Below are 72,089 nucleotides of genomic sequence, written 5' to 3'. Positions count from 1 at the left end.
CGGCAGAGGGACGACCTGGCGGCACAGATGCAGGCTCTTACTCAGGAAAGGGATACCTTAGGCCAGGAAGTCTGCCACTTAAAAAGGAAAATGGAAGAAAATCACCTGGCCCTCCAGGGGCTGCGTGATCTCCAAAAAGAGCATCAGAACTTGTTAGAGCACACCAGGAGGGTGGAAGATGCTCTGGCAAGAAAGGAGCAGGCCAGTCGGGATGGGACTCAGGAGGTAACCCTCCTGCAGCAAAGACTGGCCCAGTACTCCAGGACCAATTAGGAGGTACAGAGAGAGAATGAGGCTCTCTGCCAGCACAATGATAGGCTCCAGCAACAGGTAGCCATGCAGGAGAGACTGATAGAGTCTAGCAAGGCCTTAACTGAGGAACTGAAAGCGCAGGCTCTTGCATTGCAACAGGGAGCAGGGGCTGACAGAGATGAAGTTCGCTGGGAAAGGGAAACACCCGAGCATAACCTCAGGAGCCCTAGTACCAGAGGCCTTCATCTCTCTCAGTCCCTGGACTCTGCCACCCCCATGTCCCCTGGCACACATGAGCACAGGGCCACAGGAATGGCAGATTACTATCCAGCCAAAAGTATGGGGTTTATAGGCCAGTACCTCCCAGGAATGGATGGGCGGGAATCTGGGCATGGGCACCTAAGCACAGTGCAATTTAGTGGGGAACCCCAGGAGAGTAGGCCCACTAAGGGCATCCTGAAAACCTCTGCCCAGTTAGGTCAGGGGGGGGGGAGGGTACCCAGCAAATCCTGGTAGCAAGGAGGGATCTGAAGACTCCTCTGAGCATCACAGGAGACCAGGTCCCCACATTCTGCCAGCCATTCCCAGGCTCGCAGAATCCGGGAGAGCCTGGAAGATCAGACGGGCACCTCTGGGAGCAGTGCTTCTGAGTCAGAGGATGAATGGACCACAGTTACCCGAACCAAAAAGGCCAATAAGGCAAAAAGGGCCTTGCGTAAGGACCCCTTAAAACAGATTAAGGCAATCAGGAGTTTCATCACGCCTTATCACAAGAACTCTCCAAGTATTCTGTGTGGGAACACTTGGAGCTCTTTGAGCAAATGATGGAGACCTTCCATTTGAAGGACAGTAGTAGCTGCATCCAGTACGTCAAATGGACATTCTCCCCAGAATACTCCAGTTTCTTTGCGGGGCTGGAGGACCAAAACCATTCAAGATGGTCCACGTATAGGGCGGCCATCTTGAAACATTTTTCTGTTCACCGTACTCCCCCAGAGGCTCGCAAGGCAGCCTACAATTTGCAATGTGGGGAGGATCAGGCCCCACAAGAATTCGTGCAAGAATTGAAGCGTGCCTTTGCGCAGACCACCAGAAGGGTGCGCACGGACAGCAGAGAATTCATCAACACATTTTTCCATGCTCTCCCCAAATACATGATGACCCAGCTCGTGAGAGATTTTTACGAGAAAAGATTTTTAGACTGGGTCATTGAGCAAGCCACCCGCATCTATGAGGTGCAGAAACCAGTGGAAAACAAGAATCAGCCAAAAAAAAAAAAAACAACAGCACCCCTGCTGTTGCCAAGGTGGCAGAGGTAAAGGTTGCCCCCGTTTTAGATTTGGAGATGGCGGGACCTAAAAACCTGCCTGCACCAAATAATTCACAGCCCAGAAGGCCCTCGGGCCAGTAACAGACAGGGAGTCAAGGAGGTAGTCCCACAAATGGGGTCCCCCGCTCCCCTGACTATGTAAGTCCCCGCAACAAGGGAAACCGACCCATCCTGGGTTATGTGTGGACTCCTCCAGCCCAAGGGGGGGGATCCAGCCAAGCGCCTAACCTGGGGAACTTCCCTCCTAACTTCCCCCAGGAGGGCAGAAATTCACCAAATCCTGGGCAGAACTTTTTCCCCAGGTATCCACCCAATTTCCAACCCCAAAACCATCCATCCTTCTTTCCCCAATTCCCTGAGCCCAGACAACCTAATCCGGGAGAGGGGAGGTCAAGGGTGGAGGGGTACCCAAATCTTCCCAACCCAGGGTATTACAAGAGAAGGGATAGCTACCCTTCCCGGGATCAGCCCAGGGGAGAAAACAGAACCCCGTATCAGCCTGAGCGGGTTTCCCAACTTGAGCGCCAGGTCCAAAACATGGCACGGGATCTGGGTCACATGCTGAGGGCGCAACAGAACCCTCAGATGAGCATGCCAGCGCAGAATGCCCCAAACTCTGGGCCTGGTTCTCCAGAACAAAGACGGGGGCAGCACCCCGATAACCCACTGGTTCCCAGGGAGGAGGCACCCCTGAAAGTCTGCCACTCAAGGAGCAGAGAGGAGGTAGGAGAAACAAAGGACCCAAACAGACCCACTTTGTGGAGGAGGTACAGGTCTTCCAATTTGAGGGAGAGGGATCCTCAGAGGATCCTGGGAAAAAGATCTTCTCCTTCAGCGATGGAGGGAGGGAGGGGGGGAGGAACTCCTCCCAAGGAAAAATGGGTCCCAAGAGATTCCAATCCAGACTGGGTAGATGTGGGGATTGAGCTGTCGCCGCCCATCATCCTATCCCAGAACCAACAAAACCAAACTTCCCTGGTTCAAACCCATCCGTGTGACTGCCTCCAAAGAGCGGGGGGCGGCCCAGAACCGGAACCAGGGGAACCTAAAACCGAATCAATAGACTGGGTAGATGTGGGCATTGAGCTGTCGCCGCCCATCATTCTATCCCAGAACCAACAATACCAAAATCCCATGGGTCAAACCCATCCTGATGACTGCCTCCAAAAAGGGGGGGGGGGGCGGCCCAGAAACCAAAACCATTTCCAGTTGCCAACTTTTTCTTTCAGATTCCACAGGCTCTCCACAGAATTCTGCCCAAATCTCTTCTCTCGCCATGTCCAAAACCAGAAAGTTAGCCCACCAGTTGTCCAAAAATGTGCATTATCTGTGCCCCCTTGAGGAGAAGGCGGGAAGATATTATGCCCCGGTACAAGTACAGGGGCAGGGTACAATTTGGGCACTGGTGGACACTGGATCCCAAGCTACTCTTCTGTCCAAAAGGGCCTTTGATGAACTAAATGCAGGAAGGGGGAGAATTACCGTATTCCTCTCACCTATCTTCCTGCACAACTGCAGAACTTTGACGGGAAGGAAATTCCTGTCGAGGGGACTGCAGATTTGGACATCAAAATTGGGCGACACAAGGTGAAACACCCGGTCATAGTAGTGACTCCAGAGGGCACCCCTTGTTTACTAGGGAATGACCTCCTGAGAAGGTTGTCACCCTTAATAGATTGCGTAAACAAGGTCCTCTGGACCCAGACTAGCCGACCAATAAAATTAAAACAGAGTGTCAACCATGTTAGTTTAAATGGCACCTGCCACATGGTTGAACAAAAATCTGACCAAGTAGAATTTCACTTCCAGAACAACCAAATTCCAGATGTGACAGTAATAGCAGTAGGACAACAGACTGGTGATGAGGGGTCCTCTCTATTTCTGAAAATCAACCTTCCTTCCAGTTTAAGGTGGCATTCCACACTAGAGGGAAACACCCTGAAATTCTTTACTAATTCACAATCAGACATTCCCACTCCAATAGTTCAGAAAGATGTGAAATCAGCTCAGAGCCTGGCTGGTATTCAGCAAATTGGAGAGCAGTTGTTCATCCCTGTTCAGTTAAATGATGGGAAGGACTCTGTTCTCGCTCGAGTGTGTGCGAACAACGGTAAGAGCTTCATCAGCGAAGCCATGTTCCGCCAACTCCCAAAAGATCCAGCCATTCCCACATTCAAACTGATAGACAAATGGGAAATGGACCTGGAAGCACCTAATTCCAAACATCTCCTGCCAAGCAGGTCTATGCTCAAAATCTCCATTGGCAACAAGAGCATAGTCCATAATTGTTGGGTCGTGCGAGACGTCACTGCCGCCTTTTACTTAGGCAGTGACATTCTCAATCGCTTTGCCATTAGTTTGGACCTAATAAACTTCAAAGCTTGGTCCCGATTAGTGGATAATCCCATGGGCTTTGATGATCCAGAAAAAGCATTTAGGTCAGCTCAATTGCTACCTTATGCAGTTGAAATTCAGGTTAAAGAGGAAGTCACCATCCCAGAAAGGACCCGACAATTCTCCCTGGAAGTGAAAGTTAAAAGAGGACAAACATTGAAAAACCCTGATGCTTATATTCATCTAAATGCTTTCCTTGAAGAGCAAGGGTTAGGGGTAAACCCAACACCATTAATCAACATAGAACATGACACCATTCCAATAGAGGTGGATAACAGCGACTTAAAGAGTATTACTCTAGCCGCAGGCACCATTATTGGAATGGCGGTTGATGACCGACATTTTTCCATTGATTTAGGAAATGAACTGTTAGGACCAATCCCCAAGGACTGTTTTGACAGTGACAGTGATGACAATACAACACCAGACAGGATCTTTACCCGGCATGGGGGGGGGGGAACTTCCTGGTGTACACTTCTTGCCCTTATGGTAAGGAAGACGTGACTTGTGACTTCAGAAGGGATGAGGTGATTTTCCAGGTCCATGAGGGCTGCCTTTCCCACCTGAAGCCTCCAGTCCAAATCAGCACTCTGACCAGGGACTTCTCCACCCAGTTAGAGGAGGCCGCTGAGATAGCAAAACCAGAAGTCTTTCCAGGATTCAGGCAGATGGTGGAAGAGAGAGTCAACCTGGCTGATGCCTGTGTGACTCTGGAACAGAAGCAAAAGTTGAAACAAGTTTTCTTGGATTTCCAAGATCTCTTTGGGGTAGACTCATATGACTGTGGTCGCACCGACATCCACACAACAACAATTCCCACGGACCCTGGAATGACTCCAGTGTTTGTGAAGCAATATCATTTTCCTCTCGCATCCATGGAGTCCCTTACTGAAATAATTAAGAACCTAGAGTCCCGGGGAATAATCCGTCCAGTACACAGCACCTTCAATAATCCGGTGCTGGGAATATTGAAGCCAAACGGCCAGTGGAGACTCTGTGCCAACCTTAGGGAGCTCAACAAACTGGTCCATACTTCCTGATGGCCTCTGCCCTACATTGACCAAGGGCTGGCCCAGATTCAGGGGTCACAGGTATTCACTGCAATAGACCTAACCAATAGATACTGGACCGTGCCCGTCAGTAGAGAGGACCAATACAAACTGGCTTTTACCTTTGGGGGCCAGCAGTACACATGGACCCAGACTCCCTTCGGAAACCTCAACTCCGGCAATGAATTCAACATTTTCCTGCACAAGGCCATGCCCGACCTGGGTGCGAGGGGTAACCTGGCTTATGTAGATGATGTCCTCATCAAAAGTTCATCTGTGGAGGAACACATAGCGGAGATCCGTTATGTTCTGACACAGTTGAGGGCCGCCGGAGCAAAACTTTCCTTTCAGAAAGCACAGTGGTGTAGAACCTGTGTTAATTTCTTGGGGCATGAGATTACTCCTCAGGGTCTCTGTCCCCAAGAAAAGAAAGTGGAAGCACTTCAGAAACTGAAAGACCCCACAACTCTGCGGGAACTAAGGAGCCTCCTTGGACTGACTAATTACGGCAGAAAGTTCATTGAGAGCTATGCAGAGATCACCAGACCCCTGATTCATCTTTTGAAGGGGGGAGTCAAGTGGGAATGGGGTCCAGAACAATCCGAGGCAATAAGACAACTCAAAAGAAGCCTCTCAAGCACCTTGCCTAGCTTACCCTGTCAGAAACAAGGAGTTCTTCCTGGAGACAGGGTTTTCTAATACGTGCTTGACGGCAGTATTATACCAAAAGTATGACAAGGTCAATAAAGTAATCTCCTATGCGAGCAAAACTTTATCCTCTGTGGAGGAAAAATTCAACAATTGTGAAAAGGCACTCCTGGCAACGGTGTGGGCATTGAAGAATTACCGCCCGTTCATCCAGGGGGAACACATCATAGTGGAGACTCCACACCAGCCTCTGCAATATCTCCAAAGTGACAGAATCCGGGCCGGAAATGTGAGTAATTCCCGAATTACTTCCTGGATTCTGTCAATGCAAGGCTTTACTGTGGAGGTCAGATATGGCCAAAACAAGAAGAGCCCCCTCGCGCAAGGTCTGGCTGACTTGCATGATTGTGCCAGAGAAAACTGTCTCGAGGACGAAAGTCTAAAAATCAAGGACAACATGAAGGCATACGTTAATTCCCCCCACAAAGTCTTTGAAGAAGACAAGTGTGAGGGAATGCCCACTGTCTGTGTGGATGGATGCTATTACCATGTTGACAACAACGGGGAGAAAGAACTGGTGGCCGACGTAGGGAATGCATGGGTGAATGAGTCCCCAGAACCCTCCCCTGGGTACAAAATTGGTCCCCGAAGTAGTCAGGTAGCAGAGTTGATGGCTGTGCATCAAGCCATCCTCACTGCTGTCCAACATCAACTCCACGAACTGGTCATAATCACAGATTCAGATTATGTACGGAACGGGTTCGTGGAGCACCTGGTTAATTGGAAAACCAGAGGCATGCTATGTGCCAACAATAAACCCTTGAAACACGGGAAGTTGATCCAAAATATTGATGATCTGGTCACATCGAATGGGATGCCCATCTACTGGAAAAAGATCAATGGTCATTCCAAAGTAGAGGGACCAGACAAAACTGGAAATGACTTAGCTGATCAGCTGGCCAACACCGGGGCCATCCAAGGGGATCTAATAGAAATAGAGTCCCTGTTGGGGGAAATCCAGGTCACTGCTATCATTAGGTCCCAGACAAATGCTCACAATGATCTTTCAACTGCACAATGGAGTAAGGAGACCCCTGTTGCTGATTTAATTATGGCTCAAAAGGGGGATCCAATAATTGGTAAGTTTTACCAACACATTGGAGGACCCTGAGAACTTTCCCCTGACGGATACCGATTACATTGTGAAGGAGGACCTTAGAGTGTTGATGAAATGTCCAAAGGTGTTCCGAATCCAAGACGGTTTGTTGGTAAGGAAATCCCAAGCTGGCCATGATCAGTGGGAGGTCCCTACCTCATTCCGAAGCCTGATGTTAAGTCACGCCCATGATGCGGCCACAGCTGGTCATAGGGGGTTTCACACAACACTTGAGATCTTAAGAGAGGTTGCATACTGGCCACACATGGGGCAGGACCTCGACCAATACTTGAAGGGGTGTCTGGTGTGTGCACAATTTCAGCCATCATCCCTCACACACCATGCACCTCTCCAAAAGAGGGGGATGACACTGCCATGGTCAGATTTGCAAATAGACTTCGTAGGCCCCTGTAATTCGCTCGTCTAGAGGAAACAAGTACATGTTGACCGTCACATGCTTGTTTACCAAGTGGGTGGAATGTCTCCCGGCCCAAAACTGCAAGGCAGAAACAGCAGCTGCTCTGATGATTAACCACATCTTTTCCCGTTTTGGTCTACCTCAAGGGATTGTGTCAGACAGAGGTAGCCATTTCACCAGCGAGGTAATGACAAAGATGTGGGAGTTACTGGGGGTCAAAAGGAAGTTACATATTGCTTACCGGCCAGCTTCTTCTGGGGCAGTAGAACGCTACAACTGGACCATTGTGAGCGTCTTAAAAAAGTTTGTGGCAGATTCTGGGCCAAGTTGGGATATCCGATTACCTCTGGTCCTAATGGCCATCAGATCTACCCCGTCATCTGCAACTAAAATGTCACCATTTGAGCTGATGACTGGACGCAAGATGGTGCTTCCCCAGCATTTGCTCTACAGGACCCAAGAGCAGACATTGATAAATGCCTCCACAACTCATGAGTATGTGGAGAATTTAAGGAAACACCTTCAACATGCTTTTGCCTATGCTCAGCAGAATCGAGAAAGATCAGCTGATAGCATAAAGACCCATTACGATTTGAAAACTTCCAGGAAAGTATATAATGTGGGAGACCGGGTCTATCTATACATTATAGACAAGATCTCCCCAGTAGCTTATAAGATCCGCATCCCGAAAGGTAGTCTGGTGGAAGGGGAAGACAAGTGGGTCCATATAAATCAGCTAAAGTGTTGCCATCCCAGGCACACTCTGCAACAACTGGAGGAGTCCTCTGCAATACCAGAGGGCAACGCTCCAGATTAATTCAGTTCCACCCTAAAATATTCCACATATAACCTATGAAATTCTATGATTCTTGAATGTGTTCTTGCCTCCCAAGTTAAAAAAATGTATATGTTCATGTTTTTGACTATAAAATGTATATAGCGCCCCACTATATCAATAGGGGGGGGGGGAAATGTCTACGAATAGGTATTGCCGCTTTTGCTTTATCATCCTAGGAGAGATGAAACCCGGAGACTGACCACGGAAGACGACCTGGAGACCGGGAGCAAAGATCCGAGGGGCCTGGGGTACCGCCCAATATTCCCATCAGGACAGGCGAGGAGAACCGATCGATCCAACCGGATGGAGGAAAAGATGCTGAACTATGCCATCTGCGGAATTGGAAGAAGAGGATGCGGACATACCAACGCATGGATCAAAACATCCTTTGCACCCGACTCCCCCTCGACTCGAAATCAAAGCGCAGTCGGGCGGGGGGGCTTGGTGGGTGCCTTGACCCACGTTCAAGTTATTATGCTACAACATTTGTGCTGTGGGCTTAGGCAATCCAAGAGGGTGGAAAAGCCCACATTTGCGCCAGAATCCTGGAGAACCGTGCAGTTTTGCGCACAGCAAAATGGTCCCCTGACCTGCCACCCACCGGTGCGAGCGTGAGGGGCCAGGAGTGCCATGAGTGAAATGTGTGCCAAAGGAAAAACAGCAGTGCCGGTGGCAAAAAAAAAAAAAAAAAACGCTTTGAAATCACCTTTGTTTCTCTGAAATGCAAGCTAAAAATGCCTATTTTAAACATCGCAAGATATTCAAAAATCTCAATGAACACCAGCAGACATTTGGCAGAATGTATTCTTGTGTGCATACTAAATCTGGAAAGAGAAAGAGCCCAAAACAATGTTTATAACAAAACTGGCTGAGCTGTGGATGTCAGCAGCTGAAGTGAAATTGGACCGAAAGACACTAAAATCTAAATGTTTAAAATAAATGAGTGACCTACTGTTGAGTGTCACATAGTTTGCAACTGTTGAAATGTCATAGGTTTGAACTTAGAATCAGCGTTCTAGCTGCATGTGTAAAAATTGTCAGTTTGATTTGAATGTAGAAAACTGGGAACTAAAGTGACATTTAGCTGAAGCCTTGCTTGAAGAGAGTGAATTCTGCCCGGCAACTACCCCCGACAGGAGTGAAACTTGCTCGGCCACTCTTCCCAGGCCTGGCTGCATTCTGCTGCCCCCACCAAAAGGAGATGACACCTCCCTGATTGAATCAGGGGAGGAGCACCTGGGGACTACAGGAAACTAAACAAAGCACTGTCCTTGGCCCAGGCAAATGTTAAATTAAGGGGGTCGTAAATGGCTTCCTCTTGGAATGAAACGGGTAGGGGCACTGCATGTGAGCAAGCTGAGCTTGGGGGAAGTGGCTAAACCAGAAATTCCACCATGTGCTTTGGAAAACCACACCCCTTTTGGGCCAGAGCATAATTTTAAAAAGATGGATAATTCATAGTGCGAACTTGTAAAAATTATATAAATAACATCATCATTCTTGTGATTTTTCTGTGCACATTTTAAGAGGTGTTGGGACCCCGTGGTATGTTCTTGGGGATAGTAGCGGAAAAAAGGTTGCTACTCCAAATGTATGCATGTTAAAAATCTGACACTTTATCATCTGAAACCCATATCCCTGGTGCACATTTGTGTAAAATCTGGAAAGGTTTAGAGGTCGTTATCTGGATGAAAAGGGGAGAATGAATTCTGTCATAAGTGGACACAACATCTTACAAAGACAGGGATCCGATGGTTTGGTGCTACAGAAAATATGTTAACTGGACCTATAATATTAGAGAAATGGTACATAGATAAATATGTATTTGGATCAGAAATAGATTTGTGTGCAATTTGACAAGGGGAGGATCCTCTGACCATAAACCTACCTCATCACCCTGACTCACAACCCAGTTCCCCCAATCAAGGGAGAGGAGGAGGAACTGGCCAATGATGAGTTAAGTTGAGAGGGTTGGGCATAGAAGATGAGCCGACCCTCCCACTTTCTAAACACATAAAAAGGAGACTGTGCAGGACAGGTAGGGACATTCACTTCCCACTTCAAGCTGATTTCTTGCGGAGCGTTTTGCCAGAATACACCAGATCCAGATAATCTTAAAGCTAATATTCTAAGCTTTCCAACGAACCCTGAACCGACGCACTCGGAAAAAGTGCCACGATTTGGCTCAAATTTCTTCACGTGTCAAAATAGCGGCTTCTTGCTTTCCTTTGCTGAAATTCGTTTGCAAACCTGACAATCATTCATAGAGCATTGCCTAAGTGATCTGAACTAATTTAGAGTAGCTATCACTCACCCTGAACCTCTAGAGGGAATTAAAATAACTTTTAGCATATTTTTCCCTTCTTTGCATACCACCTTTAAAGTATTTTGCCTGTGTTTAAAATCATCCCTGTTGCTCTCAGCTTGCTAGGGGGGGAACTGAATTCGTATTGTACTGTGATTATATTCCTGAAGACTGTGTGTGTTACTTCCACATCCTTACATTGCATAGAGGGGGCGTGAATTGCCAAAAGGGGAAAAGTGATTATGTTAGGTTTTGCTGAAATCATATCAAGTTTATTACTGTGTTGCTTCTTTTCCACCTTGCATTTCCTTGTACCATATAAAGCATTCTCAGCTACCTTATCCTCTATACTACTCCTAAGTAATTACCCAGTGTGCTAGTATCACATCATCCATTGTTGATCACTCACTGTCATATGTCTAAGTGTGATATCAATTATTAATTTATTATAAAAGTGCGATATATATATTGTTTAATTCTCAAATAAACCTTTTAAATTTGCAAAACAAACTTACTTCTTGGCTCAGTGGGGTCAGGGGGATTCTAAGAGAAGGGTGTTATATAAGGGGTGTCATCCGGAGTACACAAACTGGACATAAAAATATATAAATAAGGGCTTCCCTTGAGCAATCCCAGACAAGGCACTGACTTAGTGGGACTGCTTGATTGGAGTCATTTAACACCTCAGACCCAGCCATCCCTCAGCCTGAAACATTTCTCCTTCATGGTCATGTCTTCACTGGCTCCCTACGAAACAAGGCTGTATATTTCAATGCTTGTGTCTTGTCTTCAAGAGCATTCATGCTCTGGCTCCTCCCCATCTCTGCTCCTTGATCTTTCTAGATCACCCCTCTCGGGACTTCCACTCTGCCTTTCAAACTCTTCTGTCTGCCCCTCGTCCTCCCTCTCGGTTTTGTTTGTTTAAACACTTCGCTCCCAAACTTTGCAATGCTCTCCCTCTGGACATATGTTCCTCTCCTGCACGCTACCTTTTTGAAAATCGTCTATCTACTACAGTCTTTTTCTTCTTAAAATTCTCCCTTTCTCAGTGCGAGTATACCTCTATGCTTACCTGTCAACCATTCTCATTTTGTTTGTACCATTGCACATTTGTACAGCTCTTTGGGTAAAAGCTCTGTATAGGCTTTTAAAATAAATAAAATAAATTGGCGGAGGACTTGCATGGGTGGCTGAATGAGACATGTATGCACGATAAGGTAACATGGTGGAGATTTACTCATGCACTGTCCCGAGTGGTAGATGAAAAATATTACCACTCAATTTGATGCCACTGAAGTGCAGATTACAAATATGAGCATTTGAATGTAGGAGCTTAAAGCAACATGAACACCGTAGACCGGTAAAAAGTTGTGGAGATTTGTTGAAAACTTCAGAGGATATTTCACATGCGCTACATAGTAGCCACTGATGCTGCAGTTTCATTTATTTTTGATTTATATTGGTACACACCTGCCAAATGGTGCTTGAATATGATGCATTCAATGAATTTGATATATACGTTTATTTGCAATTTAAAGATCACGAAACTCAGACATTTATAATAAAAGACACATCTGTTAAATCCTGATACACATGATTTTACTACAGCAATTACAGATAGGCTGGCTTATTTATAAAAAAATGCAAAAAGCCATTGAGGACGCTTCATGTTTAACAACAGTCATCAATTAGCTTGCAAAGGCATTTAAAATCATCTGTCTTTTGGAGGATTCGTCTTAACACGTCTTCGCCGATACCTAGAAAAAACAGAAAGTGCCATTTAAAGTATGTCATACACCATCAAATAATTACAAGCAACACATCATATTGGCTCAAGAGATTTAGTTCAACACTCCCTTCGTCCAGACTAATTGGACTCCGCACAGCATGTGGAGTGACGTGCACTCTTTATGTGTACAGGACTAAGTAGGAGAAAGTAATTTGCAAGCTTAGGTGCACGGAAAACACCAACCATCCAAGCTGCACCACAATCAAAGGTGCAGCTTCCGCCAGGCTTCATTTTTCCTACTGTCCATAGACTAATCAAAGACGAGGATTGCACTCTACTTGGAGAAAAAGGAATGTGAAGGGGGGTCTTTGAGTAAATTACTCAACATGGTGAGTAACATTTGCTTTCTTGAACATGCACACCAACCCTCTTCAAGACTAAAGGGGAGTTTGGCAAGCAAATTCAAAATCAAAAGATGTGAGGAGGCTGGAAAGCTTTCACAGGCAGCAAAAGCTTCTTTGGAGCATTGCCTGGCCAAAATGGGCATCTGTCTTGAAACCAACACAAGTATTAAGGTTACCCGGAAATGAGTGAAGAAGGCAGTCGGCTAGGCAGAATGGATCTTTGGCGCTCCATAACGATTTAGATGAAGTGGAATGCCTGGATGTTACTAAAACAGTGCATTACTCCAAAGAGCTACAAACAGTTTGTCACAAGACCAGAAGTTAAAAGGTTACAAGAAAATCACTAAAAGGCCATCTTCGGCAGGAGGAACAAGCCGACTCCATGCAGCAGTTAGCACTCAAGACAGTTCTAGCTTCCATTACAGTCTCTTAAAGTTTAATCCAAAAAAACAGACTTAATGGGGGAGAAGTTGAAGCTGGTGCTTATGGGCAGCATGCCTTGATAGTGAAGGTATGGTCTCAGTGGCAGGTAGAAATATTCAGTGGGAAAGTGGTATAAGGAGGAAGCAGTATGGGCACAGCAAGAGAATGGAGACCAGCTTTGTTTTAAAACAATGAATGGCATTAAGCCAGATGGGAAAGCCCTATGAATACATACGCTTAGTAAGGGTTCCGATATTACTGCTTTGAGCTGAAGAGGAACTTTCAGGTAAAAATGCATCTTTTAATACATGAATTACTGGGCAAAAATGGGTATAATTTATTAAAAGGATGTTTTAGGGAAACCACCAGGGGGCGCAGACAGGATGGATCGCTAATCCACCCTCTCCCTCACCCAATCCCCCCTCACCAGACAACTGCTCAACAAATTAAACCACATAAATGGCTCACTAAACTCTACCCAAAGTGGAGGAGGGCTGCTGGATGGTGCAAACAAATTCTGCGCCGAGTCTGAACAGAATCCGACCAGCGCACTTGGTGATATCAACGGCAAAACGCTATGGCTGGTGAAGCTTGCAAGGCCCTGCCGCAGCCGACACAAGACGGGAGGAGCAGCCTCGGGGGAAATCCGCTCACGGCGCTGGCCATGGCCTGCCAATCAGCCACAGCAACCACGCTTCAGGCCAGTGGACGTGTACAGGGGGGATCGCGAAGGCAGCTAGACGGCCTCGAGAGAGCCCGCAGATCACTCAGCAAACCCCGGTGAGTTGAGCGCGCTACACCTTGCCGCCACCCCGGAAGGAAGCCCGGCATAGAGGAAAAGCAGACACCATAACCCACCGTACGCTGGACCCCAGCAAGGCCCCCCTATTGCACAGCTTCCAGAGGACCGCAGCCCTGGCCACTAAGGTCCAAATCCCAGAAGACAAGCCAGTAGTGGGAGACAAAGAAGGTTCCACGAAGAACGACATATGGATGTTCCTGGAGGAGATCCAATCAATAAAAGACAGGCCTAAAGGGGCAAATCAGAACTTTAGGGGTGCGTTGATAAGGTAGAAGAGAAGATCGAAGCCATTGAAAATTATCAGCAATCAGTGGACCTAATCGAAATGAGATCAGAAGGTTGCATGCAGGAACTCTAACAGAAGGAGAGGGACCTGGCGCTTTAGGTCGATGACCTTGAGAATAGAGAGCAGATGTCCACCCTCAGAATTATGGCCATGAAAGAGCCGCAGGCCGAATCCGTAATTGCCCTTGAGTAATGAGTGAAAGCCCTTATAAATGAACTCTTTACCCGGAGACTTCCTTCGACAGGGTCCACAGAGGATGGGGCCCGGCCAGCGGCCCCATATTGGTGCTGGCAAAATGTCATTACTTCAAACAAAAAACAGACATACTCCAGAAAGCCAGGGCCATTACCTTTGAAGGATCCCAAATCCAAATCTTCCAGGATCTTTCCTCATTGACCCTAGCCAAAAGGCAGGAGTGTCGTCCCCTGACCCAGTGGCTCCAAGAGAAGAGCATATGCTACCGCTGGGTGTTCTCATCCACATTAACATTCAAACACTGAGCAGAAGACTGTAGGGACACCATGCAAGAGAAAGTGGGGGGGGGGTCTTGAAACAACTGAGAGCGGAGGACAGCAGTTCGAAAACAAAAGAGACTCCCAGGGAAGCAGGCCCTAATCACGGGACATGAGTCAACCGTCCCAAAAGAGGACGATCGGCGGGCAAGAGGAAATACCGGAGATATAACACCCTCTGACAGCCAGTGTCCGCCACTACTTCCAATACCCGGTTCCGCCCCGATGGCCAGGACCCATGATCCAGCGGCAGTTCAGTTTATTGGATATTATTGCCATTTTTCTTGACTTTCACATAGCTGTTGAGTATGTTGGGGGGCGAGGGGCCCTTCTTGGTTGGCCCTCTTTATCTGGGGGATCTCCACCATCAGAGATTTGTCCTTTTTCTTGGCCGCACGATGGGTCAGAGGGAAGGTTGGGTTTTGGGAGCTAGCAGGAGGCAGCGTTGGGGTGGGGGAAGGGGGAGGTGGCAGAAGGGGTTGAAAACAGGTTGGAGTATCATGGCAGCTGGGGGTGAGGGGCTGGGCTGGAGGTCCGGGCGCCAAGGAGATGGCAGTTGAGAACACAAGGGAAGGGAATGCATGCGAGTAGTAAGCATAATGTCACCTTAAGGGTTGGGTCACTAAATGTAAAAGGGCTGAACTCGCCACAGAAACGCTTCATGGTGCTGCGAGAATTCAAGTCAACGGGAGTAGATATTCTTTTTTTGCAGGACACAAAGTTCAAAGTGGGGGAACAATACACACTGAGAAGCAAGTGGTTAGGCCACGCGATATGGGCATCAGGCCATTCGAAAAAAAGGCGGGGTGGGGATGCCAATTAAAAAAATCTCTTGGCCTCGAGATAATGCAAATTAAGAGGGGAATGAAGAGGAGGATGCTTGGGGTGAATGGGAACATAGGTCGCACGGCAGTGTGCTCCCAACCAACACCAAACCCAGATCTGTGTAGCCGCGCTGGAGGTCCTGGCCTATGGAAGACAGGCCTCCTTATACGTGGAGGTGACCTAAATCAAATCTCTGACCTCACAATAGACTGGCTGTCCCTAAGACCAGCGCTGCCGCCCCCCCCCCCTCCACTTCCCGGAGGGTGACACTGCGGTTGCTGGAGCACTTAATTTCACCTGCACACCTAAGCATTCACCTTTTTCTCCCCGCCCCAAATGACCCGCACGAGGATTGGCTATATCATTTTAGATGCCTCACAGGAACATACCATAAACGATGCAGACATACAAATAGTTGGGTGGTCAGACCATGACATGTGCAGGCTAACCCTGGAGATTGGGCCACGTGCACCGCTTGATTCCCGATGGGTCTGTAACACCCTATACAGGGATCCGGTTTTCAGGGAAACCCTCTGTAAGGGGATAGGGGACATTTTCCAATTTAATGTAGTGGGGGTGGGGGCCACACCGCTCCACACAATTTAGGAGGCAACCAAAGCCACCTTTTGCGGCCTCCTGATCTCAGAGAGAGTGGCAAAAAGAGAAAGGGCACTGCTCGAAACAGGTTTGAAACGGAAAATCGGGGATAAAGAAAGGGTCCTGAGAGACATGAGAGAACAATTAGAAGAGAGCATGGCAGATGTTAGGGACCTCAGTAGGGAACTGGGAGACATCTGGAGTGGGAGGGCCATTGCACAGTTAAGGAACATTAAGCAAAAGTACTACGAGAAGGAGAACAAAGCCCACACTTTACCGACGGCCTGCCTGTGGCACCAGAGGGCACAACACAGTCTATAATCAGAGATGAGAGGGGCGAGACACTCAGAGCCCGAGGTTATAACACAGCATTTTGGCAAATTGTATGTCCATCTATACTCCACGGAATGCAAGGGACAGGAGAGGAGACACGCGGACGTACCTCGACAGGCATACTCCCAGCGCTCAGCATGCAGGACAGGGCAACGCTTGACGCCCCAATAAGAAATGAAGAAGTGCTCACTGCCATTTCTAATCTGAAAGCTGGCTAGGCACCAGGACAAGACGGATACACCCCAGCCTTCTATAAACATAACAGCCCCTTGCTAGCCCCATTCCTGGCACAGCTATTGAACTGTATGATGGACAGAGGGCAGGCCCCAGACTCTCACTTCGGTGTGAATCATAGTTCTCCCAAAGGAGGGCAGAGTCAAGTTGAGCTGTGGGTCTTCTAGGCCCATTTCACTAATAAATGTCAATGCTAAGATCCATGCCAGCGTTCTGGCAGGCAGAATGGCTGTGCAGTCCTCCCGAAACTCATCCATACCGATCAGGATTCATAAAGGGTAGGAAAGGGGCAGACAACATTCGCAAGACCCTAGATATAGCAGGGTGACAGACACCCTAGAGGACTCACTTCTACCATCAGTGGATGCTGAGAAGGCTTTTGACAGGGTCTAGTAGCGATTCATGGAGCAAACCCTCCCAAATCCGGTCTTGGCCCGAGATGGCTCGCAGGGGCAATGTCCCTATACAAAAACGCAAAGGCCAAGGTTGTGCTCAACAGCGTGGCCTCCACCGATTTCTGGCTGACCCGAGCGGCACGACAGGGCTGACCACTGCTCTTCGCGCTGACCCTGGAGCCTCAAGCAGTTGCCATACGTGAGGAGGAATGGGTACAAGGAATCCAATTAGGGATTACAAACTGGCCTTGTATGCAGAGGACATACTTGCATACATCACACTTGCATACATCACGCGCTCAGCCTCCTCCATCCCGCTTTCTTAGCAGCACTTGCCCAATGCGGGTGTCTGTCCGGGTTCAAAATAAACATTGCCAAAATGGTGGCACTCCCATTCATGCCTTCTATCCCTCCAATAGTTGAAGCCTTAACACAACAGGGCATTCAGATCCAGAGTTCCGGTGTGAGATACTTGGGAGTATTCATTACCTCGAACCATGCCGACATGTACAAGGCCAATAACCTGCCTTTGTGGGCCAAAAGTAGGCAGGACCTACAGAAATGGCCAAAGCTGTTGCTGTCATGGGTGAGCCGCCACACGGCAATCATGATGAATGTCTTACCAAGGCTCCTCTTCCTCTTTCAAGCGCTTCTTTATATTGCCTGCCTCCTTTCATGATGAAGTGAAAAGAACAGTACTCACCTTCCTGTGGGCAGGGAAAAGGCCCATGATGGCCTATAACACTCTGGAACTGCCAGAGGGAGGGACTGGGATCCCAGGCTTCTACGAGTATTACAGGGCTGCTCAAATTCGGGTCCTGACTGACCATCTGCGAGACAGCAGAGAAAAACAATGGATCGCGATGGAGAACAGCCCATTTGCAACGGTCACACTGGGGGAGTGGCTTTGGGTCCCATACGGGAGACTACCAATTAAAATCCAATCCAACAAGGTCCTTTCGATCTTGTGGCACTTGCGGAAACCCTCCGGCGGCAGGAAAGGGGTTACTTCCTGGCCCTCCCCTCTAAGCTGTATCTGGGCCACTCCCTTTAGAGACAAGATCGTGGAACCCCTTTGCTTACAATCCTACTACAAGGCAGGCCCAATTAGAGCAGGCCAATTGTGGAACAAGGGCACATTTCTGTTTAAATCCGAACTGGAAACAGCACTAGGGACCACCAACACTCCCCCCCCCCCCCCCCCACGGCATTCCGACATACCAGATCTGGTGGTCCAATTTAAAACGCCCACAGACTCAATTCAAGCAAGTCCTCAACTCGTTCACTGACTCAACGGGCCTCATCTCAGCACTCCATGCCTCCCTTTTAACAAGGGGCCATGTCCCTGTTCCGCACACACATACAAACTGTGGTCTGCAGACCTGCGCCTTCCGGATGACGCAGATCTGTGGCACACCATATATAGAGCGGTGTGGTCACAACAATTTCGACACAATACCAGATGCACAATAGCAGGCTCCTATTCAGGTGTCATTTAACCCCACTTAGGCTCTCCAAAATGTACCCCAATGTTAACCCCCGCTATGCTGGAGATACTGTAGTGAGACCAACACAGACTGGCACATCTGGTGGGACTGCCCATCCGTAGCCCAATACTGGAAAGAATTGAAGGGGTGGATTAATGACGTAGACAGCACCAACAGGGAACTGACCCCTTTGCTAGTTCTTTTGGGGATTGAAGGGAAGGAGGGGGAATATACACTCCTACCGCACTTGCAAAGGAACCTCCTCTTGGCAGCCAGAGTGTGTATCACCCTTTACTCAAAGAGAAACCGCCTGCCGACGCATCAAGAATGTGAGATTTTTCCAGCCAAAATATACCAAATGGGAAATCACACAAAAACATTGACATACATTTGCTCATATTCATGGATCACTACCAAAGACACACAAACCAAGGCAACTCACAAACATGAGGACCCTTTATGCCCACGGCCCCCTTGCTGTTCTGCCCCACTGTCCTTCATTCACCCACAGCTGCCTAGTGATGTGAATAAGCACCCATCATTCCAACCGCGGGGAACGGTTAGGGAGGATGGAGGGGAGGTTAATAAAATGTATGAGTGAATGTTAGTAAAACACTTTAATGGCGGGGCGGTTACGGAATCATTGCTTCGTAGCACGGGGGCATTATTCCCCCGCCTAGAGGAAACTCAGTTGTTTCTTTATGAAAAAATTATGTTCTCGATTCCAGCAACGCATTTGTTATTTTACTGTCTTCTGCTTATGTAAACATCAATAAAAACATTGATGTTTTAGTGTTTAGATATATTTTAAATTGCTGAAAAACACCCTAACTAGCTAAAATAATCGGTGTATTCCCAAATTAAAAAAGCAACCAAAATACTCCTAATTTAGAAATGTATCTGGAGCTCTGGCCATACTTTACCCGGACCAAGAAATGAAGGAAGTTTACAAAGTTGTTTTTCCAGTGTTCAAGACCATGGAAACTGAAGCAGGAAAGATCAAGCACAGCAGAGTAACAGTGGGGTGGAGGAAATAGTGGAAAAGGAAGGTGAGGAATTTTTGGTACTGTTAAATCTAGTAGAAAGAGAAGCAAAGGCATATGCAGTAGCGCTAGTGATGGGAAAGAAGAAGGGCGATCAGAACAGAAAATTGTAAAGGCAATGGAAGTGGAATTAATGAGCATAGATGAGTAAAAAAGGGGTAGAAGGTGGGTGCAAGACAGCAGAAGAGACGGAAAGGATATAGGTGAAGAGATCATGGAAGCAATGAAAGATAACATGGTGGGAAGAGGCCAGCATGGGAAAAAGCTGTAGGGTTCATGAAAGATATACAGCAGTTGAGGGAAGGAGTCAAACGCAACCAAGCATGTGAAATAGACAGGGCTCAAGTCGCCGCAGCTAAAATGAGAAACATGGAATGTCCTCTTTGAATATATGAATTAAAGCCGCCCTCAGCAGTCGGCAGATTTGGACAATTTAACACTACACTACCTGATGAACCCCATTTCGTTACTGCAAGTCCCAGGGTTTGGTTCTTGGAGTTTAAAAAAAAAATGCACACCTTTTAAAGTTTTCAAAAACACTATTAGAAGAAAATATCCTCTCTTGGTTTTGTATGTGTTGATTTTATGAAAGGCAAATGCCACTCGTCCTGTTCAATTTAATGAAATGTGCATATTTCACCATATTCTAATTTCTGGCGATGTCACATCCCATTGCGTTTGTTGAGGAGTCCCCCCCCACTTTAAGTTTTAGGACTTGACCCCTGGAAATAGACAGGTGTTGCACAGTGCAAAGTAACAAGGACTGAAGAGTATATTTAGGATGGTGCAATGAGAGAGGATGTAGCAGCTCCCGCTTCACCCACATCAAAAATGAAAACGCAGAGAATAGTCAGACCAGAAAGAGTTAGGATTCACTAACAATTTCGTTCACCGTGCAAGAATTCAGATAATGCACTTTGCTCCAACCTGCTCTAACAAGGGCAACAAAAGTGTGTGGAATGTGAACAGAGGGATGCAGGAACTTGTTTGGGACCATCTGCCAACTCACTTCTGGTAACGTTCAGTTGGAAGCTAACTAGGGGAGGGTGGGGGGGAGCTGGGGAGTGAAGAGGCATAATCGCGCATCATGGAAAAGAGAAAAAGAATCCGTAACAGACAATTCCGCTGGAGATTAAGAGCGAACCTGCAGAATACCATAATGAGTTTTCACTGCAAAAAAATAAGGCATCCCTAAATCAGATGACAAATTACTAATTCACTTTGGAACAGGGCGTGAAGCAGGTGAATGAAAATGATATTGTAGGAAAGCCTACCAAAGAGCGAGAGACAAATAAGGCACATGTTAAACTCAAAAGTCCAAGATCTTGATAAAAGACATTGCAAACATAACCTTGGAATATTTGTGGTCAAGGTGGGAAAGGAAGGGTAGTACATGTCAAGAAACATAGTTCTACCTCCTTGTGAAGGCCATCCGGATTGGAATTAATGCTCCATTCGGATTGGAATGAATGTTTTTATGATTAAGCATTTAAGACTTGCAGAATCACTTTCAAGAGAATAGAGAAGAGTTAGGCTGAAAGGTGCAGACCTAGGTCAAGGACATTTCGAAGTGGACTAATAAAAGTGATTAACACATTTTGCAATTCTAGATATAAAATATTAATATTCTAGGAAGATTAAAGCAAAAGGAAATTACAAAACCTTTTGAGAGGGTTTGTGATTTAGTAGGTTGCCACTCGTGGTAAACAGTTGGGTTTTAAGGAAGGCAACCAAATTGGTGGGGGGAGTAGGTATGTTGGTATAGGGGAACTGGGGTTGCAATAGGTGAATGGTAAAGTAGGATGACAACGTAGAAGGGCCGTAAAAGATCAAGGTAACAGGATGAGAAACAAGTAAAGCATTTAACATTTGAACCAGCGCGGGGGGGGGGGGACGCGGGCAGATCCGGGCCGACTTCCTATCTTCAGCTGTAAATGGTGACCAACCCTTGAAATTGGATTAATATATCGTAATGCACAAGGAGCTAAAAAGGTGGTAATTAAAAACAAGAAACCAGTTTACTAGAAAAACAAAAAAGGCTGACTATGTGAACAAGTATTAGTAGGCCGTAGCTCCACCATTAAAAAGTAGCCATTTTGGTAGCAAGATGTCGTCCCAGGCATCTAACCACTTAGATGCCTGGGACATGGCCGTACAAATGCTGGTTAAGGCAGTTTTTGTACCACCCTCTGTAGAGTACACTACAAATGCTAGCCTCAGTATGGGAGCTCATACACCAGACAAGACAGGGAAGCCAAACCTCTCGAGGTAAGGGAAACTGATCAGAACAAAAGAGCTCAACTCTCAAGTAGGTTTGTAGGTCAACACAAAGCTACAATTGGTCCACGCACTTCTCTAGAAAATATACACCACACTGATATACTAACATTTACAAACAAATAAACCTATCATTTCAAATAAGTACTCCAGTAATAATACACAGTATTAAAACAATAGCAGGCATATTATAAATGATGTACAAGGATTCTCCTAACCCCAGTGTATAAATCCAAAAGGTAAACACTAAACATAAAATAACAGGGATGGGGAACCGTAAAACCACACAAGCAGATAAGTCCCCTATGGGCCTACACAATAACATACAGTGTTCGAAAGACACAACCAAAACCTAGTATATGGGGAAGGCCCATTACCTAGTGGTCAGCACCCATCACATATAGTACGGTATGGGAGAAATAGCGACACATACAATTCTACCAGCAGGAAACAGAACTGAAAAATCTGTAAGGCTTATAACAGTAATCCACAATCATTTGTATCCTATAGGGCTAACATACTATTAAAACTAATGCGTATGTACACATCAGAATACATCAACACCTTAGAAAGCAGGAAACAACTTTAAGCCAAAGCTAAACGCTTTCAAGAATTATTGCAACACTAGCATAAGTCCCCGGCTTTGCCCGGGATGTCCATTCTCAGATATTCTTTTCATATTCCACCGAAAAAGATGAACAAATGTTTGCCTAAAAGGAAAAACGCGATACATGTTAATTTCACGAACTGAACGCCAAATGTTCATTTATCTCCGATTTAAATTCTCACATGAATATCATATTTGTATGCTTGCTCTGATTATTTGCAGTGTTAGCAGTGGTGGCCATTTTCGCTGCTAAACACATGGAAAATAATCAGAGTAAGCATGCAAATATGATATTCATATGATAATTTAAATCCGAGATAAATGAACATTTGGTGTTCAATTAATTAGTGAAATTACCAAGTATCGAGTTTATTGCAAAACAAAATCAATGAAAAGACACAAACTCTCTTCTAAAGAAAATGTGAAAACAAAAAACAAAACTCAAGACCAGTTTAGCACAGACAGCACAATGAGCAGCATTTTCTACAAATGATCTGTAGATGGCACGCGGACCACCACAAAACGTAATGCTGAAAACACCCAAAAACTTAATTATCTAAGGAACGGGATGACCTATTGAGCTAGAAATAGTTGCATTAATTTGGCAATGAAATAAAGAATATTCCATGCTAACTCCATGACGCTAGACCTCACTGTTCATGAGTTACGTCCCCAGGATCAACGCCATATACAAACCCACAAACAAACACGACTGTTTCCTTTTTCATATAGTTCATGGAAAATTAATATAGTTACCAAGTTTAGTGACAATGTTAAAAATGCACTCCCACTGCAACAATGTGGAAAGAGGACTTTAAAAATCATGAGGAGAGTTCTCTTGACCAGGAGCTTACTTGACCCCTGTGGACCCAGCAAAAAATGTCCAGTGGCCAGGTAAGTACCCAGAGTAAATTCTGCCGAGTTCCAAAGCAGGTTAAATGTTCTACAGGAATGAATGGGAAAAGTTAATGTGCCATCCACTTTAGTGCAGATAAGTCTGTTTACTTGCTAACAGACCTCAAATAAAAAAAAAAATATCACCAGCCACCACTGTCCATTGAGCATCATCAGAGGTGTAGCTTGGTTCTCTGGTTGTAGCAGGCTTGGGACCCACATCAGGGCATCCCATCCCACTAAAGGCGACGTAATAACCATGCATGTGGGCAGCTCTTTTTGTGCCAGTATATTGGCAGCACGAGGGCAGAAAGCCAATCAAAGTGCATCGCAGACTATCAACAGATGGTCTTTACTGCCTGGCATACTCCAGGATGAAGATCGTGCAGTTAGAATGATATGTGTTGTGCTGCTGCTAACTTAAGATGGGTAGGAGTCCTCCAAAGACCCACAAAAAAATAAAATGTGCCAATCTACAGGATTGAATTATGCACAAAATACAATGCTTCTGAATGGTACTGTTGATTAATCATGATTCTGGTTATTGTAGCTTGAGGGTAGGATTGTGGTTTTACAAAATGTGAACAAGATGTACCAGTGCAAAGCTATTCTGGATTATTTGAGGGGCTCACTATGCTATTGCTGTTCCTAGTACTGAGAAATTAATGTCAGCAACGGCTGATTTCCTGGAATACGTCAATTTATTATAAGTGAAAGATGAAGCACCACTCCAGAAAATATAAAGTTACAGATACACGGACCTCTGGTTTACATCCGTTAAATATTCACTCCAATGTGAACATGACATACACGTTCTTAATACATTTAGCATCAACTGTGGAAAAATACCTGAAGTACTGAAGACGTTAAGTCTGTCCAATCAGGTTCTATGCATTTACTTAGAGTAACAGCAGGTTTTATGGTGTTTGCTTTCTTTCCAAAGCAATCGTCAAGAGAAAAACAATTCACTCACATCACACCCTCAGGCAACCAGCACAGAGCCAAAAGACACAATGATACCAATGTTAAGCGCCTCGTGAACGCTAAACACAAAAATAGAATGCCAGAAAAACAAGTAGAAGCAAACATTGAAGAGGCAACTTTGAATATATATTAACCTGAAGCCATCAGCAGAACAGCACAAACCAGATGAGCACTACTTTCACACAACCAACAGTACTGAAGGCCATGCTTTGAAAAAATGTGGTTCTCCAATAACATTACCCCCAAACAGACGCTTAACTTCAAAGCCAGACTGTCATGCATCCATCAAACTGCCTATCGCAAATCCGACAGCATGGTACATCTGAAGCCATACTAAATATAAACCATATTACACTCCATATAACCCTGTACTTTCCACTACGTACTGCCTATACAGATTCAAACTCAAATATACAAGCAATGGACTGTCTTTGAACAACAAGAAACCAAACGGAGAAAACCAACCAGTCGTTTTATTTCACTCAGCCTTGCAGCTAACATAACTGCATCAAGGGTGTATCCATAAACTAGGACCCCAAATGGATTAGTAGCACACCACAGGAGGCATGTTCCCATTAAGTTTCACAGTAGACCAGATTACTATTGAACTATAGTACCCACCCCACTTTTTGTGGCCCTTAATTGGGCCTCATACGCACCCCAAGACATAATACACAGGAGCCAGGGTAATCGATAAGCTTCCCTTTATTCCTCCTTCTAGCAACTGCCTTCCCTCTTCCCTTGCCCCTCCCCTTCCTCACGCTCCCCGCTCCCTCCCATGGTCTCGAGCTCTTTCCCTTAAAGGGGCTCTGTCCTCATTTCCTCACAACACCCCGCCAACTTAACATGAGACTTCCCGGGCTACATTTGCTCAATCAGCAGTTGGGGTCGCCTTATGGTTCGGCGAGCCCTGTTCAGTGGCTCGTGGGTCTCTCCCGCATTTTCTCGATGCAGTGTTTCGCATGTCTTTTCGCTCTCTGTTTTCACCCTCTCGATCGCTGCCTCTTTCTTTGAGTCAGGTTCCTCCAGGTATAATTTGTGGAGGAAGGAGGCTTTTGGCGTCCTCTCGCTGTGTTCTTATTTTTGTTAGCACTTGTTCTTTGTCCCCTGTGGCTAGGAGGGGATCTGCACAGTATGTCCTTTCGTTGGCTTTCCTGGTCTCTCCCACGTCTTGTTCAGGCATGTGGTCCTTCATCTGGGTGACTTCGAATGATCTATAGTGGATGTTGATGAGGGCGCGCTGTTGTGCTGTCCGATGGCTGAGACGGCTGTTCCCTATAACGGGACTTGGTATCATGTGGATGGCGGCGGGTGCCCTGCGGTCTCCCTGTGTTGGGTTGCAGTGCGACTGCCCTTTTGGCTGTATCGGCTGTGCTGTTCACCACTGGGCTACGCAGGCTTGAGATTTGTTCAAGGGGTATGCTTCCTCTCCTGTTTGGTAATGTTGCCTGTTGCTAGCGCTTACTGTGGCCTCCACGTATGACTTGCAGTGTTAGCGTTGCCCCGGTCTGTATTTCGTTGGGTGACTTAATTCTGAGTACAGTGGGTGTTCATGGCCGCGCTGTCCGGGTAGGTAGGTGTCCATGGCCTTGAAGGTCTTCCTGACATTTGGCTGTGTTATCAGTGGTATCGGGTATCTTATTTGGGCAGTGGTGCCTGGGTCCTCCGGTACATTGGCCGCCCGTTGTACTGGGCCCAACTTAATTGTTCAGGTCGTCTGGCCAGGCTTTGTGGTGGTGCGGGTTGGCCTGCAAAGTTTGTGGGCAGTCCCACTCTGCACATCGCCGGCATCTCTGTCCTATGGCCGGGCATGACCGTCTGTGTGTGACCTGAAATCCACATTTGCGGCATTGTGCATTGCTCAGGGTTGGGTGCCGGTGGCGTCTTAGTCTTCCTCCTCCAGGGTCTGGTAGGCCTGGAGTATTACGTCGATCCTATCGTGAGGGCCACAATGGAGTCACCTTTGTTTTTGTTTTCGATGGCGGCTGTCTGTGCTTCTATTTTCTTGTACGTTCTTGCCAGATTGAGTATTTTCAGTAGGGGCGGGGGCTTTTTGAGAAGGTGTTTCCTGAGCGTTGACGAGGTGCACCCTTCTATGATCCTCATCAGTAATGCCTCCTCATCATTGAAGTTAGCGAAGTCGCAACACATCATGTCTTCTGGAGGCGGATGACAAATTCACCAACGGATTCATGTGGAAGCTTCACATGTTGATTGAATGTGTAGTGTTCATAGTCCTTGTTGGGATTTATTTTCAGTTTGTCGTTAAGTGCAGCGAGAAGGCGTTGGTACATGTCTCTTTCCTGCGTGGGGATCGTTTTCATGATCCCTTTGATCTATTTGCCTGCTAGGTGGGTGAATATGGCCATTTTGTTTAGCGGGTCACGGTCTCCTAGTGCCCGTATGAAGTCCTCAAATTCTTCGACCCACTCCTCCCATCTTTGGCCATGGCGTGAGAGCAGGGTAAATGGGTCTGATGGCCGCAGAAACGTGGCACAGGACGCAGTGCTAGGTTTGGGTGGAAACGTGCACTTGCGTCAGCCACCTGTCATGTCTGGTCTACCATTTTGGTGGGGCTTTGTGGGGTTGGCTTCTTATGATGTGCCCCTCAGTAGCGTTACTGGGTGTGACAGTACTACTGGTGTGATAGACCAGCTGCACCACCTATTTGGGTGCTTCTTTACCGGGCGCTCTTTGTTTATATCAGCCATGTGATGCGAAGCTGTTTGCTTCTGTGGTGAGCCTGGCGTAGTGGCAGCGTTGTAGCTGCTTGTAGCGCTACTGGTGCTGTGGGTATCCTCCTGTGGGCTCTTGGCCGTGTGGTGTCCTTATGGTGGGGTCACCCCGATGGCAACTTCATGTGTTCTAGCACGCTGGACTTGGTCTCTGTTGTGGGCAGGCAGTGTCACAGGTGTGTGGGTTTCCTGTTCTCGTGCTGATATGGGACTTGCAGACCTTTGGTAATGTGGTTGTGGCTTGGCTCTATTGCCCCAGTGAGCTGGTCCGGGTGGCACTTGTCCTGGCATGGTGCGTGCATTTGCCGCTTTGTAGCCTTGTGAGGCCCCCTCGTGTGCATGTCTTGCAGCCATGCGAGTGTTTGCAGGGCTACGGCACCCGCTCCGTATGTGGCTGGGCAGCTGGTATTCTAGTCGGGCGCTGTTGGGGCACCACTCGGGTTTGTTCCTCTCTGCCTCATGCGCATTACATTTCTGTGCTTGTGCGGTGAGCCATGGGCTTCCTGCTGTCATTTGTTATTATATACATTTTGTCCATACTCGTCCGTGATGGGCAGGGACCGAAGGACTTTGTGCTGGTGTGCCACGTGTTGTGGCTGCCTTGTGTCTGTTGCTGTCTTCTTGCCCTCCATGCGTAGGTGTGGGCTCTTAACTGCGGCTCTTCACTTCTAGGCGATGGGGGAGGGTCTCCAGTCTCCTCACCCGTGATATCCTTGGCCTCTGTCGTGCTCCTCCTCTGCTGGGCAGCCGCGCACACTGGTAGCATGTGACAGCTTTCCTACTGTATCCGGCGCTTCCATGCTCCATTGATATGCTGCTGGGCTCCTTACTGCTGGACGCGTGTCCCGCCGGGTTCCTTGCTGCTGGGGGGTCACATCTTCCTTTCTTCTTCATGCACAGCGCACCTCCAGCTGGTCTGCTGGTTCTGTGCCCTCCGCCATACTGCCGGGTACTTCCAATCTTGCGGGTGCAACCGTCCCGCCTGGACGCTGCTGGGCTCACCAGTTGCAGGCTTGGCGGCCCATTCGCCTGCGTGCTGCTGGGCTCACCAGTCTCTTCTCTTCCACGCTACTAGGTGCACCGGACCCTTTGTCTCCGCACTGCTGGGCTCATCCGTTGCTCCTCCTCCTCCTCAGCACAGATTCTCAATGCACTACCTACACGGCAGGTCTCCCTGGGCCGGCGTCGCTGTCTTCAGCTGGTCTTCACCTGCTCTCCTGCCGCTCAGCCCTTCTGTGCAGGGCGCTTCTTCGATGACACTGGTGGCACTCGTTTCCCTTCGTCGCCAGTTGTTGTGCCCCTTAATTGGGGCTCATACGCACCCCAAGACATAATACACAGGACCAATGGTCATCGATAACCTTCCCTTTATTCCTCCTTCTAGCAACTGCCTTCCCTCTTCCCTTGCACCACCCCCTTCTCCCGCTCCGTCCCATGGTCTCAAGCTCTTTCCCTTAAAGGGGCTCTTTCCTCATTCCCTCACAACACCATGACCACCAAAAAAGCTGCTCAACACATACACCACGGAAAATCTACAATTCCCAAAAACACTGCCCGTGTGAAAGTACTCGAACCGTAAATATGCTAAATTAGAAAAGGTGTGGGAGCCCCTCTACTGAGAACGAACACAGCCATTAACACATTTAAACTCGCCCCACCTTTTACAGAGGAGAAAATAGTAGATATGGGCTATACTTCCACTCGGAACATATTTAATAAATTTTCATGAGCTGCACTTCAGAACTGTACATTTTAAGCCAAAATATTAGAAAAAAATTGGCTCTGAAAGCTGCCGTTTCGACCATTTGTTCTCCCAAAAAACTCTGAAGGGGCACTTTTCTTGTTTTTTGTCTCATCTGCCACCTCACTTTCCCACTTCCATTCCTCAGTAAAAAGCATTCAGCTTGAGATTTTGGTGATCTAGCAGTTGTTTGAAACATCTATGAATTGTGTGGAATGACGTTGGTGAATTACAACTACCTAATACGGAAGCTGCAGTTTAAAGGCATATCTGCTAAGAAGAGCAACAGGCTCAGTGCACAAGGAATGCGAGTCAACGTCATTAAAATGCCGATTTGAATTGTATCCACTTTTCTAATTGAACAGAGCTAGGTGATGCACTTCATACTTTTTCAGCATCACTGCGCCCCTTCCATATTTCTCTTCAGTTGTGTATGATTACTTCAGCAAGGGAGGTCTAAAGTGAAACCATTCAATGTATGGTAATACAGTAGCCAAGTTAAATGATTGCACATAATGCTGCAGTGTTCAGGGCGCAGGCCTAGGGGTCTGTTTAGAGCATAATTCTAGAGAAAGAACTTACTGCCCCACAGGGTACCAGCGATGCTTTGTGGTGTAGAACATTTTGGTGAGCTGTTCCATGGTAGGGCCATGCTTGTCCTCGGCTAACCCTTGGTGAAGTCTGGTCTTCAGCACTTGCTCGTGTGTTTCCGCTAGGTTGTGCACTGGATCTAGTCGTGGTACAGGCTGAAAAATACAAAAACGCAAAATAATGAATTGCATCCAATTTGATAATTGGTCCTTTTGCGTCACCTACGTGTGTGGGTTTTCAGTTATAGTAGCTTCCAGTGCCATTAGAACGCATGTGTTTTTTTGAGAGTCAATAAGCCAGTTTAGTAGACACAGTTTAGTTTAAAATAGTGAGAGAACAGTTTTGTGGCAGCTCTAGGCATCTTCGGTAGTCTTCTTTCCATTATTGTTACAGAGCCAATGGATGGAGAGATGCCAACTTTGGCACCTTCTATAGTATGGAATACAGATTGTGTAGGCTTTGCTCATGCGCATCAGTGAATAACGATTCAGTTTAGCCTTCCGTCTTTACATTTATTGGTCCTGGGAAATTCTCCCCGTTCCCTATTGGAGCTTAACATAACAGAAAGAACTTCACAGAATATGGCAGGAATCTTAGGTTGCAGAATTTTACCGTTCCACACAGCATGTTCAAACCCAAGGTTTCATAAAAGAAATAAGTGGCAAATCTGCCATTTATTCCCATTCACTGACATATAGGAAGCATGCATTTCCCTCTGGCCCATCTCATGATTAATGTAGTGAGTGGCGAGTTGCGCGCTGCCTGAAGATTGGATGCACTCTTCATAAAGCAAACTCAATGCCAAAAGTCAAATGTGCATCAGTAATATGATTTAATTTCCAAGGAAGTCAGCCGACACATGTCGACCTGGGTCGTTTTTAAGGCAAGCAGTCCAATCTAAGCGGTCCTAGCCCGATTCGGTATTGTAAAGTATTATGGATATAATCCATGCATCAAATCTTTTGTCAATTAAACAAATTAGGTGTTCACCTGAATCAATATCTAGTTTGTGCCCTGTGGTAAATTATCACACCATTTGTTGTGTTGCGCCATCAATAATCACTGTTCAAGTTATTGGATCAATCCAAAAGGTAACATCGTAGTCATGGTTATCGAATTGCACATGGTGACGGGATGAATCCCAGTTCTGGCGTCCGTTTAATACACAACTCGTGTTAGGACCGCTTAGATTGGACTGCTCGCTTTGAAAACGACCCAGGTCGAAACACGTGTCAGCTGACTTCCTTGGAAATTAAATATTACCGATGTAAATTTGCCTTTATCATCGAGTTTGCTGTATAACGAGTGCATCCAATCTTCAGGCAGCACGCGATTCACCAATTTCAATAAGCCACATTACACATTTATTATTTCGGGTCTCTTATGGGTAGACCCTTGTGAATTGGTGACGCAGCCAGCCACATTTGTATTGAATAGTGGTCATAGCGTGCTCTATAAGGTTTGTACCCATTCATATTATCAGGTCATCTCATGATTAGTCATAGTGTCCATAGAATATACTCAAAAAGACACAAGAGGCTTGAAAGGATTTATGCCACTCTTTAAACAAATAGCAGACCTCACAAGCCGTGCTTTGAAGGCAAAATAATGGCGAAAGTGTGAGTAATTTAGTTGTGTCTTAATAAAATTTCAGATATAGCAAAGTAGTGCTCAACCTTGTCTGGGTAGTAATAATTAAAATCTTAAGAGCCTTAGCTATTTGTAGTCATCAGAAATCTAAGACACCTTACTGGCTAGGCTGATTAAAGCCAAATCCTCCAAGGCGCATATAGCTGTAGTTGCGAACCGGGAGGGTGTGCTCCAACAGATGGACAAAGGTATGATGGGGGCTTTTGTTGACTACTATAGATCCCTTTATCCCTCGAGATGTACAGCAAACCGGGATGAGATTGAGGAATACTTGGAACATGCAAGTCTATATTGGGTGGCACAAGAAGAAAGGGAGTGGCTGGGTAGGCAGTTAACAGAGCAAGAAATACTGGCGGCTATTAAAGCTGGGAAGGCAGCAGGCCCGGATGGGCTCTCGGACGCTTTTTATAAAGCATATGCAGAACTATTGGTTCCCCAACTGCTACAAATGTATCAGCAGACTGTACACCACGGGGTGCTGCCTGAGTCATAGAGGGAGGCAGTGGTCACCTTACTCCCAATACAGATAATTGCTCCCCTAACGGCCGAAATCCTTAATAAACTTGGATAAAATTCTGGCCAGGGCATTGGCTAATAGGCTCTCTCCGATTATGCCAAAATGTGTCTTGCCTGATCAAGCTCGATTCATTTCAGGGATATCACGGCTTACGGGATTCGCAGAATTTTCCGTCTCACGTCAGTCCTCAACTAGCATACATCGATGGTCGCGACCCTACTTGATGCAGAAAAGGCATTCAACGCCATTGAGTGGTCATTTCTTTTTGCTGTTTTAAGGCATATGGGGATGGGAGATGATTTTGTTAGAATGGTCGCATTGTTGTACGAGCGTCCTGTGGCATGCCTATGGGTCAATGGAAGGCTTTATGAGCTCATATAGCAATGGAGAGGGCAACGCGGCAGGGATGCCGGTTGTCCCCGCTGTTATTCGCAATTGAAGTCGAGCCCCTGGCCGAGCTGGTCCGCTCTAAACATATAGACAGGGGGGTGCGCTTATTCACACACAAATTGGTCATCTCCTTATATGCTGATGATTGGATTCTTTTTATTGCGGACCATGAAGAGAATCTGGCATCGGTCATGATGGATGTCATGGTCTTGGGCTGTTTTTCTGGGCTCCAAGTTAACCCATTGAAATCAGTACCGTTTCCTATGACAAGTGGGACAGTAAGATACAGGGACGGTTCCAAGAAGAATTCGACTTCCAATGGCATGAGGAGACCACCCGATACCTGGGGGCAGTGCTCCAGATAAGAATTTGAGGTGGGAGTATTTTACTTCCTATTTTTAAACTTTGAGAGTAAATGTGATTTCAGAGTAAAAATTACTTTTCTCCTTTGCAAGAGAGTAAAATGTATGTGCCATCCAGCCAACATGTGTGCAAAACCTGTATGGAAAGAATTACCATGCGGCAGCTTTCTGCATTGTGACAGAATACACCTTTCATTATTTTTAAATGTTGACAACACAAAAACCTAGCCAATTACATAGTAAAGCAAACATTACTTTGACAGTTTCTCACGCTGGAGAACTTCATGGCCAAGAGGGAGATGTCAGCATTGGATGTGTTCATGTATTTTAGACTGCCGGTTCTACTAAAGGACAGGTTTGTAGACTTCCCCCGGGAACCAACAGTGGTACCAATCTTGCATGAGTTAATTGGCTCAGGCTCTGGGTCCAGGACTGTTTCTAGGCTTTATGTTGCTATAATTGATGGGTAGTCTGGATGGGCAGGGGATTCGCAGGATAAATGGGAAGCTGCTTTGGAAACCAACCTGTCCGACGACACTTGGAAGTACTTCTGCCAGCAAATCCATAAGGTAGCCATCAATAGTAATTTTAAATTAATCCAGTTTAAGTGTCTGCACCAATTTTACTTAACCCCGAAAGATATTCACAGATTTATCCCTTGAGGTCTCGAGTCTTGCCGAAGGTGCAGTGTGTCTCCGGCGGCCTTCCTACACCTGGCTTGGAACAGCCCACGAATGCAGGCTTTCTGGGAGCAGGTGTTCGATCGGCTCTAGGGTATTGCTGGGGGAACGGGTGGAGCAAACTCTGATGGTGGCGCTGTTGGGGTTTACACTTAATATGCCTAAACAGGTCAGGAAATTAATGGGGCTCTTACTGTTGCTAGCTAAAAGGAGGGTAGTCCTGGTGTGGGACGGGTGCCGCTCTCCCTCATTTGAACAGTGGAAATTGGACATATAATATTGTTCTAAAACTGAAAAGTACTATTGATCCCACGCACATCAGGAGGATATTTGGGGGCCAAACGTGGCCTACCTGCTGTCGCTCAGCACAGGGGCCAGTGAATCAGTGAATAGTCATTCCTCCCATTAAGTCCAAATATGTAAACCTAATCTATTTTAGTTCATAATCCTTTTTTTCCCTTTCTGTAGCTTTTTCTGCTAGGCTGTAACAATCATGGTATGTGGGATGTGGTTTGGGGTGGTGATGCCGTCTGGGTTGGAAATTGTATTGATAGTTTATTTCTACCTTAGAATTCAATAAAAAAACAGCAAAAAAATAAATAAATAAATAATGAAGTCATTTACTTAATCCAAACACTGCTTCGGCTGGAAGTGCTGTTCAAAATATGGCCTTGCAAACTATCACAAATATAATACCGGGAACTGCATTACATAGCAAACCGTACATCATCGCAATTATGTACTGTATTTTTTATAATATACATATAGGAATTAATAATTTGCAACAGCAAGAAAAGAGGAGTTGCAATGGCAGACGTGATATCTTAAGGTAGATCAGCAGAGGTTGGGATGACAACCTATATGATAAGGAACTGAAGTACTCTGGGATTTGTGTCACAATTATGTACTGTATGATATGTTTTATCAATAGCACCAATTCCAACTATTGGATGCAACTTTTATTGTTTGTACACTGTAAGCTCTTATACCACGTAAAAGTTTAACTGACAAAGGTCATGTATTTGTTACTTTTCAGGTGATCTATTGGGCAATGCACATCACTGAGTAAGAATCAGCTTGCATGCTCAGAGATTCCCCACTTTCCCGATAAATGTCGGATTGAATCTTTAATTTGCTCAAATTAGGCAACACATCCTAGAATGCGTGGAAAACAAGTGAAAATTATAAAATGTAGGTTAGCTTGTACCGAAAACACCATTAATTACAATTGTAAATATGGGTAATAGGTCACATTTTGACAAAAAGTGCACTTTTTCCTCATACTAAATACACATGATTTTCCGTTTTTCATTTAAAATGTACTTCCTTCCTCTCTTAGGCAACACGTTTATTTTGGTAAGAGATTTTCCTGCAAACGATTATATAGCTTATGTCTTGTTGGCTACTACACAGAAGGGAGAATCGCAGCGCTATACATCACTGTTCAGGAGATTTTCCACAGCTCTCTAGCGTGGGGCGTAAAATCCCTTAACCTAAAATTTCAACAAGGTTTACAAAGCAAAAAGAAACTCTCCAATGAGAAGCTATGGCACAGCAGGCAGGCTTAACACAAGGGAGGAAGGCAGGCTGGTAGTGAAGTACAGTTACTCCCCGCAGGTACCCCAAAAGAGCACACCACACAGGTATATTGAAAAGTATGCACTTAATACAATCACATGTAGAATAGATTTAGTTCAAATTATTAGTTAGGTTAAATCTAACATGTAGTATAACACAGTATATGCATAAAAATAGTAATGTTCAGTGAATACCCAATTCTAAACCTGGGGGTAGGCACAATACAAGACTAAGTGGTGGGACGAAGAAGGGAACTCTAGAAAACAAGCAGACCATTATAAAAAGGCATAAACATGCAGCAAAATGCCACACAGGAGCAAGACAGAAATGATACACATGCACACTAGACCATTAAATAAACCACCTACATGGAGAAAAATATGTTGATAATCAACCAAGCAAAGAGGGTCACCAAAGTGTAGTATAAGATTAGCTTTATAGCACCAAAATTATAAAGGGCTCAAACCTTCCTAGAAACACGATACAGACGTAACAAAAGTTAAACATACTAGCAAGATATTTATTATGAAGTGGAGTGTAACGTAGGAGGACATCAGTGATAAATGCTAACATTCCAGTTATTTGGTTTAAAATGTTAAGGACAAACGGTGGACTCTGAAAAATGCCAGGGTACAGTTAAGTTCATTCACTTTTAAAGAGTTTTAGGGTGGATTAGCAACAACTGAGATTATAGGGAAAAGTCAGGTGAGTTCTACCCCATATTGTAAGTAAGGCAGAGACCTACCCCAGAGAACACCAAACGATGGGAACCAATGGGAATCAAAAAAGCAAGAGGATTACCTGTAATTATTCACAAGGTTTACCCCTTGAGTTATTGTTCTTCTTTACTTTATTAGTAAGTAATCTGAACAGGAAAAAAATCCTCATCTCTGAAAAGGAAGGGTGGGGAGGGAGGAAAGGAAACAGTGTATCGAAGCAATTTCAAAATTCAAAAGGAGTTAATATGAGCCTAAAAAACACCTGTGAGGTAAGAACGTGGTGTCAAAGTGGAAACTAATGTCAAAACACAGTTTTAATGTAATATAGATACCTTGTATGCAATGTAGCAAGGCATCCAGAATCGCTGTAAAATGTGTGTGTAATAGCGGACATTATTTCTGTAGGAAGACACTCAGTCTATTGTGATGTACTGAAAGTACATACAGACAAAAAAATAAACAAATAATCAATTATGTAGGGCCCAACTAGGCCAAGCCTCCGTCTAAGGCAAATTCTAAATAGCTCTGAGGATTCTTACCCATTGGAGCCAAGAAAACGAAATCGTTAACTAATGATAAGCAGATGATATGGTGGCTAGCAATCAAATAGTCTAGTTTACAAAGGTTGGGGGGGTGGCTAAAGGATTAAATGACAAGCCATAGTTTCGGACTAAACCAAAATTATATTTTCTAAAAAGATGCAGACATCCCCCTTTTCACTAGACACTGAAACCTGGCTACATTTAAGTCACCAAATCTTTAAAACACTCAGGGGTGTACTTTGATAAATAAAATGAACTGGATGACCCATATCAGAAGAAAGGAAAGATGGTGGTTTCTCAGAATCTGTTTTTATTAGATACTGTCTTCGGAGCAGGCTCCTGGTTACCATTTATCAGTGACAGGGATCGAAAAACTTAAATAAAGGTAGTGGGAAAGGGCAAGGTTATATTTAATTTTGGAAACGCTCAAGGCATAAGGTCCAGGTTATATAGTGAAGTGATAAATAACTGAAAATAGTTTTGAAATTCTAACGAATGGAGGACAGTGAGAGATGAAAGGAAATTGAAGGTGCATGTGATAAGTAAAATTATGTTGTTTAGGACATGTAGTTGACATTGAAGAACATTTCAAAGGAGACCAACTGGAATCAATACCTTAGGAGGCACCAGGTATTCCACAAAATATGTATACTGTATTACAGTACAGATGTAAGCATTTATCATTCCATCTTAATGTTGTGAATTGGGGGTCTTACTCTTATGGATTACTGAAGGGGCACAGATTGAGATAAAGAGGAAGTATTGTAAATGTTGACTGTGTAAAAAAGGAGTTAGAAAACCTATTGAATTTTTAGAAAATTCAAGCGATACTATTTATGGCTTTAATGATGGGTTAGTGAGAAAGAGAAACTGTATTATAGTGTAAATTCGTGTGCATTCTACTGACATTTGTGGAAGAATTAGCATTTTATATGGAATTTGCAAAATTGATCATTGCAATGTGTTAGGGGTTTCAGATGTCACTATGTTTATAAGATGTGATAATCTGGTTTACCGAAAACAAAAACTTATCAATTCAAGATGAAAAAAGGAAGCTAGCTCACAATATTGGTGAAAACAAACTATATGTATGTGTTGCAATTAGAAATGTGCCACTTGCAAACAGATCGCTACAGGGCACTAAAAACCATGCCATTATGCATAAATACATGAGTAAAATGAACATGCAAAATATTATAGAATGTGTAAATTACACCAAATTAGTAATGTGATATATGGCCAGAATGATGGGTTCTTGCCAGTTAACAGTTTTATTTCCCAACATTTTACAACACACCTTGAACATGTTACATCACAAAAACACATGACCTGAAAACCTTTAGATAACGACTCAAATATTAATTACCAAATAAAATTCTTGTAAAGCTATACTTACAAGTGTGTTTTCAAACGGAGTATCTACCGTTGGGTGATAGAAGACAATCGTCCTGCCATCTGATGTCAAGGCAAGTTCCACCTTGCTGAAAAGAGAAATGATATTCCGTTCAAACCGATGATTAATATAAAATGCAATATGATGCTACTTGAAGGAAATGTTACCTACTTGTAATTCTGTTTCTCTATTAAAAAGGTATCCGTATTATAAGAAAGACTCACAGTTTTATGGTATCTATTTTCTAGGCATTTCTGTCTGTTTATACATATTCATTTTTTGGCGATTGTTAAGATGGATTTCTAGAATCTAGCCTGGTCTACAGATTTTAGGGGTCCTCCATATTTATAGTGAGCAGGCCAACTCAGAGTACAGCCAATACTCAATCATGGCAGCAATGGAGCGCAGTCAAAGCTATTCTGAGGAGTATGCAAGCGGGATCAGGGGCCAAACAGTGATGCACACAATAATTCAATTTAGACAGGAATGTATAGAAATCCAGTATTCATTCTAGGCCTCTAACACAAACTAGGGGATACCGCACAACACAAACATAAAACAGTCACTAAAGGTTCTTAAAATGCATTCAATTACTTAAATAAGTAAAAGAGGCAAGTAAACTGATGCAGTTAGATGGAACCAAAGTAATATTCCCCATCTTCAGCAGTCCAATCTCTAAGAAGAGTGGGGCCTTTTTCCCCAAAAGTCACATTCTGGGGAGAAGCTTTTTATCTGATGCAGGCAAGTTATTTGTGTTTGTGAATGTTCAAAAGAAGAGATGCAACAAAGTAACTGGGTAAGTGAAATGTGTTGGTATCTTTCAGGTTTTACTGCTCAGGTGCAACGACCAAAAAGCAGTGGAATGGAACGATACACAGAGGCTTGTTCTCAATGCTAAGACAGGGGGAAACAATGCTTTGCTTTTACTTACCTCCTAGACTCTGATTTTCCCCAGAGCACTGGATGGGTCACTGGGAGGGGGTGGTTGATTTGCCAGCGTTCGTTCCGGTGAGAGGTGCCCAGGGGCTGTGGGTGCAAGGATTCTTACAGTCATGTCCAAAGTGCAAGCCTTGGTGATGAAGAAATGCAGGATGCACCGATGCAGCCTTCGTCAGGACACTTTACAGGATGGGGGGGGGAGAAGAGTTCCAGTGATGACCACCGCACGCAAGAAAGCAGGCCTCCTTCCAATCGCGATTGTAGAAGTCCTTCCAGTGAAGGATCCCTTAAAGCTGGAAGGATGAAATTCGTCGAAGCAGACTTATACCACAAGCTGACGACCATCCAAGTTCTGTCTGCAACTGAGGAACGGTGATGGTTCTACCGAGGTAGCCCACTGAAGAGCAGGTCAGTCGACCAGGTGGTCCAGGGACACTTCCAAAGGCTCAGGATGGCTGGATCTTCAGGAACACATCCATACTGGTTGGTCCCACCAGTCATGGGGTCGAAGTACTGCACAATGCCTTTGCAGATCAGGTAGACCAACAGGGCTTCACTGGGCGAGACTCAGGAAGCAATGCTCGACCTCTTCATGAGTCTTCTTGGGATCTTCAGGTTGGCTGTTCTTCTAAGAGGAATTCTTGGCTCCAACACAGATCTGATGAAATGGCTGCAGGAGGAGTCCTCTTATCCAAAAATTCAGCCTGGAAGCAAGTCCATGCCCACCAATGGTAAGGATCTGCACCATTCAAACAGCCAGTAGTTGTCCAATCGGGGCCGACTATTGGTTTCAGGCCAAACAACAATATGGCCAAAGAACAAGCAAAAATCTCGCGGCATGACCATTTGAGGGCCACGTATAGTAACCAGACGTGGTAAACGTGAATGTGCACACTAGAAAGAACATACATGCTAAACATATATCTGCTGCCACCTGCTTGCCTTTAGGCACATTTAAAAGTAACCAAACATCACATGTGTAAAAAGCTAGGGTGATACAAAAGTATCCCCATTGCACTGCATTGTAAGATGCTGTGTGCAATGTTAAAAAAAGTTACAAAAAGTAAAAGACACAAAGGGAAACTGTTTCTCAATACTGATAGTCTGGAGGACAGATCAGTTTCCCCACAACAAATGACCATGGGAGTGCTGTACTTCCCTGCTAAAAGTCAGGACATGTTCAGAAACCAGGAGCAAAAAGTTTGGTGGGGGTCCATAGAACTATTGAGGGGAACGTTTTCAAAAGAGAAATCTTTCCTAACAGCGATTTGATAAGAGTTTAGGTGGATTTATTGTTTTGCTATAAACAAATTACATGCAACCGTTTTTTCCAAATTTCTTCAAATTATAAAAAAATAATAAAAAAACATTAGCACCTGAAAGCATTTAATGTGACACGCAGGGTGTGGACCTCCTGCAAATGAAAGTGGAGGAAACGTGGTTTACACAACTCATGGGACTGGGCACCAGCAAACTAAATAAAAACCAAGGTAATGATGATATATTTTATTTCTATCGCGCTTATACACAAGTGTTTGAGTGTGACAAGGCAAGGGAAGGTGAACAAGGGAGAACAAAACAATGATCTTACTAGGCCCAGTGACGTTGAGAACGTGCAAGTGCATGGGAGAGGGGGAAGGGGAGAAGTCCATGGAAGGGAGGAGAAAAGAAGAGTGCGGAGCAAGGAGAAAACGAATAATAAATAAATTACTAAATAATAAAGGCAACAAACAGTGGTAGTGCAGCCTGCAAGTGGCAAGTACTGGGTATAAGGCAGCAGAGTGGGTAGGTCTGATAAGTGCAGGAAGAAAGGGGCAGGGGGTGAACTGCATGGGTACAGATACAGATCCCAGTGCAAGGGGTGGCCCGGAGGCATTGCGGTGGGGTGGTAGGGTGAGCACGTACCTGGGCCCGGAGAACAGAGGGTAGCCAGGTGCACAGTGCTGAGGGAGAACCAAATCCGCAGAGGAGAGGGGGGTGGGGGTGAAGCCAGAAGCAAAGAGGAATGTCTTGAGGTGCTTCCAGAACCGGAGATGGTTCTCCACAATTTTTAGAGTGGCAGGGTGGCTGTTCCAGAGAGAGGCTCCAGCCGAAGACAGATCTACCACCAGCTCGTTTCTTTGAAAAACAACTGACTGAGGGAGTAAGAGGAGCGGAGAGCTTGAGAGGGGAGGTATTTGCGGAGGGAAAGCTGAAGGCATGTTGGACCCGGCCCCAGAAAGTCTCGAGGACAATGCAGAGGGTTTTGAATTTAATCCTTGCATCCACTGGGAGCCAATGGAGAGATTTCAGAGCTGGAGAGATACGATCCCAGGGCTTGAGGCCAAGGACAAGTCTTGCAGCCCTGTTCTGGATAAGTTGCAAGGACGGAGTGTAGAGGCAGGTAATGCACTTTTATTACAGCAATATTTTCCACTGCAATCTACTACCCCTGCAACTGCTGCAGACCTCTGAAAATCACCAGCTATTTAAAAATCTTTAAATGGAAATCATGTTTTTTTTTTAAACTTCCATGTCGTCAGCATGCACAAATAGACCGCAAAGCATGACTGACGTCATCAGCGAGTTAAGCAACAAACCAGCTTTACTGCAGTTTCATGGTTTTTTTTTAACAAATAAATACCAACAAGAAACACATTTCACTCAGTATTTATTTATAAAAATGGAAAACCAGGCGGCTTATTTATATCCATACATACCTCAGTCAGCGAGTCTGAAATTCTTTTTCTGAAAGGAAAAATCTATCCAATAAAGAGAATATCAAATATTTTACCTTTTCTTGGTACAATAAGTCCAGAAATAAAAAAAGAAAAGAAAATTCACAGTTTGTGTCAGTTTTAATTTCTGAGTTACAAAAAGAAATGCTCTTTTAGAAAGCCAACACTGGGGAGTTAGCGGGTTTTGGTTAACTATCGATGGATTATGTATGGCCAAGTGCCCAACTCGTGAAGGTAAAACGGTCCTCCAAAATTAAAAAGTTTGTCCAATTTACCATTTCGACTGCAGACTTTGGAGGATCACATCAAGACGAGTGGTAATGTTTAGTCACAAATCAAGGAAAATCAATAGTGCACTTGGCCTTTTTTTTTTTTTTTTTAAAAATGGGAAAATATGATGCATGGCAGTAAAGAGGAAACAGTTGTGGAGGCTGGGGGGCGGTCTGGATTTAGGATGGAATGGTTTCAATCCATCTGGGGTAATGTAAGAGTGCAGATGGTAACTACATGAGGAATCTGACAAAGGTGGGTTGCGAGCAGAGGACGGGGGCTGGAAATCTTGCATCCCAGGGTAATGAAATCGGAACAGGAGTAGTCCTTGATACAAGAATCGAGGAATAATAGCTGAAAAATGGGAAGAAAACTGGACAGCTGAAGTGCAGAGACGGGTGACATGTGTGGTGAGGAATGCTTCAGAGATCATAAAGGTCAGAACCAGGCAAAAAGGTGGCCAGTACTCCAGGGGGAAGGCAGGAATGAGTACTACATTCATCCTTGTAAAATATCTTGTCTACATAAACTGTTTTCATGCTTACGCAACAGTACTAATTCAGGCTACAGCTTTCGATACTCTATGATGACTTGAAGGAAAGACCAAGGCATTCCAAGATGTAACTGCAGGTATTGGAGGATTTGTCAGGCAAAGCACATTGCCGGATTGACAATGGACAATTTGAAACAGAGACCTTTGAACATAAACTTTAGGGATTAGAACTTGAGGAATCCTTGAAAGCAACCTATAAGTACATATTCTCAGGGGAAGTAGAAGGCCAGGATTGGTGGTGAAGGGACAAAATGTGGTGCATGAATATTCAACTATTTAAAAATAAAAGATAAAAAGTATTGAATATTAAATCTTTCTTCCTCCCCCAATCGTCCTGGGTGTCCGAGAATAGGCAGGCTGGGCAGGGGAGATAGGACAATAAGGATGTGGAAGGGTAGGCTATACAGTGAAGGACACGCTTGTTGGTAGAGCAAAGGGGTATATGAGACTGTCCTTTGAAAGGCAGGCAAGGTTGCAGATGTGGAAACCCATGAGTGAGGAAGAGACCCCCAAGATACGGCTGAGTGATAGAGAGACAGTGGAAGTAGAGGATTTGGGCCCAACACTGTATTCTGGGTAAAATAGTCTGCACAGAGAGGAAGGCAATTGGAACCACATTATTTACCCGCCACACCAGTAAACCGATATGTTCCCAAGCGTTCCTTTGAGACGCAAACCCACTCACTGTAAAATCTAGCAGCGGAGCACCGCTGTCCTACAGGGTTGCATCTGTAATCGCAATACGTGGTTCCGAGTGGTGCCAAAGCAACACCCCTCGCAGCAAGTGGTCTCTGATGGTCCAACACACAAGATCAAGACATTGTTCCAGGGCAAAAATGTCAGACCTTTTATATGTCTCGGACAAAGGGCACTGACATCGAAGTAGGCACATGGACTACCTCATGCACAAAAGAACCTCTGGTGCCACCAGGATGGCACCAGCCGCTGGGTATGAACACCTGCACTATTGTAGGATGTTTGTAACTCAATTCTCGTGAGGGAAAGGACTGCCCAGGTGGATGTTCAATGCTGCTCCTATGAACTAGTGATCACAGCCCACAGGGCCACGCTACCAGACGTGTAAACCTAAAGACCTCTGGCATCAGCTTCTTGCCCTCCCTATCGGGGGCAAAGAAGGAGGGGGCATGAATCTCAGGTCCAGAGTGAGTCGCGGCCAGCACCACCAAGCACTCCAGTGACTGATGGGTGGTGAATTAAGGGGACCGGGTGGTGCTTCTTTGCCAGGTAAAAATCCACCATGATGGTGTATGCATTTTCCTTCATGCTGGAAACATGGGGGCAGCAACTGCCGGGTTGAAAGGCAACAAGGTCTCCCTTGGAGGATTGTTAACCAAGAAAACCGTTAGGCCACATTGGACATTAGGCCTAGTGTGGGACTGCAGTTCCAACATCTCCATCGCAGCAGGCAAGAGGCACTTGCCAAAGGGAATACCCATCTAGAGGAGAGTACGACCACAATGCCTCGAATTTGAGGCTTAGGAAGGACATAACAAGAGTAGCAGAGGTGGAAAAATGAATTAGTGCTACTGGTAATCCTAACTCATCTTCAGGGCTCAGTGGCAGACCGTTCTAGAACCCTAAAGCATGCAAAAGCAGAGTGGGAGTACTTTGAATGTTTGTTCAACATAATTACATTCGTAAACCGCATGTGCAAGCAAATGCTGTCAAGAGTAATAATCAAACTTTTGTTGAGGACTTGCTGAAAACCTTAACTTGCCCCACACGTCACGGTTGAGATAGCACACCGTTCTGACACCAAGACTGAAATAAAGGGCAGGCCTGCAATCGATAATCGCCAGAAACTGGATTTTCTCGTGCCTGCAACATGCTAGGGAAAAGGTTGAATTTCACTACAATTTCAGTCTGATCTTTCTATGCCAAGTATTTTCAGCAACTGGGCAGGTGGAGCGCAAGACATTCACAGGAACCAAAATGGACAAATGCCACATACGCTATGCTGTATCTAGCCAAGCTTCGATTTCAACACAATGGCAAGTTCAATTTTTTCCAACACCCCAGAAGAAGAAAAACCCATCATAGATTCCAACTACCCTATACCAATTTAGGCTTGGCAATCACTTAACCAAAGCCCTTCATAGAGCCCCCCGACTTTGTTACTCCTCAGGAGTCAAGTGATCCAATGCTCTAGCTTTTTGATATTACACTCATTTCTGATTTCGTTTGAATAAATGTTTATGCTACACATAGTATCCTTGCACAGTAGCACTCCTATTATATTTCTCAGCTGGCTTTACAGACAGATTACAGTGTACTACTCAAAGAAAACAACCCGATAGAAGAGTTGTTGCAGTTAGTGTTCCTGTAAGAAGAGATAGGGAGGACTGCAAAGTTGGAGATGCAGCAAGGGTGGCAGGGGCTTTAGTTCTGGGAAAACTAAAATGTTCAAATGTACTTGGCATCTTCAATACACAATACAGCTCATGATCCAATAGACCAAAGAATGTGTTTGCAACTGTTTTACTTCTAGAAATCAAAATGATAGGAAGATCTGTGGCTGGAGACCACGTTCGCTGCAATATTGATAAGTTGTAATGTACAGAGATTGGGAAATCCTGTCAAAGCACAAACTGGTTTCATACTTGGAACAACATGGGGCAAACATTTTACTTCAGGAGGCAAAGTGGCCGAGTTTCGCCAGAGAAAGGGGAACTCCGATATTTCCCTTCTTACTCATCAATCCAGTGGAGTGCTCAGCGTGGCTCATCGTTCCGTACATTTCATTACATAAAAGCAGATTTAGATTAGGGAATGCACAGGCAATTGCATGATTGGAAAATACTACTGGTCAATTCGTATGGTGCTAACCTACACAACGTGGAATTTCAAATATCAGTTCTCAATACCATAGCAGCATTACCTGGCATGGTGACATGAATAGGTTATCAGCTGTATTGCTTCATTGTACTAGTCATATCCCCAGATTGTGCTCAGGGCTGCATTGGTTTTGTTTGAGGATACAAATTTGCAAGAGTTAGTTGATGTGTAGAGGAAACTTCATCTGCATTGCCACAATTATACACCGCTTGATCTGCAAACATTTTGTCTTGAATCCCTCAAAAGCAATATATTTTACAGCGTTAAATTTGTTTGTCATAACTCTCAGTGCTCGTACACACTGGCAGCCAATATTGGTTCACCTTTACTTATAAATCTTTGCAATATACCCTCACTGGGGTTTTCCCAAGTCTTAAAAGAGAGGTTTGCACGCTAATGTTCAGAGGAGGGCCCGATCACGTAACTAGTATGCCAAATCCAAGCTTATTACTTTAGGCATAACATCACTGTGGGAGAGACGTGGGTCTCAATCACAAATTGACATTATCGTTCAAGTTCCCAAACCTGTAAACTGCAAACTTACAAGGCTTTCTAAAATTGCCAGATACTGCCAGAAATGGATTATGGGTTACGCCTCAATTGCGAACCCCTACAGGCTTTCACTTTTGATCAAGCTCCCGCTTCCCGCAAGTCTCTTCCACGGTCCACAGAAGTAAGCCATAATTTTACCTAAATCGAAGTGTTAGCCAAAATCTCTGTGTCTGCCAGATTATCCGAAAACATTTACCCTCTACTATGATTATCATGATGGTACTGCTTTTGGAGGTTAGACTCCATTGCATAGTGGCATCACCCAATTGCTTGCTGAAAGTCCTCTTTGGACCCTGTTGCAGCAGGTCTGCAACCTAGTCTTTGATCTGTTGTCGCAACTGCCCTGTAGGTAGAAAATACAGGTATTCTGGTTCGAGGTCACCCAGAGACTGTGGGAATACCTTGTGCTACGACTCCTTTACTCAAAAATTAAGATTATTTTTTATTTATAGCTTGCAACAAAAAATCACATACAAACGTACCAAGCAATAGACAAGTTCAAACAAAAACATGGTTGGAGTCACATGAACTTCCTAGAGAAATACATATACACATATATAATGTATGAATCCTAATGACCAGATAACTCAACAGATTTCGAACTCCTATTTGACTAAATATGAAAAGCTGTCATGCTACTTTCTGCTTCTGTATGAGATATATATTTTCTCTACTCCAGACTCTCTCAGATGGTGAACTGCATCATACTTAGAAACCACTTAACCCTCCCCCCCCTCAGTAGATCTGAAAAAAGTACAACTACAGACCCCACATTGATTCCCCATGTGTTAAGGGATCTCTAGGGTCAACATACAGCCAGGTGACAATTTGTACACAGTATGAAGAGTTTGAAGCTTATCCCTTGCCAATACTTGCTGCCAAACTGACCTCTTAGATGTGGCCATGTTATGGCAAGAGATAAGTCGGCCACCATCTATAGTCTATACCAATTCATTGTATGCCCATGGAGTCACACAACATTTTGGAGCACTTTGGAAACAGAGGTTTCTCAACCTCAGCTAGAACCCCTATATGTACTGGAATTTATGTAGTCGCTTTATTAGATGCCCCGAGCATCCTTGTGCTCTCGCAATAGTTCGATACAGAGAGCATACATTACCTTTATCTGATGTTGCTCAAGGAAAAACCCTACTTGATGTATTAGACAGGACAGTGAGCCTCTGAACTTTGGCTGATAACAATGGCCTATTTGTGATTCAGCAAAGCAGTCCCCGTCAAACTGTCTGCAGTCTGGTGGTGACACAGGGTTTAGCCCCCGCTGCCCCCCCCGCCTCTGGATCCCCCACCAGAAGAAGGTAAACTAGTCTCTCAGAAATTTTAAGTTGGGAAGTGATAACTTTATGGTACAGTCCCGATAGCTGCCCAGTAGGGCCAAGAACGCTCTTACCCTACCTCACCCGACTAAACCACTCCATGGCTCATGTTAGTAAGACAAGCACAATAGTCTGTATTAACCACATCTGGCTTGCTCCTTACTTTCCCGCGTTAGCTCACTATTAATGTACCACCTGTACCATTTGCTAAGTTCATAACAGTGGTCAGGCTGCTGTGGAGAACTCAGGGCAATGGTATACATCACTACTGATTTAGGCTCATCAAACCTTTGTTTCCATAAATAAAATGGTGAGGGCTAGGGTTAGATTAAAGTCTAAGTGGTGCTAGAGGGAGCGATACAACTAAATGACGAACCCAAAGCGGTGTAAGGGGGGGGCGGGGAGTGAGGGGGGATTCCATGGTGATCCCCTAATGTTACCCTCATGATCAGACAGAAGATCCAACACTTACTCTAACAAGCCCTGGCCAGTCCAGGGAGGCCTAATCTACAGACGCTCCAGATGATGGTGGCCAACAGAAAAGTGTTAATCCGAGTCTTTAGCCTTTTGACTACCCTGTGCTAACACACAAGTTTCACATATTTGGCCAAAGGAAAGGTTCCGTAAACCTATGCTTTCAGGTACAGCCCTACCCTAAAACAATAATAAAAACAAACTTGTTCAAGATTTTCAAAAGGCTTCTCCAGGATCTTAGATTGAACAGTTCTCAGCAGGTCCCTCATGGGCCTCGGATTCAGGATTTACTACAGATCTCTCCTGTACCTTCTGCCCTCGTTTGTATCTGGGTTTGGTCTTCCTGTCTTCTTCAAAGGATTTTCTAGGCTATTGGGAACTGGATTTGCAGTAGGACTCTGTCATAGGACTCAGGGTGCACAACATAACTCTCTCCTAAGTCTTGGATTACCGGACTCGCATCTCCCCTTACATCAAGGTCCCTTTGTCCGCCTCCTTCGTCTCAAATATGCAGGATTCACAGTACAGCTCAAGTTCAGCATTCATAACAGGCAGCCTCTCTCCTAGGCCTTGGGTTGCAGACTCCTAGTAGGGCTTTCACATTGGCCCGAGCCCCTCCTGAAGTGCCTCCAACCTCTTCATGTTCCCTGCGGGGGAGGGAGGAGTAAACGTGGAGCCAGTTCAAAGATGTTTGAAATCATGAAGTGCCAAAAAGAGCTGCAGTGCAAGCCCCATGTCAGCTCAAAGGGCATTGAAGGCGGGTCGAAGCGGTGCAAACAGAATTCCAGTTGCTCTTCGGCTTTCTGGGTGCTGGGAGTCTCAATTCAATGGCTCCAGGACCGGGCAAGTCCTTATGTTCCACACTCCTGGGACTTTGGCTGGCATCTACAGGGGATTCTTCAACTTCATTGAGGATCCTGGTTCAAACGCAGCTGGGATTGGGGCAGACTTTGGTCCAAACAGCAGTCATCCCCCCACTGTTCCCTGGGGATGGTTATGGGGACAGAGCTCTCCCTCGCCTCGGATGCTTTCAATCTTCACCCCACTGTTGGAGGACGTTGGAATGGACTGCACCCCTGATAGAGGTACAAGCAATTCTTCTAGTCTTCTGGAAAGCGCACAGATAAATCAAAGGAGGAGTGGGTGATCCCTTCTTTATAAAAGGCAAATTGTCATTGGGGATTGCACAAACAAAGGCCTGCAGTGTAAGGGGTCCAATTCCGTTTGCTGTAAGAAGTGACCTGTGGCGTTTTTACAACACACCTGAGTGTCGCAACAGAAAAACAAGGTGGCGAATCCCCGGTTCAGATCAACCATTCCGTTTCTGGCTACTCTAAACACTGCCTCTTTCCCTTGCCTGCTAACTGTTAAGGCTCTCTGTACAGCCCCTGGTATGAGGGTGGCCTATATTATGTGTGCCCCTCTGAAGCAGGTTCCCCAGGTGATCGCCTGGTGAGATCTTCTGTGGCCTGAGGGAAGGTGTTACTCTTCCTCCCAGGAAATCATAGTAAGAAAGCACCTTGGCTATTGTCTCAATGGGAACAGTGCAGACAGTCAAGCTAGCCATAAATGAACATCACTGAACTGGGCTCACAGGGTTGACACTTCTAGGTCATCAAATTGTTCTGGCTTTAATAATTGTGTGCACGTCAGTCACCATACCATAGCCAGGTATGGCTCATTTTTAAGAGATGACCTTGCCACCAGACTGATGAAGCAACAATGATCATATCTTGAATACAAAGCGCAGAAATGAAATTAAAATGCCACATTTGGCAGTTGTGACTTGGGTCACAGCAGCGGTCAGGAATGCACAAGTAACCTGTGAACCTGCCTTGTGCCTCTGAAAAAGCTGATGCAGCAGTTTGTCAGGAGACTGGTGCTGCAAGGGCACATGTAGGCACTAGTGTTTTTGGTGTAGAGATTTTTATGAAAAGGTGGGGGGATACGTTTAGCAGGAGGCCTCCGTTACAAGACCACTATTACCCGGTTCATTTTTATTATTAAAAATAATTTGGCCAAGACTTTCACAATCCCAGATGGCAATTTGTCACAGAGACCCATTATTGGTATGCGTGCCAGTGGGGCCTCTTAGAGGGCAGATTACAAACAGACACGACCCAGAACACTGTTTTCCCGTGGCTTATTTTGATCAGGGCCTCTTCTGGTCCCCCAATGTGCTCCACAGAACTTGCTGGGTGCTGCTCATCATGTTTGAAAAAGCACAGAATTGGTACAGGTTTCAGCGAGCAAGAGGCAATTCTACATGGTGTCCCGCTGAAGCATGCTACACCACCCCAAGAAAATGTTTATGCTCCATTAGCTGCCCGATCTGACCCAGCACAAACTCCCAGCTATGGTTACCATCATCAACACAACTCAGCCAATGGCTTGCTCTGCATTGTCAATGAACATCTACTGCAATACAGACACACAATTGTCAGCAAGCATGAAAAATGTAATGCACAAGATCCACAGCCAGACTCTCCTGTATGTCCTGCACACGCAGGAAACGTGCCATGATGAAGCACATTTCTCACCACCATTTACAGCACCCACTAATACTACGTAAGTCACATCAGAATCAAGATTTGTACCAAAGAAACACCTACAGAATATGGTACTAATGCAGCGAGTCTATCAAGTACTTTGCATATCTACAACAGCACGCATTACACACAACAATGCAGTACCATAATCAGAGCACAACACACTAACGTGCAACACTCACCATGATCCACATAAGGTATTCACTGCAACAGCACACCCTCCACCCCTGCGCCCAGTAACAGGCTCATGACAACATTATCTGGCCAACGTAGAGTCGTAGTCGCTATTCACATACCGAAGAACAGGACATGTAGAAGAGCCTGCCATGAGGAGCTATCTAGCAAACCTACACTTGCTACACTTCATGCCAGAAAGTCTGAGGAACTGGACGTAGCATCATCCGATAGTTGCTCTCTTAATTAGGTCCTTTCCAAAACGGTTTCATGGTACCATTCTTCAGAACATTTCTGAAAGAACTGTAGAGGAGTACACCAAAAGAGACTACCCTCCCACTCTGGTGATGGACAGGTGAATACAACACTCAGGACACGTGTGCTGCCTTCCTGGCCAACATTGTAAAAGTGAGAAGCATTATTCATGGAGGCAGCCATACCACTCTTATCCCAGGCGGGTTTGTTAGGGAAGGGATAAAATGTAAATTGAAAGTGGCAAGAATACGTGATGGGGGGTACACATCCAATAAACATGAAGCAAATTACATTCATCATGAAGCTACATGAACAATAAGTTAAAAGAATGCACGTAGACATGAACAATATTACAGTGCACTCATTTGTGCAGGAAAACACATATATAAAGAAATGTAATGTGCGCACAATATGAATAACATATGGATATATTTCATTAACATAGAAATGCGACAGCAAAAAGATAAAACAACTATGCCACAGCATGCATTACAAATATATCAAGCAGGGTTGAGAAAGTAGGAAAAGGGAGGGTCTGCCCAAGAAGTTCCAGATGCACCAACTTGGCAGCATTAAATAGAATCGACAGTTTTTAGCATTGTTTTTTTTATAAATGAAATATGGCAGCAAGTGAGACATAGGTAGACATGAGGCAATGGGAACGAGACAGCAAGCTTTGTGTCCTTGGCTACGTCATCTCAAAACCGTTTCCATCCAGCCTTTGAGTTGCTAAACATGCCCTTTGCTCACTAAAAATGAGAACAAAAAGTTTTATGCTGGTCAGCATATTATGAGGTAATTGGAAGAGGAATAATGAAGCAATGCAGGAAGCATGTGTACCCAATAAGTGAGGGCAAAGTATTTTATTAATATAAATTAGGCCCATTAGATTGTAGGATTCATGTTAGAACAGGACTGATGAATGATGATGTTTTTGTTATAAATATGTTAAAAATAAGAGGGATTTGAGACGCTCTTCTTTTCAGCTTATACCATGGTTGGCCAAACAAATGCTCCGGGCCATTGGGGAAATGAAGGTCTCTGTTCCTTGCACGTTTCTATCCTTGGATGGCTGTATCGGGTTATGTCTGAGAAATGACCCTATTTCTACAGAACTGGTGCTGCCACTATCCTATGTATTTAACAATTTCTTTATAAAAACAGGGAGCTGAAAAGCTCCTCAGATTGCATACCATATATACACCAATAGACTTTTTTAACCAGATTTATTCTAAAATCCTGTCAAATAAATGATGGCAGACTTTAAACTGGCCAGCCGTCCCATCCAAAAATTATACAATATCGGACCACCACAACTCCAATTCCTTTAAACTAATCAATTTCTTAATCCTATGAAATCCAGATTCTGTGCAGTACCACTGTGTCTCCCTTTAGAATAAAAGCAATTTGAGATACACATTAGCTCTGAAAAGCAAATGAGTGAGTCTAGAGAAGTAGCACAGCTTTTCAAGGAGGATGGCAAGAACACCAAAAGGACAACGCTGCAGCAGTAAAGGGTGCCAGCAAAAATTAACAATCAATTCACATTTTTAACAGGTCTCTTTATGCATACCATTTAGAATCAGGAAGAGCCTTGTAGGATGATTTGTGGAAAGCACGGCACAGAACAGCATCTGTTTAATGGGAAGCAGTTCAAAACAAACAAATTAACACGTACAATTTACCACTCAAATTACCCGCTAGAACTCTGAATTACAGTAATGTGAGTGCAAAGGTGTGTAGGTAGTAAGGAACATGCATGAAATCAACTGAAGAATGTAAAAGTAACAGATGTAATGGCAGATGGGTGCTAAACAGAACATCACCACCAAAATTAAATCTGGGTGGATAGCTCTGGTACATGCTGTATAACAGGAGTTTGATCCCCGATCCAACGATTAAAATCTTGAGTCCGGCATTAAATCAAATATACACACACGCAACACACACACAAGGAAAAAAAAAGCCACCAAAAAAAATAGATGCTTTAGCTTTTTAAAACAATGATTTTCATGTTTTTGGTTGCTCAATCTCTTTTCTTCTGGCATGCCCAAAGCCCATTCCATTTAGTTACTTATACTCCCATGGATCACTAACTATTGCCTGCCAAAGCATAACGCAGACGATTTAACCCAGGATGATCAACAGGTGTACACATGTAACATTAATGTGCGACATGGACTGAACATTGCATTTTGCTTAATTTGGCCTCTTCCGTTAAATGCTGGTAGAACAAGAATGAACACATTACTTCCCTTTCATTAATGTTCTTTTTAACTGATTATTCCTCCTTTCCAAAGATTTGTCATCAAAGTGGATCTTCTTCAGCACCTTCAGTCTTCTGATTTTTTTCAGCCACCAGGGGTTTAGTGTGGATCTGAGTCACTCCTGGTACGACACCAAACGCGATATATGGATCCAAAAGTGCCACATGAACTCAGTTCTGCCCACCCCACCCCTAAGCACTCAGCAGCTGGGGAAATCACAGACCCACAGTGAATAGATTATCTGTCATGAGGGAGTCACTGCGAGGGTGCTGTGGAATTCGCATGAGGAAGAACAAGTCCATCAGTAAGAACATTACTCAAAAGGTGATTTGAATTTGTTCTTCAGATGGATTCTTCCATCCCATGGATTTTTCAACTAAAACTGCAAAATCAGTCCAGAAAGAGTAGAAGGGCGTGGAGTGAGAAAACGTACACCAGGAATCTCTGGAGCTCTGCACAACCAAAGCGAGTGTCCAGCGCCATTAAGGAATCCAGGTAGCACTGCTTGGCGAACATTTGCAATAAAGACAACCTAGCCCCATGACTGATGTCCAAAACGGGGACAGCCCTCTGAAAAGCAGGAGGTAGCCACCAACGCTCTGAGGCTCTGGTAGAATGGGCCCAGCAACCTTTTTTTTTTTTTAAGTCTTTATTTATATAATTCAGAGCATCAACATTTAATACGTCCCACACCCTAGGTCCTGCTACTGGGCCAGCCAATTAAATGTAGTCAATGACCTTCTCCACGGGGATCGCAAACTTCCACATATTAGAGCGGAACTACCTATTATTCAGGACACCCCACCACTCGAAACATTATATCAGTGTCTATCCAGGCCCCCAGCACAAACAATGTCGACCCACATCGCGATCATTTGGAGGCAGGCTCACATGCACATAGGTTGGGGGAACAAGATCACCACGGCACAACCGCTGTGGAACAAACACGTGTTGTCAGAGGTACGAAAACTGAACGCATGGACCCGGTGGGTGAGGGCGGGGATAACCACGATAGGAGATATCGTTACCGATGGCTCCATCCTCACCTTTGAAACACAAATCCCCGCAGCAGAACACTACCATTATACACAACTAACGCACACCCTCAATGGTTATAGGCAAGCACTTACCGATGCACCAGATTGCACACCCCTGGAACGCAACCTACTCACACAACACACCCCCACCAAGGTAACAACGATCCTATATAAGGCCATCAATGCATTTGCTAACCCGGAACTGGTCAGCCTCAAAGCCAGATGGGAACGGGATGTTGGGGCCATTGAACCTGTGGACTGGATCCAGGTTCTCATGCACCCACGCGAAATTGCAGTAAGACTCCAGAATAAGACTGATCCAGCTCAAGATACTCCATAGGGTATACTACCCCCTGAGTGGCCCTTTTCGGTTGGGGAAGGGCAACGGATCGCAACTGCTTGAGATGCCGGTGGGAGGAAGGCACATTCATCCATCTCCTCTTGGAATTCCCCCAAAATCAAGACAAAATCAAAATCTTCTGGACACAATGCTCTCAAATATTAGGAAGGACACTGGGTCGCACAATAACATTACAGCCTGCAATAATGTTACTGGGGGCTCCAGATGAGAACACTGCATACAAAAACGGGAGGGTATTTTTCTCTCCATAGCAATGGGCCTGATAAAGCATGACATAGCGCAGAAATGGGGAGCTCCGGAGTGCCCAACAGTGGCTCAATGGTCAAACGAAATGGACATCTGCTCGGCGAAAGAACACAGAATATACACAGCACAGGGGTGCCCAGCGAAGGCCACAAAAATTTGGGGAAAATGGGAAGAACGTGTGACCTGAGGACTGCCAGCATTGGGGGAGGAAGAAGGAAAAGGGGGAGGGGATAAAGCGCAGGAGCGCAACACGGAACTCGCCAAGTAAAGCTGTACTGGAAAGTGAGGTACAGAGTGGCAGGACACAAGCAGATTGATGGACCAACCCGGTGACCACGGATGGAGGGTGGTGGGGAAATGTTGGTATGTTGTATGTATGTTTTAAAATAACCAATAAAATATGTTATTAAAAATAAAACATCGAATACGTCAATACGTTTGCATGCTCATTCATTAGTTGCTATAACCTTAAATCAAGAAACTCGACTGCAAGAGCTTCTTCAGGAATGTCCTTCTTTGGTGTACCGAGTTGTTTTGTCTTATTAATATTGGGCAAACCTTGAGACCAACAAGTGTCTAACCAATTAGTAACAATGAAAAGAAGTAACTACAATCCCTCCCTCCTCCTCCTCCTCCCGTCCCCCCTTTGACATGTCACACAAATAAGGTTGATTCAGAACACTTTTCTTGTCTGGCGGTCACATGTTCCTTTGTCTATGTTGTGTAGGACACTTCCTGCATTAGTTCAAAGCACACTTAAGTTCTAAAGCATGTGTTGTTTATGAATATAGTGCTCTTTCTGCCCGACGTACTCGTGAAAGGGAAGCCAGGTCTTTAGGAATTTGTAACGCTCACCTGGTATCCACGGGGACGTAACCTGTTTTGACCTCTTACGACCTCGAACCCTTCCCTGGAGTCTACTCAACTGGAGACTGGGCCTGAAACACAGGATTGGTAGAGTTTAACTCCCTATTGTCTCTGTGTGCTTGAACCCCTTCTTCCCCGGGGTCCAACCCTTCCCTTTGATCCACAGCTCACCTTGTTTTCTTGGAAAGTGTGCTCTCCGTCCTGCTTTCAGCACAGGGGCGCGTTGATTGATGCGGCCTCGTTGCTGCCTAGTTACTTCACTGGCAAGAGTCTGTAAGTATAATGAGTCTTTTGAACTGTTCTCCAACTTCGTTCCTTTCCTTCCTTAGATGATGGCTGGCGTCCGGGGATGGCGACGTGCTGCTGAGATGAGTAGCGCTGAAGGAGAGTGAGAGCGCGATGCGACCCTTTTGTATTTGTATTGAACTGAGTTCTTTTTCTGTGTCTTTTAGGAGCTGCAACGTTTTCAGCGTGGATGCCGGTTATGAAGAAGAAATGCAGTGAATAAGTGCGGTATGCGGCGCCTCTAGATGTTTCCACGCTAACCTGGAGTGTCTTTTCCCTCTTGCAGATGGATGAGAAGTTCCGGAGAGTTCCCCCAGAGCGGCTGGGATTCAAGGTAAGCGTTTGAAGCTTGTACAGTCTTTAAAAATAAGCGATGATTTGCTGAATGCTTACTAATGCCTTTTTTCTGTTCTTTTCCCTTTTCCTTAGGAAGCGGCGTGCCGGGATGGGAATGACACTGCCGAAGATGCCCGCAGAACAGAAGAAGCGATGAATGACAGACAGAAGCGCTGCAAGGTAAGGCTGTTCCTAACGGTGTTCTTGCAGGAGCTGAGCGCAGAAGAATGATGCAGGGCTACTGGAGACCGATCCGAACATGGTGAGTGTCACGCTGCAGGTGCAGAAAACACAAAGCATGTTTCTCAGCCTGGGCGTGGCTTAAATAGTCTCTGGGTATCCCTGGGCTGATCCACACCCAAAAGACTAGACTGCACATGCAGTTCTGGGAACCGAAATATGTGGGGGCATCCATCTTGTCCCCATCAATGCACTACAAGTCCAATCCCCAATGTTATCCTATGGGAGTGAATGAGTCTGGTGCCACAAGCCCCAAGTCTGACTCCAAGTGGGTCTCTGGAGGGATGGAGAGGCCCTTGAGGGCCCTGTAGGTGATAGGGGCCTGGCTCCAGCCTGACATCTTGGAGGGCTGGGGACATGAGGGGCAGGAAACCATGACATAATTTCTGATATGTCCCAGTTTTGAGAGCACACACTTTCTCCATTGCTAGGACACCCCAGACCTTAACCCACCAACATGCAACAATAGGGCAATCTGGTGTTTTCCAATTCTGAGCCAGGGTCATGCGGGCTGCCGTTAGTAGATGTGTAAAAGTGCTGCATTCTCCCCGGTTGCTGCATAATCCCTTCCGCCTCTGCCCCCTGTCAATTCAGGTAATTGTGCCCCAGTAATCTTTTAATATGAGCTAATATTTATTTACAAAACATTTTGGCTGCAGGGCATGTGGTTCCTATTTCCCTGCATTGCCTCCAACACAGGGGTGAGTGGTCTTTGTTTATCGCATTCAGTCTCTTTGGGGTCAGGTACCACCTGTGACAGATTTTATATGCCGATTCTTTTATAGCTGTGCACCTAGACGATTTATGAGCCCTCCTCCAGATCTGTTCCGATTCCTCTTCCGTGATCCCCAGATCTTTACCCCATTTGGTCATATATGGCAGGTCATCGAACGGAACCGCATCAGATAATGTATAGCGGCTGGAGGTAGAAACTTCAATTAACTAGTTAACATTCTAAGATGGCGGTCAAACTTTTTCTGTGTTTTCCAGGTTCTTACAGGCTCTTGGAAAACCAAGGAAACAAAGAATGCACTCCTATAGCCGCGCCCGTTGCTATTCCAAAGCCGAGCACCGGTAACCTAACACGGACGTGGGAGACGGATGATTATCTACGCCACGATATTTACATTCTCAGTAAGATCCATTTTCAAGCTCCAAGTGAAACGGCTTACTATTCTTTAATAATAGACTCAATACATACTTGTAATTACCGGGCATGTTGACACCAAACCTTTTTATAAAGTTGTTCGAGTGGCAGCTTACATACTGATAAGAACTTCATGAAAACAAGACTCCCAACAATATAAACATACAGGGCCTGATTCATGGAAGTGCTTTATAATGGAACAATCATATACAAAAACGTTCCATGAATCAGGCCCACAGTGTATTCTAAACTAGAATCCACCTAATATTAGTTTTCAATTCCTTCCTGCAGTACGTGAGTCACCTATTAACAAGAAATGATCACTGTATTATGGCATAACCTCAAGAAGATTTTGACTCTTATCGACATCTGAATCTAAGAGATGATACATGCTAAGCACTACTGAATTTCTCAACGATCTGAAAACACACAAGTAAGCAAATTAACTGAATTATTCTATCTAATTGGGCTTCTAGCCGCTAGCGAAAGTTTGAAATAGAATCTACTCAATTTTTCTATCAATAAAAAAATATATATAAGAAGCAGTTGTTGGTGCATTCATGACACCAATTTAAAACAACACTCCTATTCTTTTGATCTACCAGATCCTAACCAGACCAACATCATGATCTGTAGAGATTGCATAAAGAGGCGATTGAAAGACTTCATCCTCACACCCATTGGAACCTAAATATTCCACGAGTGGTAGATTACTACTCTCAGACACTTGAAAGTCTATAGGTAAGCGTATGCAATTAACATACAAGACGAACAGGAAAAAGCAAGGAATGTACAGTTCTATACAGAACAAGCAGTCTGATACTATTGAATCAGTATTTTTACAGATTTCAAATTTGTATTGGAGTATTTATTCCTCATACAGTTTTCCCATTAACTCAGATTCCTGTTGATGGCTGCATCCACACACTGGATAAGGTAATTTTTCTTTCCAACTCCAATATACAAGCAGTAAACTGCTTTCAGGTCAAAATAGCATTCAAGGTTTATACCCGTCTATGTGCTTTGTCAACAGTTCTCCCGAATCCCAGCAGAAGTAGCTGCCTAGAAGGGAAGAAAAGATTTCACTACTCCCAAGTCTATGTGACCCAATCCATCTCTCCTGAAGAATGTTCCACAATAAACTTAAGAGAAACATGTTGAGCTAGAGCTTCTAGAAATTGTTTACTAGATTGTTATTATTAATCCAACATAGATAGCCACAGCAGGAAAGAATGCTCCCTGGTGCTCTGATGATTGACTAATTCATTTATGGAACTTTTGACTTCTACCAAACAGGATTTGCTGTCACTCGACTATTACTTTTAGATCGTTTTTTAAGTTTATTAAATGTTATGTACATGAATTTGAAGAGCATAATCATGTTTTTAACCAGTACTTTTTGACTAAAATTGATATGGTTTCTTAATAATATACCCGTCCAGGTGAACTGTTGACACATCCATCTACCTTCCAACTTAACTACACTCTTCTTCACAGAAACATGGCTATCGAACAATTGCAAAACAATCGCCCACAAATCCATACCAGACAGCCAACTTCAAACAAATACATTCCAACAGAGAAAACTGAAGACGGGGTGGAATCGCAATAGCACACAAAGACCACATCTGCACCACACCACTCCGACACAGAAGACTGCAAATCACTCCTAATCAAGATTAACGACCAAGCCAACCTACTGTTCCTCCTGATCGATCTACCGCCATCCACAACCTCAACTTTTCAACAAAGCTCACTGACGCCATTACCAAACTCTCCACTTATCACTAGAACATACTATTCTGGAGGAAAACATCTGGTTCAAAAGAGAAAACAGAACCATAGCCAATTCCTTCAGCGCCCTACATGAAACCCTCCAATGCAAACAAATAGTAAACAGACCCACCCACTGTGCTGGACACAATTTAGACAAATTTTCTGCAGCGATGGACTCTCGACCACTGCCTAGCCGGTACCAATCATATGTAGTGATCACCAACCGATCCCATTTAACATCAAAACCCAAACCACATAATGCCCGGAAACGCAATATGTTAGCATGGAGTATTGGCAATACTCCATGCTAAACAAAAGAAACTAGAATAGTCTTGACCTGGAAACCCTAACAGAGCTAATAGAATCAACCAAACCAAACCTCTCTCAGCTAAACAGAATGACTCCAAACCCAACAGAAAAAAAACACACCTGGATCGCAGAGGCCCTAGACCAACTAGTACCTGCAAAACCCTTCAAAGCCATAGCAAAAACAAAAAAATACAAAAATATTAAAAAAAAGATATAGATGGTTCATAGAAGAACTTAGACCATTAATACCAACCGGTCAAAAACAAATTGCAACAACAACTCTGAATGTACAAATCAACTGTCCTAAAAGTATACAACGCCAATCTGCAACAAAACCACAAAAGGAACTATTCAAAATCATCAAGGAAATCAAAAACCCAACATCATGCAACAAATGTGTCATACCATCACAATCCCTATGTGATAACATCACAAACCACCTTAGAACAAAAATAGAAGCAATTCAAACCACACAACAAACACAAATCCGGAACCACCAGCCAGCGCACCACAACTCTCGACTGATTCGAACCTATAAACAAAAAAACCTTCAACAAACTAATAAAAGACACCCACCTTGGCAGATCTCCTACTGACCCATGCTCACCAGACATCTTCAAACAAAGATTCAACCATAGAACACCAGCATTATACTTCCGGCTACTAATGAACCTATCCCTAAACACAGGAATAGTACCTTGAAATTTTAAGTCAGCATACATCAAGTCCTGCCTAAAAAACCAACAGGAAATGTGGAAAACCCCACCAACTACAGACCTATATCGAACCTACCCTACTCAGTGAAACTACATCTACAAAATACTATTCAGCCATATAGAAAACAACAGAACACTCAACCACTCCCAAGTTAGCTTCAGAACCATGAGGGGGACGGAATCTTCACTTCTATCCATATGGGACGACCACGCAGACAACTGCACCCTATCGAACCTCATACTACGAAACATATCAGCTGCGAAACATATCAGCTGCATTTGACACAATTAGACACACAATACTAATCCAGAGGTTGGAGGAACGCGGCATAAAAAGCTCTGTTCTACAATGCCTAAAATCTTTCCTCACCAACCAAACTGAAACAGCATACAGCTGTTTACATCAAACACTAAAAACATTAGCGGTGGTGTATCACAAGGATCTAGCCTCTGCCCACTCCTCTTCAACATCTACATGTCCACCCTAATGAAAGTTATTCAAACCAATGTACTAACCAACCTACAACTGTGCCGACGAGACCCAACTCATCTTCAAGATAACCTCAACCCAAGACCAAAACAACACCCTCAACAAATGCCTCACAGATATACACACCTGGATGACAATCAACAATCCCAAACTAAACACGACCAACACAGAAATAATGCTCTCCCCCCAGAGGATAGCGCAACACCCACAAACCTGAGCAGACCATGCATGGGAACCCAACCAGAGGGCATACTCAACGATAAAAACCTGGGAATACTTCATGGACTCACGAGAACCACAAGTCCACGCAATAGCAAATAAATGCTTCTACCTTCTGTGACTAATCAGAGAAATACTTCCCTACCTCACCTTCCCAAAAAAGAACTCACACAGTCATCTCCTTGGTATTATTGAGACTAGACTACACAAACAGGCTCTACCTTGGAATGCCAGAACGCTTCACAAAAAAACTCCCAACACATCCAAAATACTTCAGAAAGAATATTCCTTAGACTAAACAGAAGAGACCACACCACACCAGCCTGAGAAGCCTACATTGGCTTTCAGTTAAAATACATTTTTAAAAACATGCATTCACTTCAAAGCCCTCTCTCTGCATCACTCACAAATCACTAAACTGACAAGGAGCCAAATTTCTCCAAACAAAAATGTTCTTGTTCGATAGCCAAACTATGGAACTCGTAACCGAAGAAAATAAGAACGACAGAAGATCACCTCACTTTCAGAGAACGCCTGAAAACATGGCTAATTAATTCACTGAGACAAGCATAAAAACTGGCACCTCCCACAACTCATACCCGGACTCAAGGCAATCATGGGACAGTACAGATCCTGGTACCAACAATAAAACAACCACACACTACTAAACACCACCCCTGCTCCTCTCCTGCATGCATCACACACCCAAAAGGGCTAGCCTTAATACACACACAAGTCACCAATCCATCACAATTACAAAATAGCAACAAACAACCCATAAACTGGACATTACCCCTCCGGACACAACAAGAAGAGTGCACTCAAAGCACACTCAGAAAGTCGACACGCACAGATGCCAGTTTCTCCTGGTTCTGAAAGCATCAACTTAAGAGCACAACATCTATCCTATCCCTTTTCCCCATCACTAACCTACCCCACCCACTTTCTTACAGAGCTCAAGTGCCTGGACTCCATGCAAATGATAGCGGTGCACAGTATAAATCAACATAACAGTTGTATAAATATATGTATTCAATATAAAATCTGTTTGGATTAAAATAAAACACGAACAGAAAAATAGTGCAATTACGTTAATAAAGGGATTGTATAAACCGTTTTGTGGTTTAAAAAAAAATAACATGTAGACAGATCCTTCCGTGTTTAGCATTGCAACAAATAAACATACTACTATAAACAGTTATTATCAGTAAATGGCTGCATGTTGTCTAATAAAGCTATTTTATTAAAAAAAAAAGTCTGAAAAGCTGTGAAAGCCAGAGCTCTCCTCTGTGCTTGCTCAAGCATCAGGCGGGGTGACGTCACAACCCAACCGTAATAACTGATAGGTAAAAACAACACAGCTGGGGAAAAAAAAACATTATGTACAGGCTTGTATAAAATGGTACTGCAGGCTGCCAGCATGCATTCCACTGCGATCAACGCTGCTGCTGAGAAACTCTACAAATGGCTGCCCCCTCTAGAGATTGCCCAGCAAAGCGCACACCCAAGTCCTTCCCCGAGAGGCTATCTGGTTTCTCTAACCTGGCTGCTTAACTTCCCACAAATACACCCATCAGAGAACAAAATATTGCTACGCCAAAGAGATGCCATGAAACTGTTACCTTCCGAGGATACGGCAGCAGGGTGGGTTAACTCACTATATGCTGCTCAGCTGAATCAGGCGTTAATCCTCTCGTCAGACCCATTTTTTTTTTTTTAAAAGAGCACAACTAAATCCGAGAATGGTAACATTTATTATGTAGAAATATAGTTACTGGCAGTAACAATAGTTCTACATACCAAATGTTCAATCCAGATATTCCAAGTTTTGGGAAAATTGGTGGAGACAAAAATCATGATCCTTCCCAAATACTTATATAAAAGTAGTGCGTGTCCAGTAAATCACATAAAAGGGAGGCTGATCATGCATTCCTTTTATACAAGTATCCGGGAACGAGCATAATGTTTGCCCCTCTCCACCTGCGTATCTGAAAACGTGGCATATCGGGACTGAACTCCACTAAATAAAATAAACGCTGCACACGTTTGAATGTGGATTCACCAAGCAGGGCCGTTAGATTTAGATCATAATCCTACACCGTTCAATGCCCTCTGGACTGAGATCACCTTTGCGACTTAAGTGGAGCAATGCAATGGCTGCCCCGCGCACAAGCCCGTGTGAACATGCGAAGACTTCGATCCGCTGTTACTGGAAGGAGGGACCCATAGATTACGAAGCAGCTTGGTAAGCATTCAGCTTTACCTTGCACATTAGGTCTCCAGGCGGAGGCAGCCACCCGCCGGACCGCTGCAGGAAACAGTGATAGCTGGACGGTCAGCGAAGCCATCCTGCACACAATACAAGCCTAGCAGAGAGCTGTCACTAACTTCCCCGCTGTGAGACTGAAAACAAGAACAGTAGAAACAGAAGTAAGACTACACACTCAAAGTGCCCCCTTACATCTAACAAAGCCGCCATATTCTAATTCTCTCTCTCCCGCTCGCTCTCTCTCTCTCTCTCTCTCGCTCTCTACGGAAACGACAACATACGCATTTAATATAATGCAATAATGAAGCATTTTATTTTGAAAGATTGTTTTGTTAAGTAGAAGCCCTAATATGTTAATCCCATTATTGCAAAACATTTTAGAGCGCGATAAACCAATAGAGCGAGACAGCATTCACTCTCTCACATATCATTCATTTAACAATTCTTAAGCAACCCAAACCCACAAAAAGCATAGGCACCAATATACCCCGTTCCATTTGGGAGATGGTAATACAGTGGTGTTTTTTTCTGTGCCTTCTGAGATTTATAGCCTGGTATTTAAAATGGGGACATTTTGTACTGCAGATCCCAGAAGGCCAGCACTGGGGTACTCTTGCATTTAAGTGGGCATGGGGGCATGAGGACCTATGCAAATGTCATACACAAATGTGAACCCAGTGGTATATGAATAGCATGCATACAAGAACCAAGGCAGCAGACACCTTGCACATAAACCAACAGGGTCGGACTCGGACAAGAAATAGGCCCGGACACTCAAAAAAAAAGCGGCCCACCAATCGCTTCAAAAAAGTGGCCGACCCCTCGCCTCACAACCCTTGACCTCTGATGACATCACAGGAAGTGATGTCATTTGACCCCACCCCAAAGTGACATCCCGGGAAGCGACGAAACACGACCTTTCACCCCTTGACAAAAAAGGAAGTGGCATCAAATAGCATTGTTCCTAAGTACACTACGAAAAATCTGGTTATGATTTCACTAATGTGATATACATTTTATACAAGAATGGATCACCATATGTATCAATATCTGTGTATATAGATCCATATTAAGCTCTTTTTTATATTGGTATTTATTTATCGACCTAAGAAGGATGAAAGGCTGAGATGGCCTTGCTGGGATTCAAACCTGCAGATCACACACAAATCACAGCAGCGAGCGCTCAACCCACTGAGCTATCATATCAGCTATAGTAAAATGAGCAATTATTCTGTAGTGGATACCATTAAACTGGTATCTGAGATTTAACAGCAGACCAGTTAAGTTCATCTGCAGGTCTGGTGCAAAATTGGCCGCATTTCAAGCCGGCATGCATCTACTTTCAGGCTTCAGAGGTTGGCAAAATAGGGAAATCAGCGCACTCACAGGACATCCCATACTCTGAGCACTTGTTACCTCATACATGCCAACAAACATCCTGAACTGCATGCCAGTGAGATGGGAAAGATAGTCACATTACAACAAAGCATTCATTGTGGCACAATTAAGTAAATGGCCACTTGATGTGCTATGGTCAAATATTTCTACACTGTACAGAAGCTTTTAGGCACAAGGATTTTGTCAAGTGATCACGGACACCAAGATGGAATGTCTTGTGATGATCGTAACAGAGACAACGGCAGAAAAAAACATGCTATTACTGCACCTTACGAAAGGCAAAATACATAGTCCGAAAGGAATGCTTATTCTACTCTAAAAATGTTTGTTTATCACTAATATCACTAATACGCATTTATCACTAATACAACAGCACAGCAACTCCATGGGGCACTGTGCCCCCTGGAGTGGCGGCACGGTGACAGCCGCTGGCCCGGCGGCAGGCCCGGCCCCTCAACTTTGCATGCTGCAGCAGCATGTGAATGATGCATGAATCATAAGTTATGATGCACACATCATTCATGCAAATAAATCATCAAAGCAAGGTAGCATGTGTTACCTTGCTTTGATGAATTATGCCGTTGCAGGTATTTTTTTCAAAAATATATTTTATTTTTTTCACCCAAAAAAATGTTTCAACATTTTTCTTTTGTCCAAACCTGCCCAGGCATGGCCAGAAACCGGCCCCCACTCCCCAGGCACGATTTCGGCCCGGCCACGGGCTGAAAGGCATAGGGGCCAATCCAACCCTGTAAACCAACATATTGTTTACTAGATATTAAACACTTGAACTGTGTTGTCATGCAAAGCATGTGCACGGGAGCACTGCATACCTACCCGCCCATAACCACACCATCACGCGTGCCTACCCGCACGTAGCCACACCATCACGTAGTGACGTGAGGGAGTGTTACCGCGGCTAATGGATAATCCCCTCAATAGCATCAGAGGGGTCTTTAGAGTCTATTAAAGACAAGGAGGTGAGTATTATGCAATTATTCTTTACTACTTGACACCACAGCATCAAAGAAAAACAAAATAAACTTTAATATAAAACAAGTTTTAGTTTTAAAATTAAAGTTCTGTTTGTTTAACTTAGGGGTGCACCCCAAACCAAAATGGAGGACAGGTCATGCCCTAGCCCTTATATAAGTCCTTTCCTCTAAAATGACATCCCAGCTTGCCCAGCTATGATCTCTGAGACCTCCTGGCTCCTTTGCGATTGGGCTGCACCTCATCCAGAAGCTGCCAAAAAAGACAAAAACACACAGCTGGGTGGGTGATGGGGATTATTCATTCTATTACAAGATAGGAGGCTTCATATTATGCAAGTTTAAAGCCCTTGAATTACATCAAAGCAACATGTTCAATTCGCTTGTGATAAAAGGTCTTGAACGTGGACTCTTTGGACCAATCGGCTGTCCTCAAAATGTGCACCAGACTTCCCCCCAGGAAAGCCGCCTTAGAGGTCATGGCGCCCCTAACCGAATTGGCCCCGAAAAAGGAGACATCTATTCCTGCTTTGCTTATGACCCACTTTATCCACCTGGCTATTGCGGCCAGAGACCAGCGGTGGACTGGCCTAACGGGAACTCTGGAGATTTCCCGGTGGGCCTCTGCATCCTGGGCCTCTTTTGTGTGGTATTTCCAAATGTTCTCATAGCAAAAGCATTGGTCTTGCTGAAAATGTGTCATGTGGGGCCATTTTGCAAATTATTTCCAGGGCCTCTCTTGGTCCCCAGTAAATTATTTCCAGGGCCTCTTTTGGTCCCCAGTAAATTATTTCCAGGGCCTCTTTTACTTACCAGTCCAGCCTTGCCAGAGACACCGGTTTATGGGGCTTACGGTAAGAAATGAGCAGCTGAAAGGAGCCCCACAGTCTTTTGTTCAAAACATTTTAGACATTGTACCACGCAAAGTGTACAATCTTCCTGAAAGGAAGAATAGGACACTGAGAAATCATACACGGAGTAAATGTAATGAGTTGGGCGTGCTTACCATTGCAGCCTCCCTGACTTCTACTAGCATAGATGCGCTTGTTTGTAATGGCCGCACATCTTATATTGAACCCATTACGTCAGAAGCTACAACTTCAAGCACTTCAAGGGCCGCTAATGCTTGCACAATGATTCATGCCACTGAAAAGAATCCACCAACTACACCCCTCTTTACTTCTCTATCCTGTCATAGAATGTTAAATGGATCTGTAGTGCGGCCCACAGAGGATGTTTTTGGAAGTTGCTCTGAATCTTTATTAGCTGAACAACACCCCGACGAAAGGCATGAATTCACTACAAAAAATATAGTCGACCTAGACGATCAGGTGTCCCGTGCAATTGACACGCTAACCCAGCTCATCTATGGCTCTCTAAAAAGGCAACATTTTGTAAAGTCTCATTCATTATGCGATCAAAGTCCTGCAAATGAGCCTATCAGAGATTGTCATCTGAACATTAATCATGAGGTATTGCCGCCCCGTTTATCATACTCTCCTGATTCGGCTGATGCTTCCATCAGGTCCACCCAAATCAATCTATCTGGGGGCTCTAATCATTCCATCGAGAATGATTTGCAATCCCCGTGTACCTTTCCAGTGATCATAAAAATATTAGATTTACTGGATAAAGGACATGACTTGACCCACTTGGAGCTAAAGAATGTTAAAACGATTTTACATCATCTATGCTCCCAAATGGATAAAATAGAAGGGTTTATAATTGCTGCTGATACGATAAGAGCTATCAATCGCCAATCCATTCACTGGGCGCCCGCTCAAGTGGAAAAAGGTAACCAATTGAGCGATGGGGCAGGCGTATTGCCGACTGCTCTGCCTGCTATTCCTTCTGCCCCTTTAATGTGATACTGTATTCAAGAAATAAAAAAAACATAGAATAGCAGTAGAAGCAATGAACTACACGATTACCTCTCACTTTGCTCAGATAAACCAACCAGCTGACGTTCCGGATAGTCCTTAGACTTTGGTAAAAGTACTGAATGAGCAGCAACAAAAAGGACAAGAAGGGTTGTCCTCAGAAGAGAATTTCTCCTTTATGTCACGTTGTGTAAAAAAAACTCACCTAAGAGCAATTAAAAGACATGCTAAGAGGAAAAAGTAAGCTTTGGTTAAGAAATCCACGAACAATGTGGCCAAGAACTTGATTCTACCATTGCTTGACCCCCCTCCGGTCTCAAGAAACGGTGATAGTTATTTCCGATTAGGAAAGCATTGATGTTCTACAATTATCCAAAGAAAGTCAGGAAGCACTCATACCGAAGTCAAATTTGAAAACAAAATTAACATCAAAAAGTAAAAAGTCTAACATAAGTTCTAAAAATCAATTGGAAGCCGCGAAAATAATAAATTCCCATCTTATCCTTGACATATATGAAGAAATCTCAGGCGAAATTGCGGAAACCAGAGTTATTGAAGTAGAGGGTGTAGAGTCCAAATGACCTCTCTTCATAACATCAAATCAATTTTAAACAGCTACTTTCTGATTTCGGGAAGAAGCTGTACGACTAGGAAAGATCCTGCATTTGATCAAATGAGCGCCAACCCCAAAACTATTACTGACTCCAAATTGCCCTTGAAAAAATCATATAGTGCTGTGTGCCTAGAGGCACCACGTTACTCAGCGACTCCATCGAAATCGAATGTATGTAGCAATGTTAACATCTCAAATATGGCAAATGGTAAGGGCAAAATTGCCTATGTCGAAAATGAACTTGGAAAAGGCAATTCTAATTAAATAATAACGTCAAATGTTAAGGAAAAGATCCCGCATCCATCTAAGGAAGAAATGATGAGATCTATTACCTCACACAAAACTAATATTATGAAGAAGAATGAAGGGATAACATCTACCTTCACTCCGAACCATATCTCCATACATGGCCCTGCACTGAGTAAATCCTTAGCTGAAAACAGCAATGAGAAGCAAATTGTGATAAATCAGGATGCACAAGAAATAATGAGGAAATCCCTCCAAGAAGGCTGTAATATTAACAAAGTTATTATCAGCCATTCCATCGAAGATGGATAAAGTGGAAATGATTCCACCGTCCAGTATGGAACAGAAAATCTCTGAGAATTCTCACCATGGTACACTAGAAATCCTGAGAAAGGCCTTATATGAGGGATCCGTGAATGGATAAAGTGGAAATGATTCCACCGTCCAGTATGGAACAGAAAATCTCTGAGAATTCTCACCATGGTACACTAGAAATCCTGAGAAAGGCCTTATATGAGGGATCCGTGAATGTTGAAAAGCCTAATACTTTATTACCATTTATTCCAGTGCAGACGGCTAGGGTAGAAACCGGTCTCCCATTAAGAATAGAAGAAACAAGTAGGGAGAAGCAAATTGAAGGGGAAAGAAAATTGCATCTCGTTGGCTTGGAAGGAGATATGATTACTACTGCGGGGAGGCGCATTAACCGTTCTTTCATTTTGGCCTTATTTTCACGCATTCCCCAATTGAGAATGATAAAATCAGAGGACCTATTGAGAGTATCTATAACACAGACCAATAACTTTAGAGCTCTATGTTATCTGAGCTCGGAGTCTATCTTGAAGTTTATTTGGTTTAATCGTGAAGAGATTAAAAAAACCAAGAACTTAATCTATTCACTTTCGAATTGGAATCAACGGCAGTCGATTTTCTAGCATACACCAACCCTGCGCTTGCTAAGCTGGCAGAGTCGAGTGTGACTGCTCAGATACCTAATCCAAAGGATGAATGTGATTTGCAAGCGCTTCTAAACCAGGTTGCCACGACAACAGGCATCCCCTGGCTGGAACCATTGATTACTGCCATTGTAGGGACGAAAATTCAGCCCTCTTCCTCATAGCAGCCTGAAAAAACGTACTTAAAAATCCTATCATGGAACTCATGTGGGTATGCTAACATAATGGGCTGGCATGCATCAACATTGCTTCAGAACCAACCTACGATATTGATTTTACAGGAAACAATGAAAATGAGTTTCTTTGTCATTCCAGGGTATACCACATATTGTATGCTTGCCAAGAGGTCTCTCCAAGGCCGCCCGAGTGGGGGCCTTGCAATTGCAATTAATAACACTGTTAAATTACAGTCAAAATGGATATGGGAATCAGCAAGCATATTGGGTGTCTTAGTGGAAACTAACATGACAAAATTCCCTCTAATCCTAATAATATCATTGTATTGGAATCATGCAGAGGTTACACTTGATGCAATGCTAGATGAACTCGATGAATGTTTAGAAAATACAACCAACAAACATCAGTCTGAAGAAATCATCATTGGTGGTGATTTTAACTGTGATTGTAGAGCCCCGAGTGAGAGCGGAAACCCTAAATCATCTAATTTATCACGTACAAGGGGTGCGAAATTCAGAGAATTACTTGGCGACTGGGACATGGACATGGTCGTAGATGTGGATATGCAATCACAAATAACTTGGGCACGAGGAAATAAAACCTCAACAATAGATTTCATATACACTACGAGTAGCCTTGCACCGCTTACACTATCTTTACAGACCAGTCAAATAGTAGCCAGCGATCATGCACAGATCTCCTGTGCGTTGAATTTTGGAATGTGAATTATTGGTCTCCCAGCCAACCTTGGCCTTAGTAGAGATCGATCGACCCCATGTCTCCATTAGAGGGAATCGTGGTTTGGGCCTGCAATTTATCAGGCACGTTTCTCACGAGATTCGAGCACTCGGCTATCCAAAAGTGAATAACGAAATGCCTGTGATTGATTCCTATACAGAACTGATTAACAAAGCACTCATTCTCTTTAGTAAAAGGTATATTTCGGTTAACCATCCCAATCCCTTTGACTCTGCTGGCAAGCTCCTAAAAAGAGAAAAAAACAAGGCACTAAGACAACTTAAAACATCTTCCCTGGGAGGACTGCAATGCCGAAATAAGCGGCTTCTTATTTTGAAAGCTTATAAGCAGAATCTCAGATTTGCCTGTATTCGTAAATATAACAGGGAGAATTGTGACCTTATAAAAGCTATAGTATCACACAACACTCGAGTGATCTGGTGCACAATCAGGAGTGGTGATAAAAGGTCTGCACTTACTACTTATAACTGTATATCTGACCAAGTATGGCAGGAATATATATCAGCTAAATTTCATATTCCAACTAAATCTGAGGTTGTTCCAGATGTACAGTTATCTTATAGGAGGATCGCCCGATTAGAATGGTCGCTGAAAGATCTTGAATGGGCCATCTCAAGATTATCTCATTCTAAATCTGCGCGCCCCGACGGCCTTCCCCCTTGTCTTTATAAAGCCGATCCTGAGTTTTGGGCAGGAATACTGAACATCAAATTTGACTTTATTATCAATACAGGCTTGATTCCGCCCACATGGACTACTGCGAACATTGTTCCTATTTTCAAAAAGGGCGATCCCACCCTACTGCAGAACTACAGACCTATTTCCCTGATTGATACGGACGAGAAATTGCTCGCTATCCTCCTCCTTTATGATCTTGAAAAAGTAATAAAGGAAAAGGACCTGTATTCGAAATATCAAATAGGATTTAGGAAGGGAATGAGTATGTCGTTAAATGCTGCCATTATGGCCTATATGATAGATGGCACAAGAAGAAAGAACTCTCAATCTGTCTACATAGCCATGATAGACATGACGTCAGCATTCGACAACGTAGTACGTAGTATCTTGTGGAACAAAATGAGAACTATGGGTATTCCTTCAGTGCTACTTTACTGGTTCATTAAACTCTTCACGAACACCTTTTATAAAATTAAAATCTCTGCTGATGGCAGAACTACTGAACCAATAAGCACATCCATTGGGCTCAAGCAAGGTTGTAATCTTGCGGCAATATTCTTTAACTTATATCTTTCAGATCTTGATAAAGAATGGGAACATAGTAATCTGTTCTCGGTTAAAGTTGGGTCTATGCATCTGAAATGGATTGCGTTTGCAGACAATATTATTATTGTTGAGCCCCACTCCAGCGGGACTGCAAATGAAGCTATCACTTTTTGAGGAATTTGCAGTCGCTCATAACCTGACCCCTGATCCTTCAAAGACTGCTATTTTGAAATTTGGCACCAAACAGAACAGCAAGGGATATCGTTGGGAGATTATGAAAACACAGATCCCTAGCTCGATCAGCGTGATCTACTTGGGCTACAATCTCACCTCAAAATTCAATCAACATTTGGACAGACTTAATTAAAAATAAGACTCGCCCACTACTGTCCCAACTGAAAATGATTTACTCAAAATTCTGTACATTTTCATTAATTCCAATGATTGATTTTTTGACATTAAAAATTGAAAGCGTCATCTTATATTCTCTTGACATCTGTTTGTGTGACATGAGTGCAACTTTAGATTGTATTTAGGGATCACTGATAAAAAGTGCAATGCGCCTACCAATGTCGGTTCCAAATGCAGTGATTCGTCACAAGCTTGGCCTTGTGTATTATCTGGAGGCTGGCAATGGCGACAATGATGTCGCTATGAAAAAATCTATTTTCCTCCAAAAAACTCACTATATGAAGATCTGCAAAAAATGTTGGGTTCCACTAATTTGGCTTGCTTTTCTCAATATCAATCTAAAATGGAACACCTATAAACATTTTATGCATCTCAATTGAAGATGTTCATCAGCGTCCAGGGTATGCCAAAAGGAAGCTTTTTGAACAAGACTGGAGGCTGACAATAGAAAGATTGTCGTCTTACAAATTGTATAGGGAATATGGTGCATTCATCAGACAACGTAATCCTAGACTTGAACATGTTGTTTCTTTCCATGTAACCATACCAGAAAAGCTTACATATGGTATAGAATGAACTTATATTGCACTAGAGAAATAATTACTAACTGGAGTAACAAAGATGAACCTAAACAATTTGGATGTCGCTTTCCTTCATGCAATGAGCCCTTTGAAACATCTTATTCTCGAATGTCCTCATTTCAAAGCAATGCGTACTAACCGCCTGATGAAATTTGTAAATATTGATTTTAAGGACTGTTTACAACTTCTATGGGCCTGCATGATGCAAGGTATACATAAGCCGTTGATTTATGAATTAGTAAGTCTGTGTAAGCACATAGAAAAAGAGCTGCTTACCTTCAACAATTAGAAGACATTCAAGGCATATGGTGATAGCCTTCTCTTATTTTGTAAAACACGAATGTCATTCTAAATATTTTATTGTTTTAAGATGTGTGTTTATTTTTTGTAAAGGTTCTACATTTGTATTTGAACCATAAACAAATAATAAAAAAAGAATCATACATTTAGTCCTCCTAGAAACAAAGAAGGATACCCCTTGAGGAGAGTAAATT

General features: G+C 44.3%; 1 protein-coding gene across 1 annotated transcript; it reads right to left on the bottom strand.

Moving 5' to 3' along the window:
* Positions 1-11,893: 11,893 nt before the first annotated feature.
* Positions 11,894-62,516, bottom strand: MRPL42 (mitochondrial ribosomal protein L42). Its single transcript, XM_069629076.1, has 5 exons — positions 62,353-62,516; positions 51,367-51,427; positions 37,124-37,208; positions 29,281-29,444; positions 11,894-12,147 (listed from the first exon to the last, which is right to left on the bottom strand). The coding sequence occupies exons 1-5, from the start codon at positions 62,435-62,437 to the stop codon at positions 12,102-12,104; spliced, it is 441 nt and encodes a 146-aa protein (XP_069485177.1). The 5' UTR covers positions 62,438-62,516; the 3' UTR covers positions 11,894-12,101.
* Between the last annotated feature and the right edge of the window lie 9,573 nt (positions 62,517-72,089).

This window comes from Ambystoma mexicanum, chromosome 12 (genome assembly GCF_040938575.1).
Source record: "Ambystoma mexicanum isolate Mex_15411 chromosome 12, UKY_AmexF1_1, whole genome shotgun sequence".
Lineage (NCBI taxonomy): Eukaryota > Metazoa > Chordata > Amphibia > Caudata > Ambystomatidae > Ambystoma > Ambystoma mexicanum.
Note: the sequence above shows the minus strand (reverse complement) of the source record. Positions and strands in the feature narration are given on the sequence as shown.

What these genes read in the sequence shown, in the direction of transcription:
- MRPL42 (XM_069629076.1), bottom strand. Translation starts at nt 62,437, where the DNA reads ATGGCTTCGCTGACCGTCCAGCTATCACTGTTTCCTGCAGCGGTCCGG. An exon ending in CTGGAGACCTAATGTGCAAG is followed by an intron (nt 51,428 to 62,352) that starts GTAAAGCTGAAT and finishes CCCATTAAACAG; the next exon opens with ATGCTGTTCTGTGCCGTGCT. An exon ending in GCTCTTCCTGATTCTAAATG is followed by an intron (nt 37,209 to 51,366) that starts GTATGCATAAAG and finishes TTCTCTTTTCAG; the next exon opens with CAAGGTGGAACTTGCCTTGA.